Source organism: Lissotriton vulgaris, chromosome 11, assembly GCF_964263255.1.
Source record: "Lissotriton vulgaris chromosome 11, aLisVul1.2, whole genome shotgun sequence".
NCBI lineage: Eukaryota > Metazoa > Chordata > Amphibia > Caudata > Salamandridae > Lissotriton > Lissotriton vulgaris.
In genome coordinates this window covers 160,694,713-160,766,801 of record NC_141699.1, presented here as the reverse complement: position 1 = coordinate 160,766,801, position 72,089 = coordinate 160,694,713, and the positions used below count along the sequence as shown (strand labels likewise).

Genomic DNA, 72,089 nt, shown 5'->3' with positions numbered 1-72,089 from the left:
AAGTTGCTGCAAAGAACTTGTATGCCGTATTTGTTTTTCCTTCCATTGGATAACATTGCAGCCTCTGAAAAATGCACTATGTTCCGACTGTTTAAATGCCAACGCATTTCTCTTCAAAAACATATTTACCTGAACAACTTGATTCTGGTGGCAAAACATACATAAAAATACGTGTTATTTTTCTAAATTGGTGTGGATCTCTTTTTGGGTCGTGTGCATCCTTTATTGACTATTCTGTGTATTTACAGCTGTCTCACACCCCTAAGGCTGCTCAACCACACTACCCCCTCATAGAGCACAATGGGACAACCACAAGCCCTGTCTACTCATAAGGGAAAACCCAGACTCTTTCCACAGTATATTTTGGTTTGATTTACTACATAAAGAGCTAGCTTCCAACAATTCCCCTCCATCTAGAGTTGCAATTCATACAATTGACTAGGGAAACTCAGTCTCTGGTCCAGTTTTTCCACCATGACCTAGTCACTAGTTGCTACTGCTGCCAGACACTCCATAAGATTCCGGTGAAGTATTGTGACTTCTGCTGCGCTATCCAGCATGGTCAGAACCCACTCCCCGCTCAAAAGCCGAGTCTTCAATGTTTGTGTGAAGCATAGGTTTAATCCCAGCCACTTTTTAAATTGAGGCTTTGACTGTGTAGGTTTCTCTTCCTTTTTATTTTTAAAATCGGAAGAGCGTTGTGAGTCCTTCTTTAGTTTCACGTACTCCTCTGATCTGCTCTCCGATCAGCCTCCTCTCTCCGAGCATTTTTTGGAAGAGTCCTGAAAAGAACAAGAATGGCATGGATCAGCACCCTGATATCTATCACACTGTTTCATTGAATCATGGTTAAGCAAATTATAGAGCTTTTTAGTGGAGTCTTTTTGAGGAGATCCACCCTGTGCTTTGGTCTTTTCTTTATTTTTATTATCCCACTTCCTTTTTGAAGACTCTGTTGCCTGCTTCAAGTTATCCTTTTCAGAATTACCCTTAATTTGAGGTTTATTAGGTCTGGCTCCTAAATTATCTGTACCTGTAAATATATAGGTTTCCTCAATAATTGTAGGTAGTTCATGCTCCTGATCCACAGGAGCAACCTGGGTTAGTCGCTGGCGTGTAGCCAACACTGCTGCTTCCCCTTTTATATTACTTAGTATGATTGAGGATATTGCAGCAAAATTGCACATTAGTTTTATCCCCAAATCCAGGGCAGGAGCTACCCAATACTCATTTTGAATCTATTTAAGCACCTCAGGCAAAACAGCTAATAAAGGTGTACCATGTGTTCTGGTATAGATTGCGCAAAGACTGTGCCCCAATAGGTGCAGTTTCCACTAGGGGAGCCATCCCCATTGGCAATGTCAGGATTCCCCCTTCCCCTTTGTTGCCAGCAGGATGATAACGATTAGCGGGAATATTAACCCGGCAGTGGGGTGTACTACAAGGACCAGCAGGCTTAGCGCGGAGCATGCGCAGAACACTACCGCCCATAGAAGACGCCCGCTACGGAGACCGGGTGTCAGATATTGAGACAATCGCCGGTGTGTACCTTGTTCTGGGAGCTGTAGAGACACAAGACCACAGAGGTTTTGCCCGCGTTCTCTGCCAGCGCTCCAACCATCCTCGGACGTCAAGATAGAGCGGCTGCTCTCTTGAAATCATAGTTTGGATTCCAGCGCGGTCGAGTGTCAGGCTTGGCATTCCCGCAAGGAGTCAGAGACGCACACTAAGGAGGTGTTTGCCTGCGTTCTCTGTTACTCCTCCTCTCAGCTTTGTACTCCAAGTTTGAGCGGCGGCTCCCTTGAAGTCGTACTAGCGATACCAGCGCGGTCGAGTGGCAGGCTTGGCATTCCCGCGTAGAAAGCTTGTGGCAGGGCTCTGCACAAGCTTGGCATAGGAAACGCAACGTTGTTTTCCCTTGGCGTACAACTGTATTCTCAGGCGGGATTCGAGCGGCATTTTTGGCCGCTTCTTAGCACTGTGCCCTCCGTTGGGGAGTACCAGGACTGGTACTCATGAGGAGGACGGTTGGTCCTTGGTGTTCGCTCAGCATTGTCGGCTGAGAGGGTTTTGCCTGATGGTTACCTGGCAATTGGTATTGTTATTTCTTCATTATTTCATTATCCCAGGAGGGTGCTATTAACCCTTTCCGCGCATTCCTTAGACTCACTATTTACTAAACTGTGTTATCTTGAAAATCACTTTACGGGACTACCAATCATTTTGTTATTTGCCTTATGGTTTAGTGTACCACACTTCACCAATAAAGATACAAGAACATTGCAAACTGTATTGGTGCACCGCATATAGAAATTGTACAAACTGAGTCACAAGTTTGTCACAAAAGATACTGAGAGTAAAGTCCAAAAATGTTTCAAAAAATAGTGTTTCCTTGACTTAAAATCATATCCAACTAGGCGACCTAGATAAATCTGTTTACCCCTTTGGAAACATAATTCTTCCCTCTATTTGTGTTTTTATTTTCTATTCAGAGTCGGCCACGGACATTGGGTTGTCTTTTGGGTCCTAGTCAGGGGATTGCCGATCGGAGCCATTATAATAGGGTTCAGGTAATGTAGCATATTCGTTCACCATGCCCTTCGATATTGGTCCAACAACAAAGTTAGATGTTAAACTTACAAACTTCAGATGTACACTTTTTTCGATTAATTTATTTTATATTTTATTTTTAGAACCATCAAGAAATATAGGAAGGCTTCTCATTTTCGATCTATTACAAAAATCAATTTCATGCTTGGAACTTTAACGAGGTAACTTAGTACTCGAGTGTTACGGTTACATTTCATTCTTACTGCTATGACCCAGCTTACAGACAAGCTTTTCTATCTATTGTTGCTCTTTAGACCACTAGGGGATACTTGGTAGAGGGTGCTTGTCTCTCGTGAGGATCTGGCTTGCCTAAAATATGAAAGGTTAAGTACTACACAAACAGGAGGGAAAATAATATGGTCAATAATGGGAGCTCCCTTTAGGGGAAACACCTACGACCGTCATGCACACAGTGTTGTAGGTGAAGTGTGACTACACCATGGACCATTTCGGGAGCTCCCCCTAGGGAACAGTCAAGCTAAGACATGGGCACCCTTTTCGAGTCATAGGGATATAAGTAATGATTAGTAGTTATAAGAATAGCATGTAGCAGACAAATTATGTATTTTCTCACATTCTCTCCGTGATTACATATATATTTTTTCAGGTCAGACAGTATTAGACCCACCATTTACATAGATATTTTAACTCAATATATATTACATTTTTTTCTATCACAGTCCAAATTTCAACATCGTCATATCCTAAATAAGAACTGGGTCTCCTTCAAAAACAAAACGATTATTTAAAAGTAAGTGACCATTCCTTGCTTTTGGCTTTTCTATCGTGAATAATAACGTCTTAGACTTATATACGTCCTTTTGCTTCTAGTATCCTTTGGAACAGATATTTCAAGGCTGTATATAATACAGCATTTTCTCATCACATCTGTCCATCTTTAAACGACCTGCGGAATTGCCCAAGGAGTTTTATTAGGTCATCTCGGTAGGTCTTTAGCTAAACACTTTTTTACCATCTATTGTTCTATCCGCAGTATTGCCTTGGCTCAGCATGTATTTCTCGTATTGCATTTTTATCATAACATCTCCATTTTTATATGTCATTGCTTTCTATATGTCATTGCTTTTTCTTATGTAATATTTTTCTCTTATACAACATTGTTTGTTGCATCTAATTGTAAAGAATTAGGACAACTTTGCCACTGGTTCATTACAATTGTCTCTCCTCTATTTGCAAAGGTTTACAACACTATTTTTTGCATTCAATTGTATGATAACAGGACAACCTTGACGCTGGTACATTAGACGTGTCTCTCTCGCATTTGCATATGTCTACCTCTCAGACATCACCAATTGTATGTTGGCATCAGTTAACCATAGGCTTAGATTATACAATTTTGTAAGGGGTTTGTGAAAGCATTGGCCAGCGTCCAGGCCCTATGTCATGTGTTTCTTTATATATGTATCAGAAATGAACTAGACACAATAACACTGGCATCCATGCGTTTTAAACTTGTGATTATTTGTAGCTCGGCTGAGCTTGCAGATAGTTCATGATTTTAATGATATGTTTATATGTTTTGTTTTTTTATAATACAGCCCTGAAGAAGTCCCATTCGGGACGAAACGCGTCGGCTGTTCTTTCTTACAAATGGAACAATAAAGAAAAATCTTTTTTGAAAAAATTTTGGACTTTACTCTCAGTATCTTTTGTGACAAACTTGTGACTCAGTTTGTACAATTTCTATATGTGGTGCACCTGTGCTTATAAATTCAATTGTGTTTAAGTTCTGTACAGAACTATCATTGTGATGGTGGGTGACTATCGCTGTGCACACAGTCCCCTTCTTCAAATATAAAGGGTAAAATAATACTTTGGTTATTTTGGTCAGGTGCATTGGTAAAGAAGGTTCCACCATCTTTCTGGCTTCAACATTGCAAACTGTCTTATTTCTTAAAGGTCAACCTAGTGTCATCAAACCGATCCGGAGGATCATAGGAAGATTACAGACAGGCATATTGTGAGAATTCTATGTTTTTCTTGGGGTCCTGTATAGGGAAACACTGCTTCAAACGTACTCGTTTTTGTGCAATCCAGTACAGAATCGTATCCCAGCTGATGGGAGCCTTACCCATTGTTGCATTGATGGTTACTGAACTAATTCCAGATGTATTCAATTGTGGATGTGCAGCATGAGCAGTCCTTTGTCGGATAGTCGTTATGGTTTGCATAACGAATAGAACTGGATGTCTATATAGTGTAACTAATTCACTGTATAGTTCTTCAAGCTCTACATCTGTAAAGTTTGCTATATCTAGATAGGGTGTGTAACCAGCTAAGACTGGACATGTTGCTTGTTGTGGATTGTTTGGCCATAAGATAAGGCACTCTTGTGGTGGTATACCTCTTCCTCCAAGAGTCTTTGGGCCTCTCTCATAGTTTTGTGTTCTAGCACCTGGTCCTACACAGGGGATTCTTAAGCAGTCTCTGTGGCATTGAATTTGGTGCAGGGGAGTGTAGGACAGTTGGGGAAGAAGCATCTGCAGCTTTAGCGGCAAAGTCAGTGCCAGAGGTGGTGCCGTATATCTCTTAGCTGGTGTAAAGACAGGAGCCTCACTGGTGTTGGCCACCGAAGGTATGGCACCGGAGCAAAAGGCATTCCTTAGGCCCCCATCTGACCGCTGGTACACCAGAGAGGGCCACTGCACTAGCAAATATGCTGAACATGGCACTTTGGAATGCTGCTAGATCTGGCCCTAGGGTAGGAAAGTCAAGATTGGATAGTAATGGCACTGGGAGTAACCCATGTGGATTGAGTTAAAGTGCCAGGTCCGGGGCAGCACGGGGTAGGGTGGGGGATGTTTGCCGGCTTAGCTGGATTTGACATAATGACTAACTCCAGCTTCAAGGCTGAAGATCATGTGGCAGTTAAATGGTGCATAGGCGACTTACCTTTTGATGAGTGCTTATGTTTTCTGCGTATTTTCTTTTGCCCAATGGGTGAGAGGTAGGTGACCAAAGCGAACAAACAGGTACTGAAAGTAAGCGGTGACTAAGGGAAACAGAATGCAACGCAACTCCTATTGGACAGCGCTTCCATCAATTTACAACATATTTTGACATTGGGCTAGCAATTTCATGATTGTTTTCTTCCAAACTGTTTGTGGCTAATTTATGCAATATAGAAGTCAACTTGCAAATGTCATTACATATTGATTAGCCCCCGACCTCATACAAATGATAGTACCAATCTCAGATACAGAGGAGGCCACTTTCTAATGCACCTAATGTGAATTTGCTTTGCAACGCACCCCATTTAGGGACTATATCATTTTCATACCACATCTTACACAATATGAGTACTATATGTCTCCATATATGGTGAGCCTGATTCTTGGTCTAAACATAGAGACGAGACACTCAACCCTAAGATGATAGGTAAGATTGAATGAGTTTACCTATGAAGAGTTTTGTGTGCGTTGCTCAAATAATCACTTTGTGTTCATAGTAGGAGTGTCCTCACCACATGAACAGCATATTTATACTTGTAATTTTAATGAACTGACTGATAGTAACATATCTTACTCTTTTTCATAATACAGGTCATTAATCATATGGATCTACAAACCCTGTCTCTAAGCACCGATTGTAAAATCATTTAATTTATTTTCACTACATTTCCTTGATCGATCTTTTGATGAGCTTTGATAGCACAGAGGGTTATATAGGCTTGGTGAATGCCCACATACCTTGTTTGAGGGTGCCTTCTGGGCATAAGCATGTCAACCACTCTGTGTGGTTCCAATGAATCCCTATTTCCTTTACATCTACCATTGCGGATGTAATAAAACCTTATTTATTTATTCATTATTCATTCCAACAAAAGGTAGTTGTAACCTATACCTTTCAACTCTGCACTAAGACTCCTTCACTTAGTACTCATTACTGATCTCTAGGAAGTACCCACAATGTTACCTCTTTCCATGATAAGACCTCATGTGCTACCCTTTATAAGGGTAGTAGCTCACACCAGGATCCCCCAGACTGGGGCCAGGAGGGATCCAAAGATGGAGTAGCCACCTAATGGTGGGTGAGGGTTTTTCCTTCTGCAAATTGTAGTGCTCATTCTGTGGCACTGCTGTTGGCGTTGTGCTCCCGTCCGCCTTCATCTGCTGTATTCTTGCCCGTAGTGTGGGACACCCTGCTTTCTCTACCTGCTGAGTGAGGAAAAGCCAGCAGTCATGACGGTAGCTCACTCTTCTCCTCCTCAGCACTTAATTATCAGCAGCTGGTCTGCCAACACAATCTTGCATGCCGGTTCCTCGCTCGGTGGGGGGGGTCATATTGTGAGTGATGTCATCTGCAAGGTTATAAGCAAGGCATTTAAAAGTAAAACAGGGCAATTTAGGCTGCAGACGACAAATGCTGACAAATGTTCAGTGATCCTTTAAAGAAGCACACTTGACCTGTATGCCATCATATGTTACCAGTGGCAGGTAAGTCAATTCTGTTTTACACAGAGGTAAGATTCTAAATATTATGCCATCAGATGCTAGTTCATTACTTTGGTGACAATAGAGGGTTGCTTGTCATTTTAATTAAGATTTCCCAGCAGAACTATCATTACAGGTAAATAGGTTTTTATCTCCTTCATTGATTCTTCATTAATACTCATAGACACTGAATTGAAGTGCAAGTCCTTCAGTCATAGAAAGCGGATGAAGGAACCAAATAGAATACTCTCCACCAAAAGAGGTTCATCTTTGAAGTCTGAACCACCTAGTCATCTGCCGTGGAATCTGACTCACCGAAGACAAAAATGTCTTTTGAACATATCAACAGACCTCAAAATGAGGGCTCTATATACTTGAAATTGGAGCCTTTCTTAGTGAAGGTACTACGTTTATACAGTTCCTTTTGCTAGAAGTGTGAGCTTTACGCTTACCATAAATAGGTTTCTTAGCACTCTGATAACAAAGCAAAATACAAGAGACCATCTACCTAAAAAGGAACTGTTTTGTTATGGATAACTTTCTTTGAACTGACCCATAGTTGTAAATAGATGTGCTGATCTTCTAAGGTCATTAGTTTTGTTACGGTGGAACATCAGGGATATGGGGTCTCGCTGGCTTCTAATTTCCCATCTCTAGGATGCACTGGAAAAAACAAGAGCCTCTTACAGATGAAGAGTAGAGTAGAGCATGTGCTAAGGTGAAGATGTCCGGTAACCCCAGGTTGAAATTAGCCCACTTCCTTGTATTACATCATACATATCTCCCTCCAACAAGACTACATTGGATTTCCCTAATGACACCTGATACATGATCCTAGATGTACCAGGATAGGTGCAAATCTCCTTCACATAGTTTACAGTTCTGTCGTTGTGGCACAATACTGGGGAGAGATCCAGTGGCAGCTGGTGACATTTGAAAGTGGTGAGGCATAAAATAATAGTTGTACTGCACTGTGGCGAGCGTAGCTGTGTAGTGTGTGTGTGTACCAGAGCTCCCCTGTGGTGTGTGCACGAGTGCCCCATCGGCTTTGTACTGTGTGTGCGCACAGAAGTCCCTCCCCCATGTATGTATCGATGTACACACACACACACACCTCGCCTCTCTGCCCTGTGCGCATCACGTCCCTCTGGGGCTCTTTATTACAAGCGTGAGCTGAGGTACCTGTTAGTGCACTCAAAGTCTCCCATGGCTTTGCGAGCACCCCAACTTTCCCCTTCCTCCGGTTGTCTACTCTCTGGGCTCCGAGTCTTCCATGTGCAATGTGTGCATGTCAATCAGGGCATCTGATGCCTCTGTGTATATCAACGCTTCCCTGTGAGTGAACTTAGGGTCTCTCTAGACGTGTGTGTATGGAGCCCTCCCCATTTACCGGACACTGTACAGCCGATGCGCCCCTGTGTAGTGTGTTTGTGCGCACCAGAGCTCCCCTGTGTGTCCGCTGTAGGGCTCCCTAAGTATATGTGTGCATCTGCGCTCCCGTGTGCATTGGCCCTCTCCGTTCCTCGACTTCTGCACTGTTTGTGGGCTCCAAGTGTCCTCTCTGGAGTTGGTGCGCGTGCACCTCTGGGCTCCCCAGGGTGTGCTCTGCAGGGCTCCCCAGGTTTCGTGTGCATTGGGCCTCTCGCATCCCCGGACTGACTGTCTGGTGGCTCTGATGCACCCTGTGTAGTGTGTTTGTCAGATCTCGTGTGTGTGCGCTCTACAGGGGTTGACACATGCTTCGAGGTTCCCGGTGTGCACTTCAGAGATTCTCCATGTGTTTGTGCGTCGGAGATCCCCTGTGTGTTTGTGCGTCGGAGATCCCCTGTGTGTTTGTGCGTCGGAGATCCCCTGTGTGTTTGTGCGTCGGAGATCCCCTGTGCGTTTGTGCGTCGGAGATCCCCTGTGTGTTTGTGCATCGGAGATCCCCTGTGTGTTTTTGCATTGGAGATCCCCTGTGTGTTCGCGTGCCACAGATCCCCTGTGCAGTGGTGGCCGGCAAAACGGACGGGGGGAGGGAAGTGGCCATGAATAAAAAAACGTACCTTCATCCAGTTCCACGACTGCATACCTCTCCGCCACCTCAGCTCCTGGCCTCCGGCTGCTGATCCTGGAGCATTTTAGGCAGCCTCCCTCCTCCGGCTCCCCTAAGCCAATCACAACGCTGCAATGGCAGCGTTGTGATTGGTGAAGCGCAGCGGAGAGCGCCCCATCTGGGCCATTTTCTCTATGTAGGCTGCATGAAGCAGCCTACCAAACAGTCAGTACCCACAACAATGGGCAAGCCACTCCCTCCCTGCCCTCGAGCAGGACCGGCCACCCACTGGCTCACAGCCAGGCACACCAGGCACTTCTGTCTTCTAGAAGCGCGAAAAGCAGAAACATAAAATGGTAGTTTTACCATTTTATGTTTCAGCTTTCTCGCACTGCGAGAAAGCATTGAGGTGACGCCCCCACGCCCTAATGAAGGAGCCGCTACTGGAGAGATCACTGTAGCAAAGTTCCCCTTTTTGAAATTGTTACCCTCACATTTTGCCTAGTATTTGATGAAGTTTCCACTAAAAGTGCAAATAACCAGGCCCCCAGTTCCAGATCTCTTTCCCTAAACGGTAAGATTGTTTCCCCATTTACCAATACTTTTAGCAGCCTCTGTAAGTGCCTACTAAATGGTACTCCTAGTATCCTTTCCCCCCTCAATCGCACTATGGCCTCCTCTAACACACAACTTTTAAAATCCCGGATGTACAACTTGGTACTTGCGGATATCTGGCGAGAACGTTACCCACATTCTAGGGTGTACTCCTTTTATTCCCCGGTTCATAATCTACATGTACGTCTCGACCGCATGCTCACATCCATGGTCCTACTCCCCCTGATACAGTCTATCGACTACCTAGGTCAGACCTCTGACCAGAACCCCTGGTAATGCCCCTGGCCAGGGAGGTGCGACCACCTCCGATTCCGGTCTGGCGTTTGCAGACAGCGGCTCTGGAGGATCCTATCTTGCACGGCTCGCTGGAGGCTGTGATAGCACTTACTTTGAACTCAATACTGCTTCAACTGATTCAATTCTAACTGAGTGGGAGGCCTTTAATGTAGTGATTAGGGCTCACTTTCTGGGGCAAGCCTGGAGCATTCGCAGACAACTAGACACTTCACTATCAGTCATTGAGAGACAGCTGCTTCAACTCGAGATGCAGGTCTTCACTTGTCCGGATTAGCAGAGGCGCTTAGATGCTGCCTATCTTGAGCTGCTGAATAAACGGAGGTATCAAAACAAAACAAATGCCAGTGCTGAGAGCCTGAATGAAAGGCGAATCTGCTGTGGAAGAAAAGGTAATGTGAATAAAACATAAAACCTGCTTTATAAATTGCAACCAATGACTTTATACTGTTTCTTTTTAGCGTACAAATAAAGTTGAATTATTTTGGTACATGGGAATACAAACAACGATTTATATACATACTATGTACAACATAAAACTTATGAGGAAGAACCTTTCAAACAATACAAACACTCTTGGCCAATTCAATCATCCATCCAATCATTCATACTACAAAAGAGAACATACAAAAAACATCAATTGGTCTTAGTGTCAATTCCGACTTTGAACAATAAGTTTTGGAGGACAGAATCCTCAGTACGGTCTGCCGCTGTCAAAGTCTTTTCATAAATTCAATTTGAACAAAAATTCACTCTGTTTGTGTTCACAAACATCCGTTTGTGAAGAGGCAAATTATTTGAATGACCCAAGACCAGATAGGTCTACGCGTTTCAAACCCCGTGAATGTCGGGGTTCTCCTCAGGACCAGAAATGCCACTGAAACAATAAAAAACATGGCTTTAGGACTACTTTCCATACTCGAGACTGGCCCCTGTGCTTCGACCAACAACACTCTCATACCTTAACTCTTCAATCGAATTTCCAACTCATATAAGGTGGTATTCCCGAAAGAGGTGGTGAGCGGGGGCTACAAATGACAAAGAAAACCCACAACAGACATTTAGTGTGAATACACATTCACATTCACATTCAAACAGCTCTCACGGCCAAGCGGTGGCTGGGCGGCGGTCTAAACGATATTACTCACCCTAATTGGAGAGGAATCCTCTGGCCTCGTTTCTCAATGCAGCGTCGGGCGGTGTGTCAACTCCATCCGCTATCGAGCGAAGGGGAAACGAAACAAAGCGTTAGGGGGCTGGATCGGGGCAAGATGCAAAATGCATCGGCTGTGCTGATGAGCCGGACAAACCTCGGAAAGCCGGTCTATCGATTCCGGAGGGTTCACTCGTTGTCTTCACCCTTGCTCAATTCACCTTCGGAAGTGCGTGGGCTGGCACTTCCTGTATAGAAAAGAATTGGCCCCAGCGCTCATGGGAAATGTAGTTCTAATGCTGTCAAGGGGCTTAAGCTTTGCTTTGAAGGAAGATCTAATTGCTAGGTTTATAAATTTCAGATATTTCATTCAACCCGCTAAAAGCGGTATTGAATTTCATTATTAACAACGCTTCGCGTTGACTAAGCATGGCCTCCAAATCACCTCCTCTTGGATCTCTTTCGATTTTAGACAAAACTGTCCATTTTAAATCAGTCTGTTCATGCTTTTGACTTAGCCAATGATTGACTAATGGTGCATTCTCGGTACCTCGCCGGATCCTAGATTTATGCTGCGTGATCCGGTGTCTTATTTTTTGCGAAGTCTTGCCTATATACACCTTGGGGCAAGGGCAGATGATTGCATAGACCACATTACGGGTCTTACAATTAGTGAAAACATCATGTTTCCAATGGATGTTGTTGAAAGAGAACACTGATTCTTCTAGTGTTGTTTCACAACATATGCACGTTCCGCACTTATGGTGTCCTTTAGTTGGAGGTAGTCCAAATAGGCTTCTTAATGTGGGGGCTTTTTGAATTGGGAGGGCTGCCCTTACAATGTGATTAGCCACACTCTTGTCTTTTCTATAGGCAAACAGTGGGGGTGATGAAAAGTCCTCATGAAGATCTTTGAGCAGATGCCAGTTGGACATGATCAGCTTTTTATGTTGATTAGCTGCTGGACAAAACGTGGACACACACACTAGTCTTTTTACTTCAGACTTGCCTTTTCTCTCTAGCAGTGCCTCTCGCGGTGTCCACCACGCTCTCTTGAGTGAGTTCTTTAATAATTTCTTCGGGTAACCTCTCTGGATTAGACGATCTTTGAGTTGTATGGCATGTTCAAAGTATTCCTCTTTAGTAGAACAATTTCGTTGAATTCTGAGGAACTGCCCGTAAGGGAGGTTTTGTCTCAGGCTGCGAGGGTGGTTACTTGTGAAGTGTAAGGCTTTATTTCTATCAGTTGTTTTACGAAACAAGGTGGTACTCAAGCCCCCTTCATTTGGTTCTATTTTGACGTCCAAAAATGTGATGGATTTATTTGAGGCCGTACAAGTAAACTTGATGTCATTGGTTCTCGATCCCAGCCAGTCAACAAATCGCATTAGTTCCTCGTGTCCCCCTGTCCACACAAGGAATAAGTTGTCTATATACCTCATGTAACTAGATATACAATTGCTATAAGGGTTGTTGTTGTAAATAAATTTATCTTCAAACAGGCCCATGAACATGACTGCCAGCTCCGGCGCAAATGGACACCCCATCGCCACCCCTTTGGTTTGATAAAAAAATTCAGAATCAAACGAGAAATAATTTTTTTGTAGGGCAAACCTTGCCAGATCTAAAATGAAGTCAGTTGGGACTCTCATTGGTCTCTCCCTATTCTCCAAAAAGACTGTAAGTGTCTCTAGTGCTTGTTCTTGCGGAATTTGGGTGTATAAAGATACAACATCCATGGTAACTAACAGTTGGTTGTTGCTGTCAAATCGAATAGACGCTATTCTATTAAGGAAAGCCGTGGTGTCTTTGAGGTGTGCAGGAATGATTTCAATAAAAGGCTTGACGAAAAAGTCAATATACTTCGCCACGGGTTCGATTAAAGAATCACATCCCAAAACTATTGGGCGGCCTGGTGGATTGACTTCATCCTTGTGCAGTTTGGGCAGCACATAGAACACTGGTGTTCTTGGGTTTTTGTTCTGTAAAAACAACAATTCCTTTTGTCCAACGTAACCTTGATCGAAACCTTTTTGAATCATGTCAAAGAGTTTGTCCTTTAATTCCAAGGTGGAATCTTTTCCAATACGTCTATAACAGTTGTTATCATCTAATTGGCGATGGACTTCAGCTTTGTATTTGTTGACATCCCAGATAACTACTGCTCCTCCCTTATCGGCCTGCTTAATGACTACGGTGTTATCATTCTTAAAAGTCATCAAAGCGTCTTTTTCGGCTTTTGGAAGATTATATTTAGTAAACCGTTTCTTTTTCTCTATTGCAGAGATACCTGAAAGGACTGTACGTTCAAACGTAAGGACTTCTTTCGGGATTTTTGATCCTGTGGGACAGAACGTAGACTTTCTTTTTAGGCCTGTGGTCTTTACAGGTTGTTCATCTAGAGAATCCTTAAAGAAAGTTTTTAGTCGAATTTTTCGGCAAAATTCAAGTGTCTCCAACTTCATCTTGACGAAATCAGTTGGCCTTGTTGGTACAAAATTAAGGCCTTTGCTTAAGATAGATTTCTCTGCTGTTGTAAGTATCCTGTCCGATAAATTGAAAATAGGCAATTCATTTAATTCTTGTAAAACTGACGGCGAGTCCTCATCTCCCATGGCTGGGAAAAGCGGACCCGACCTCTGCCTCTCTGATTGCCTCGCCCTAAAAAAGGCGTTTGGTTCTGCTGCTGCTGTTGTTAAGGTTGATTGCCCTTTCTAGTTTGTGATATCCTAGCAGTACTATCAGAGTCACTGCCCGATGATGATGATGTTTCAGAGAACGTCAAAAATTTGCGGCGTGATCGTCCTTGGTTGTCCTGTAAGAATCTTCGAGAGTCTGAACGTGTGTAAAAATCCTTATTTAAGTAGGGATAGACGGATTCCAGGGAGAAGTTCTTTTTGTCAGTCTCAAATTTGTTATTTTTCTGTATAACTGTGTAATCTTTGAATTCCAAGATTTCCTTTTCTATTTTTTCTAATAGTATTTTAGAATCGGTGATCAATTGGTTATTCTCGATTTCTCTTTGTAGGTTTGCTATCTCCTCCAGTTCTTTGACCGAAATTCTGTGAGCTGTCTCAATTGTAAGGACCATCAAATCCCTGCTACATTTTGTTTCAATTCCGCTAAATCCCTTCTTGTAGTCCGGGTCGTCTGTAAACACCACAGGGACGTTGCGAATTTGAAGTCCTGATGGAATGGTCCCTGCCCGCAAATGTTGTAGTAAAAAATGACCGTGAAGGTCAGTCCTGATTTGTTTTTTACGTAAACGGATTAGCTTGTCTGATTCATTTTGAGTACTAGCTGTAAGGCTGAGAGTTGCCGATGCGAATACAGGAGGGTCTCGCATCAGATTCTGAATATGCTCTTCGCTAAATGCAAGAGTGTCTTTATCAGCCATCAACACGAGTGCCACAACAAATAACTTAACATAAACACCCACAAGACTGGTGAAGAGGAAAAGAAAAGTCACACTTCCTACTCAACCCACATACAAATGTCCTTTAGTGGACCGCACAATTAGACCAAACAATACCCTGTGGCAGCCACTTTTCTGCCCAACAGGACCTCGCGAGTGAACTACCCGCACAATAGTCAAAAAACACCAAAGGGCCTTGACTCAAAACTCAGCAAGGCTGAGCCAAAATATCAATATCAAAACAAAACAAATGCCAGTGCTGAGAGCCTGAATGAAAGGCGAATCTGCTGTGGAAGAAAAGGTTAATATGAATAAAACATAAAACCTGCTTTATAAATTGCAACCAATGACTTTATACTGTTTCTTTTTAGCGTACAAATAAAGTTGAATTATTTTGGTACATGGGAATACAAACAACGATTTATATACATACTATGTACAACATAAAACTTATGATGAAGAATTTTTCAAACAATACAAACACTCTTGGCCAATTCAATCATCCATCCAATCATTCATACTACAAAAGAGAACATACAAAAAACATCAATTGGTCTTGGTGTCAATTCCGACTTTGAACAATAAGTTTTGGAGGACAGAATCCTCAGTACGGTCTGCCGCTGTCAAAGTCTTTTCATAAATTCAATTTGAACAAAAATTCACTCTGTTTGTGTTCACAAACATCCGTTTGTGAAGAGGCAAATTATTTGAATGACCCAAGACCAGATAGGTCTACGCGTTTCAAACCCCGTGAATGTCGGGGTTCTCCTCAGGACCAGAAATGCCACTGAAACAATAAAAAACATGGCTTTAGGACTACTTTCCATACTCGAGACTGGCCCCTGTGCTTCGACCAACAACACTCTCATACCTTAACTCTTCAATCGAATTTCCAACTCATATAAGGTAGTATTCCCGAAAGAGGTGGTGAGCGGGGGCTACAAATGACAAAGAAAACCCACAACAGACATTTAGTGTGAATACACATTCACATTTACATTCAAACAGCTCTCACGGCCAAGCGGTGGCTGGGCGGCGGTCTAAACGATATTACTCACCCTAATTGGAGAGGAATCCTCTGGCCCCGTTTCTCAATGCAGCGTCGGGCGGTGTGTCAACTAAATATAATCTTCCAAAAGCCGAAAAAGACGCTTTGATGACTTTTAAGAATGATAACACCGTAGTCATTAAGCAAGCCGATAAGGGAGGAGCAGTAGTTATCTGGGATGTCAACAAATACAAAGCTGAAGTCCATCGCCAATTAGATGATAACAACTGTTATAGACGTATTGGAAAAGATCCCACCTTGGAATTAAAGGACAAACTCTTTGACATGATTCAAAAAGGTTTCGATCAAGGTTACGTTGGACAAAAGGAATTGTTGTTTTTACAGAACAAAAACCCAAGAACACCAGTGTTCTATGTGCTGCCCAAACTGCACAAGGATGAAGTCAATCCACCAGGCCGCCCAATAGTTTTGGGATGTGATTCTTTAATCGAACCCGTGGCGAAGTATATTGACTTTTTCCTCAAGCCTTTTATTGAAATCATTCCTGCACACCTCAAAGACACCACGGCTTTCCTTAATAGAATAGCGTCTATTCGATTTGACAGCAACAACCAACTGTTAGTTACCATGGATGTTGTATCTTTATACACCCAAATTCCGCAAGAACAAGCACTAGAGACACTTACAGTCTTTTTGGAGAATAGGGAGAGACCAATGAGAGTCCCAACTGACTTCATTTTAGATCTGGCAAGGTTTGCCCTACAAAAAAATTATTTCTCGTTTGATTCTGAATTTTTTTATCAAACCAAAGGGGTGGCGATGGGGTGTCCATTTGCGCCGGAGCTGGCAGTCATGTTCATGGGCCTGTTTGAAGATAAATTTATTTACAACAACAACCCTTATAGCAATTGTATATCTAGTTACATGAGGTATATAGACGACTTATTCCTTGTGTGGACAGGGGGACACGAGGAACTAATGCGATTTGTTGACTGGCTGGGATCGAGAACCAATGACATCAAGTTTACTTGTACGGCCTCAAATAAATCCATCACATTTTTGGACGTCAAAATAGAACCAAATGAAGGGGGCTTGAGTACCACCTTGTTTCGTAAAGCAACTGATAGAAATAAAGCCTTACACTTCACAAGTAACCACCCTCGCAGCCTGAGACAAAACCTCCCTTACGGGCAGTTCCTCAGAATTCGACGAAATTGTTCTACTGAAGAGGAATACTTTGAACATGCCATACAACTCAAAGATCGTCTAATCCAGAGAGGTTACCCGAAGAAATTATTAAAGAACTCACTCAAGAGAGCGTGGTGGACACCGCGAGAGGCACTGCTAGAGAGAAAAGGCAAGTCTGAAGTAAAAAGACTAGTGTGTGTGTCCACGTTTTGTCCAGCAGCTAATCAACATAAAAAGCTGATCATGTCCAACTGGCATCTGCTCAAAGATCTTCATGAGGACTTTTCATCACCCCCACTGTTTGCCTATAGAAAAGACAAGAATGTGGCTAATCACATTGTAAGGGCAGCCCTCCCAATTCAAAAAGCCCCCACATTAAGAAGCCTATTTGGACTACCTCCAACTAAAGGACACCATAAGTGCGGAACGTGCATATGTTGTGAAACAACACTAGAAGAATCAGTGTTCTCTTTCAACAACATCCATTGGAAACATGATGTTTTCACTAATTGTAAGACCCGTAATGTGGTCTATGCAATCATCTGCCCTTGCCCCAAGGTGTATATAGGCAAGACTTCGCAAGAAATAAGACACCGGATCACGCAGCATAAATCTAGGATCCGGCGAGGTACCGAGAATGCACCATTAGTCAATCATTGGCTAAGTCAAAAGCATGAACAGACTGATTTAAAATGGACAGTTTTGTCTAAAATCGAAAGAGATCCAAGAGGAGGTGATTTGGAGGCCATGCTTAGTCAACGCGAAGCGTTGTTAATAATGAAATTCAATACCGCTTTTAGCGGGTTGAATGAAATATCTGAAATTTATAAACCTAGCAATTAGATCTTCCTTCAAAGCAAAGCTTAAGCCCCTTGACAGCATTAGAACTACATTTCCCATGAGCGCTGGGGCCAATTCTTTTCTATACAGGAAGTGCCAGCCCATGCACTTCCGAAGGTGAATTGAGCAAGGGTGAAGACAACGAGTGAACCCTCCGGAATCGATAGACCGGCTTTCCGAGGTTTGTCCGGCTCATCAGCACAGCCGATGCATTTTGCATCTTGCCCCGATCCAGCCCCCTAACGCTTTGTTTCGTTTCCCCTTCGCTCGATAGCGGATGGAGTTGACACACCGCCCGACGCTGCATTGAGAAACGGGGCCAGAGGATTCCTCTCCAATTAGGGTGAGTAATATCGTTTAGACCGCCGCCCAGCCACCGCTTGGCCGTGAGAGCTGTTTGAATGTGAATGTGAATGTGTATTCACACTAAATGTCTGTTGTGGGTTTTCTTTGTCATTTGTAGCCCCCGCTCACCACCTCTTTCGGGAATACCACCTTATATGAGTTGGAAATTCGATTGAAGAGTTAAGGTATGAGAGTGTTGTTGGTCGAAGCACAGGGGCCAGTTTCGAGTATGGAAAGTAGTCCTAAAGCCATGTTTTTTATTGTTTCAGTGGCATTTCTGGTCCTGAGGAGAACCCCGACATTCACTGGGTTTGAAACGCGTAGACCTATCTGGTCTTGGGTCATTCAAATAATTTGCCTCTTCACAAACGGATGTTTGTGAACACAAACAGAGTGAATTTTTGTTCAAATTGAATTTATGAAAAGACTTTGACAGCGGCAGACCGTACTGAGGATTCTGTCCTCCAAAACTTATTGTTCAAAGTCGGAATTGACACCAAGACCAATTGATGTTTTTTGTATGTTCTCTTTTGTAGTATGAATGATTGGATGGATGATTGAATTGGCCAAGAGTGTTTGTATTGTTTGAAAAATTCTTCATCATAAGTTTTATGTTGTACATAGTATGTATATAAATCGTTGTTTGTATTCCCATGTACCAAAATAATTCAACTTTATTTGTACGCTAAAAAGAAACAGTATAAAGTCATTGGTTGCAATTTATAAAGCAGGTTTTATGTTTTATTCATATTAACCTTTTCTTCCACAGCAGATTCGCCTTTCATTCAGGCTCTCAGCACTGGCATTTGTTTTGTTTTGATATTGATATTTTGGCTCAGCCTTGCTGAGTTTTGAGTCAAGGCCCTTTGGTGTTTTTTGAATAAACTGAGGTGCCATAATTATTTGGCGCACTCCACCCGCTCCCACTCTACTGCGGACAAGGCCAGGAGACTGCTGGCTTACTTGATCCAATTGTCCCTAGAGGAAACTTTTCAAATGATTTACACTTTATACCAATTTCACATTCATGATTATGAATCCAATAGTACAGGGAAAAATATATACGTGTATACCAGAGTCTATCAAAAGAGGTACCATTTATTCAACTGGAATAATTTCTTCATATCACTTAATTCCTGGCAACTGACAAACTACTGATGTTCTTCAGTTAGTTAACAGTAGTATAAAACACCTTTTGTTTAAAGTTATGGACAATCCAAATACCATATTCATGGAAATTAAACACACTATTTCATCAAATTTTGCACTTAGTGAAATCAACATGTAAGCAAAACGATGTTGGGCGTCGACGTTTCGGTCCCCTGTTGAGTCTACAAGATCCTCGGGACCATCTTCAGGACGGAAAAGTTGCACATTTACATCTATTGCAATGAAAATTAAAACAATATATCATCCCTACATCTATAAGAGGTATTGTCTGCATCACAAATAAAGACAACAACACTGGTGATGTACACCCTAAGTGACATCCCAACTACCATGTATTAAAAACAGATGCATCATCCTACTATGCCGGGTTGTTCCCGATGTTTGCGGAGCACACAGGCTCTTGTTCTTCTTGTGAAAACTAATAAAGATATCTTAAACAAAAAAAATCGTAGGGAATAACTGGGTTAGTTGTTATTCTCCTTATCAAAGTTTATATGATTCAGCCACTATTTAAAGCTCCATTATCAGGACAGCAGTCCCACAGATCCCAGAGTTTAACCCATTGGAAACTATACTAGATATGGGGTTGTAGTGTGGTAGGAAGCAACAATGTAAAATGAAAGGTAAAGAAAAAAGGCTGTACTAAAGCAGCATTGTTGCCAGTGATCTGGGTAAACATCTAAATAAGAACAGAAATTATTGGTTACACAATAGTCTGGAAGTTTTTTTTTAACGTACATGCTGCATTAACAATAGACCAACTCTGTGAATAGTCTGAAAACGTTGTGGGAAACAGAGGCCTTTGAATGACAACAATAATACAAGCAGCAGCTCCCACAAACTCTGAATATAAGATCATGTGGGTGCTCTATCTTTGCCACCCATAACCACCTGTCTTTCCTCCCTACTTTCTTTGCTTCCTTTCATCCTCATTGTTCCGGTTCCTTTTTTCTTTCCTTCTTCTATCAAGTCTTCCTTTTCTTTCTTGCCATTCTTTCTTTTTTGCCTTTTTCTTTCTTTCTTGCCTTACTTTTTTATTAATTTTCTCATCCTTTCTTTCTTTCAGTCCTTCTGTCTCAAAGGCAAGAGGCTGGCAGCCAATGCCCGACCCATTGGCTTTTTTAAGGTCTTTTAATTTTACTAAAACTATGTGTGTAACAAAGTTGCATATATGGGTTTTCAGGCAGACTTCATGCGTTAAACACACAAAAGGTGATGGGAGGTGCAAGCATTAAACCTGACCACTGGCAATGGCTCTGGGTAGCACTCCAACCCCATCGTTCATTTGCTCACCATGACATCTCAATTTAACCCAGGCATATGCAATCAGTCTTGACCCTGCTCCTTTTGGGAATAGTCCAGCACAAACTGCCAAGCCAGGTCCACCCTGAACCAGAACATAAGCAACGCAGGACCAGTTTTACCTTAGTTATAGGCTCATCAGCCGGGTACAGCTTGGGACCAGTGACACAGTGAGCAGTGCGTGTGTGCCGGTTTAGGGAGGGCCTGGCTTGGCAGTTCGCACTGGACTGTTCTCATGAGTAGCAGGGTCGAGGCTGATTTGCATTTGGCTGGGTCCAAACTGATGTGGCAAGGTGAACAAAAAAGCAATGGCTTGGAGTGCTTCTCTGAGCTATTGGCAGTGGTTAGACGTATTGAAAACAGCCTCCCATTACCTTTTGTGTGCTTCACATACTTCATCCATTAGTCTGTGGTTGTGTCATTTATTTTTTATTCCACCTACTCCTGCACAAATCAAGGGGCAATGTGTAAGCCCATTACAGCCACTCGCTGAATTCACTGAGTCACAGCATGTTGTCCTTTCAAAAGGAGCACACCCACACACAAAGAAGACCCTTCAGTGCTAGGGAGTACCATGGCCATGTGCGCTTTTTTAGACCAAAACTAATTTTTTAGCTTTAGCCAATTTTTTTTAGATTGATAAGGGCCCGCCAGCTTCCCAGGCAAAAGCATTTTGCAAAAACCATGACAAAACAAGAATTGCTTGGATTTGCCAATGCTTGTTCACTCTAGATGTTTCATATCTTAAGACTATTTAATTATTTTTCGATGACACTTATTCATTTTGTTAACATCTCTCATCAAAGGTGTCAATCGTGTGCAGTCAAGGCTTATTCCAGGAGGTGATAAAGGGGTTGGAACTCAAATATACAAGGACACAGTAATCAGTCTTGATGAGCTCAATATCCAGCTGAGTTATATATTTTAAAAGGGCTTGGTTTACAGTTGTAGAATATAGAAACAAAAACATTCTAGCCAATGCCTCTACAATTTTGAATTCTATTAAGGACTTGCTTGATTCCCGGATCTTCTTCTGGATCCACCAGAACTACTGCATCCCTTACCGATGCAAGGCCATCTGCATCTTATGGCGTGGCGTATAGCAGGGACCGTTGGCTCTTGCCTGGCCTTTCGAAACAGTCAGAAGGTTTCCTTCTCCAATCTTTGACTGACACCACATATAAACATTACACTTCAGCTTGGCGACATTGGCTGGGTTGGTGCAACGAACGGAGTTTTGATCACCTGGCTGCCCCCATTGTCTTTGTCATCAATTTCCTGTGGGTTTGGCGTCTTCAGGACTAGCTTATTCTTCTTTTAACAACTACTGTTCCGCCATCTTGGCTGGGCATGCTTTAGTGAATGGGAAACCTGTGGCCGATCACCCCTTGGTGAGCCAGGTCATGCGTGGGATTCATTTAAGCAACCCTGCGTTAGCCAAACATGCATAACTGTGGGATGTGAATATGGTCCTTTCATTCCTACAGCGGTGACCAGCTAATTCTAACCTTTCAAGGAAACAACTGAAGGTGAAGAGAACTAAGCTGCTTTGTTGAGTGTTCATCCAGTTAAATCAGTGCTAAGCATAACCAAGTTCATAAGACTAAAGAAAGAGGAATTGATATGCCGTTCAGCCATATCGATTCAGAAAAGGGGGTGGTGATGGACAGAGTATCTGAATTAAGCAGAACACTCCTACCCAGTCCAAAGATCAGGGCTTGATCCATCACCGTTTTTTAGCTCACTGCACCATCCCAGCCCAGAACCTGGCTACATGCAAATTAGTCTGTCCCTGGCCCAGTGCATCATGGGAACAGGGCAGACCAAACTACCAAGCCAATTCTTATACTGGGAAAGAAACAAGCTTCCGGGGACCGGTTTCTGGCATTTCAGCCGTCTTCGGCCCGGCTTGCTTGAATCCTGATGGTGCATTGAGCAAGGGACTCACATCTGAGTATACCCTTCCACGCTTATGGTGGACAAAACGATTCAGAAAAGGGGGTGGTGATGGACAGAGTATCTGAATTAAGCAGAACACTCCTACCCAGTCCAAAGATCAGGGCTTGATCCATCACCGTTTTTTAGCTCACTGCACCATCCCAGCCCAGAACCTGGCTACATGCAAATTAGTCTGTCCCTGGCCCAGTGCACCATGGGAACAGGGCAGACCAAACTACCAAGCCAATTCTTATACTGGGAAGGAAACAAGCTTCCGGGGACCGGTTTCTGGCATTTCGGCCGTCTTCGGCCCGGCTTGCTTGAATCCTGATGGTGCAGTGAGCAAGGGACTCACATCTGAGTATACCCTTCCACGCTTATGGTGGACAAAAACGATTCAGAAAAGGGGGTGGTGATGGACAGAGTATCTGAATTAAGCAGAACACTCCTACCCAGTCCAAAGATCAGGGCTTGATCCACCCCTTTTCTGAATCGTTCCGCCATATCAGCAGAGGCAGGACCTGACTGGTGTGTTGCGGATGACATCACGTGTAGATTACTGGGAAATGTAGTTTGAATTTTAATTAACTGCTGTTAAAAGATGTTAATAAACAGTGAAGAAAGAGAAAGCATAATCTGAAGCCTCCGGTCCTAGCACAGAATTAAACCCTAAAGTTGAACCCTGTCACTCATAAGCTTCCCTACACCTACCCCCCTTCCGCCCCCCCAAACATCTGCTGATGCATCAGTATGAGTAAAAGAGCCACGCCCATGCAAAGCGCTCCCTCATCCACATCCAAGTGTCCTGGAAAACCATAATGGAAAGATGGGCTCTCTACCAGATGCGGAGAATAGGCCTGCCCAGTATTTTAAGTCAAGAGTGGGAAAACAAATTGGAAGAGCAGTGAAAGCTGGTATTTTTTCCTTTCTGAAACATAAACATAAAAGAACAAACATATAAAGGTATCAGTTAAAAGATGATTGGGAGTTGTCTTAATAGTTTTATAATGATTGTTTGAGCAAACAAAGGTAAAATTGCAAATAATTTTGACAGTTTTAAACAAATTCTAACCCAATGTATTTCTGTAAAAAAAAACGGAACGAGCACTGAAAGAACCCCAGCAACAGTGAAAAGCTCATGCTCTGTAAATATGTAATATATATTTGTCCAACCATAATCACATCAACTTTTCTTAAAATGTAATCTTGAGTGAATGTGCAACTTGTATATATGTAACTCTAACCACTAGTATCTGTAGTAGACATATGTACTTACTTATCATTCTGTGTGAGTTTATCTGTTTCATATCTTTTATATGTAATTCATGTACTCTGAAGTCCTTATGTAATGTAACTGGTTCTATTGCAAAGCGCTCTAACTAGGGTAAAGTTTGACTATAGAAAAACGCATAAATAAAGAAAACTGAAATACATTTCAAATACATATACCTTTTAGGTGGCTGCCTGTGATAACACATTTCATTTTTAAACCACTTGGTAGGACCAATGGTAATGTGCCTTTGAGATTTTTCGTAGAATTGTGCCGCCGTCGTCCTCAACGAGGAGTAGAAGCACACTCAAGAAATGACCTCTGTAGACTCAAGCTGACGGAATCGTGAATGGAAAGGGCGGGAAAAAAAGCACCAGAAAACGCGAGATTTCAACTGTGCCGATCACGAGGATAGTGAGGTGACAGACTCGTGACGGTGTGTCAGCTTCTGAATATCCTGATAGCCGTACGGATTAGCTGTACCTCTAACCACACTCCTCCAGTGAAAATAGAAGGATATGGAAACTTTTGCCAAAACCTGTTGCCTGTACGATTGTGCGTGTAACGTGAAGACGCAAATGTTCATGGAAAATATATATATTTTTTACTCTTAACTTTATAGTATATCTGAAAGTAACCCTTTGGGGTTCATTTACTACTGTAGCTATATTTCTTCAAAACGAGCTCGCAGTAGTTCGTGACTCTCAGTCACACGTATTCGACCCTCACCTTCATAATGGATAGAAACTAGCGACTGATTCATGGTGAGAAAGCACACGGTTTTGTGCAAAAGTTAAAATTATCTGTTAAGAGCCTGAATTTCAAAGAAAGTAGTACGTTCCAACATGGCTGACGTGTTTGTCGTCTTTCTACTTCGGTTTGTATCGTCGTCTGTCTTTTAGTTTTATCCACGCTGTTGGTATTGGCATTTTGTCCTTCTCGGGAGCCGTATGCGTCGTTCAGGTGACACTTGTTTCTGATTGGTGCTGCAGGACTCCAGGCTGTGCTGTTCTTCCTGAGGGCGCTGCTGCTTCCTGTGTGAGCCCAGCAGAGCCAGATCAGCTGAGCAGCAGCGGCGGCAGAATGGTAGGCGCCGTTCCGTGCACAAGGGAGGAGATATATTTATGGAGTATTTCTTCCCTACATCTTGTGGACTTTCCGGGGGTCTTGGGAGAGTGAAAGATGCATCGGAGATTTACTGGTCAGGTCTTGGCCTGCAAGGCTAGCATGGGCGCGGGGTTGCAGCGCCTGTCACATGATCTGAGCATGCATGTTATTCCATAACAGTTTCATAAACTCCACTTGTGCAAGGGCTCGGTCTGCTGAGAAGCATAGGATAAGTATGTGTTCAAATTGGCACTGCCTGTCCGGTATGTTGTCTGACTTTGCCCCTATAATCGCACAGTATGTGCGATGCAAGTGTACCATATTGCAGTCATACAGGAAAGAAAGATGTAGATAGAGAAAGACACTAGCTATCGCATGTGATGACCCTACTCTGCATACACGAAACAATTCGATCAGTATCCAATGTGCAAGATTTGATTGATTGCTTGCGGGAGAGCATGTGGTGAATATAAAGAAGCACTGTCTATTAAACCATCCTACCAGGGCTTTAAGTGGGCCGGGTCTCAAGGGGTCTGAGCACCGGCAGTTTTTTTTCAGGGGACCTCGAAACGGGTCTCTATCGGGCTCTGTTTTGAGCCCTGGCACAGGCAGCCCGTTTTTTTCCCAGACTGCAGTGACAGCTGTTTGCTGTCACTGCAGTCTCGAAAAAAGTGCCAGGGCGCAAACAGCCTGATAGAGACCCGTTTCGAGACAGCACCAGGCACATGGATGTGCTCTGCTCACACTGCTCACTTCTCAGTAGTAGAGAAGTTACAGCATGACGTCATGCCAGGGGAGCGTTGTGGGGGAAGGGAAATCCTTTAAGAGTCATTTTCTTTCTGGATTTCCCTTCTCTTTATGAAAGTCAGGAGCAGCAACATTGTGGTAGGGTCACCAGGGATTTATTTGGAAGCGTTGTCAATATTATATACAAGTCATAGTTGCAGCTTATTTATCTTCTGCAAGTAATAACCAAATATCCCTTATTAATTTAGGTATGATGTTACTTGTATCAAATATCTGGATGCAATGACAGAAACAGCAAAATACAAGTCGGGCGGCACACTATGCTAAGCACAGATTTTTTGCGTAAGTGATTCAAAGCCACGCCCCTAATTACACTGACCACGCCCCTTTGAGAGACCCCCCCAGTTTTTTCACTACACTTAAAGCACTGCATCCTACACTGACTGTATTGCGATCGCAAGCAATGCTTATCCGCTCCAACAGGGCAGGGACCAGGTTTCGCCTGCAGGATAGCGTTCAACAGGAGACGAGAGACCCTGCATGTCACGGAATGACAGGGCATGTTAATTAGTAGCATCTACAGACATGCAGGGAGCCGTAAGAAGAATAGTACCCCTGTTGTCAGCTGGGATCATTTTGATCGTTCTGCCCCGGAATGTTCCTACCATTTAACGTGCTTGAACAAAATCCATTTTAGGATGTTAGCCATAGGATGGATTCAATTCCTGAGTTAACCTTAACCACTAGTGATTACTCTATGCCGCGTTCCAGTCCATGGTATTTTTGCTACCTGTTCCACTACAGACCATATGCTAATCAGTCTTGGCCCTACACTTAGCCCTCCTTAAGGTTTTTCATTTTGCTGTGATAGCACAAACTGCCAGGTCATGTCCCTTCTGGACAGGAACACAAACAAAAGCCCGACTAAGAGATGTTTACACTTGATTACTCCCGGTCTGAAGTAATACAGTGGACACACTTGATTACTCCCGGTCTGAAGTAATACAGTGGACACACAATGATTTCCACTGTTTGAGAATTTATCTAAAATAATGTTTGTTATAACTGTACAGAGAGTACACGGCTTCAGAAGGACTAAAATAGATACAAATCTACCACTACCCACAATGTTTTGATATGTTTAAGTGGCATCCTAAGTCGTAGCTACTATGCTTGCGTCCCATATCCTCCAAGCTGCATCGCACTGCTTTAAATATGCAGGTACTACCAATTAATTTCACAAATTCAATTTGTAATGGAGAGTACAGTTGCGTCTCCGCAGTGGTACAGGACAGATTACTGGCACTTCTCGGCAGTAAACAGTTACTCTGTGATCGTGAGGACCTGCACATTTATATTTCCATTTCAGGTAGTGACTTATGAGGACCAACAAGGCTGTATCTGGCATTGATTGCTTGTGTTCCAATTCAAAGGGGATATGACCTCGCAATTTGGAATGGCTATTCCTGTTGAACAAGGCCAGGGTTGAGTTTAGCATGGTTGCTCTATGGCTGGAGTGGCACAGTGGGCAAAAAGAAAATGCACTGTGATTGCTGAAATTTATACAGTATGAGCCTTTGCCGTTTTCTGATTTATCTATAAAATCAACTCTGATGAAACCATTCACTTTTATAACTCACCAAGCCATTTTATTTGATAAAACAGATAATGTAGCTCCTATGTGTGACTTTTTATCAATGTAAAATTAAATTGTTCAATGTTAATTGATATAGGATTTGCCATGTCATTCGTGCCAAAGTTCAAACCTTTTCACTTGGTTTTGATGAGTGATACTTCATGCATTCTCACCACAGAGAACAAGACGTATCTTTCATAGAGACCAAGCTATTTGAAGAAATGGTATCTAACTCTAAAATAGTTATGTTATCTTTAAAGGAATGCTTCTAATATGTTTTTCTTTCAAATGTGACATTCATGTATGTTAAAATGCATTGAAACTGATAATTCAGTCGAAAGCAATAACACGTTAAAACCACAAACTTATTTTGCAGAATAACACAAACGGTAGACTTCGTGTTGATTTGTATTTCAAATATATGTTATCCTATTGTCTTCTTAAAACTTTGAAAATGACTTCCTAACATTCCCTTCTGTAACATTAGGATTCATTAACTAATTTTATTCAGAATCATTTGGTCAAGTCTAATTTTTTTCTGTTGCTTTCTTTTATTTAATCTTTGCCATTTTCACGCTGTTTTCAACCCCCTTCCTTCCTTGTCTTCAATCAACACCTTCATTCCACTAAGGCTGGGCACAGAGTAAGTCGCTTCTCTTGGCTTCTGTTAGCACGGGTGATGGAAAGCTAATTTTCGGCATTATTTGTCGAGTCTTGTCCAAGTTCTGTGTCACTTCTCAAAATGCAACAATGACGTACTCTACATTGATATTACCAATCTAAAGAACTTTTATGTTTAATAGTGTCCTTATATATTTTCAATCTGATACAGTTACTTAAAGCAAAGAGAAGCTTTGAAACATAGGACCCAGAATACATTGTAAATGATCCACATTTGTGATGCAACAAAACTTTATTCTAAATTAGTGTTGAAAGAAAATAAACTACTTGGGCACATTTTTCTTTCATCGCCAATAGTGGAATTACATTTAAAAAACACAAGAATGAAGGCTATGAGGTATTAGCTGTATAATCTTTAACTATTTTTGTTTGAATTCTTTGTTCCACCAAAAGTTTAAGTCTTATGAATTATGGCACACAATGCACTCCTATGATGCCGCCCTCCTGGCTTATGGGTGTGAAGATTTCCTGTCTGCACAGCCAAACATAAGATGTGTGTCTATTTTCGTCCTTCTGAGGCTATGTACTCTCTGCCCAGTTGGACCAAACATTATTTTGGTTGCAAGGGGAGAGAAGAGGTATGACCAGATCGGTTTATGAGGGGTTTTAGTTACATACTGTCCAAAACATATATCAAACAACAAAAGAGTGAGGCCAAAAGAGAGAAGAGCCAGCAAGAGGAGTCCCTCTTGTTTTTGAAAAGAACCCTCACTCACCAACATAGTTGGTAACATGCTTCATCGTCGGGCTCCCACCAGAGAGACCGAGTACCTCCCTGGTGTGCTACGGCGTCTGACTACAGCTGAGCGGGTATTTTTGTGTTCAGTCAGTGTGAGATAAGTGAAGGTGAAAAGTTAAAAATGCCTTGATTTTATCCAACGAAAAGTTTTTTTAGTGGAAAATCAGGGACAGTTAATATAAGTGTGATGGATGTTTTAGGCTAGGTAAATTAACCAGCTACATCCTTTGTGGAAAAAGTGAATGTGGTCAACATGTTTCTGCCTCCAATCGCCCTTAGCAAGGCATTCGTCAGGACCATCAACCACGGCAGTGAGCGCACGCTAAGGCGCACCCTGACCAGTGATTATAAAAATGTGTAGATGATGCAACTTACTGTTTTGTATGTAGCCCACAGAATTTCTGAAAGCCAAGGTGTTAATCAGGTATGGGATAGCCTTACACCATGGGTCACCGGGGGGGGGGGGGGGGGGGGGGGGGCGGGCAGTGGCTTGTAGTCACACGTACTCCAAAGTCAGGCACCCGTTTTGTACCTGAATACTCCCATCTGCTGGACCCCAGAAATTCTGAAGGCTACATACAAAAAACTGTAAGTTGCATCATCTACACCAGCGTGCGCATACCGCCATGGTGGATGGTCCTGACAAATGCCTCGCTAAGGGCGATTGGAGGCAGACACATGTTGACCACATTCACTTTTTTACACAGGATGTAGCTGGCCAATTTACCCAGCCAAAAACATCAATCACACTGATTTTAACTGTGCCTGATTTTACACTAATAAAACTTTTTGGGGGATAAAATCAAGCCATTTTTTAACTTTTCCACCTTCCCTTTTCTCACACTGACTGAACACAAAAATACTCGCTCCGCAGTAGTCGGGCATCGTAGCACACCAGGGAAGCACTCTGCCTCTCTGGTGGGAACCTGATGATGAAGTATGTCACCAACTAGGTTGGTGAATGCCTTGCTGGCTCTTCTCTCTTTTGGCCTCACTCTTTTGTTGTTTGATAGATATTGTCATTTGGGGGATTGGGAGTGGTTCCAATCCTTCCCTCTCTCTCTTGTTGATTTATTGTGTCCAAAATATATAATAATTGGTTTGGAACCATTATTAAAGACTTGTAATTGTTGCATTTAAAAAAAGTGTGTGTCACATGTTTGGCTACTCATTGCTACATCAGTGTTCATCTTAGCCCTTAAACACAACTGGATGCTAAGACCAATTTCATATGAAACTTAGGGAAGCGTGTTGCGAGCAAACACATACATGTGACCAGCATATAATATATGAAAGTCCCTCATTTTCCTTCGTTGCTCAGCCTCTTTCTTTGTGAATTCAACCATCATAGCTTCTTTATTGCCAAGTTATTTTTTATGTGGGAGTCGGATAATGCCCGTCTGTGTGTCCTTAAAAGTACACAGACTTTACGCCATACTAGGAACACCTTCCTTCTATGTCCAGGATAGAGGTAAGCCTTTTGTTCTTTAACCCTTACTCATCAGTAAGGAATCCATCTAAATAATGTCAAAAATTATTTTTACATCTTGCTTTTCTCATAAGTTTGCATTATTTAAAAATAATACATTTCAACCCTGAACTCACCAGAAAAGCTCTCGAAGCCATTGGTTCCTGAGTTTAATAGGCTCAGAATGTAAATATTTCATCCCCATCATCCTGCTTGGTCTGTTGTTTGACTAATCAGACTAGAAACTAAGAGAAACATCTTTTTAACGGAAAACTAAATTTGGCTCCTGAGTATTGTATAAGCGCTCTTGTGGCTACCTCATACGCTTTAAGACTGCAGACACCTTGCATCTTAGAGGAGGTGAAAAACTAAAATTGAATATTTTTCTGGATTTGAAATTAATCGGCTTTGAACTATTGATTGTAATCTCACTGAAGTGAAGACTGTATTTTCCAGATACAAAGCTTTCATGTTGGAGACACTTGTACACAAAATTAAGCAGACCAACATAGAACATTTGCCCAAGCATGCCTTCTTAGATAATTTGACAAAGCAAGTACAACCCATGCTTGTTAATATTTAGGCAAGTACTTGTCTAATTCATATTAAGAGCCCAGAAATAAAAAAGATACTCACTCGCTAGGACTCCTCTGAGCCTTGCCCAGTGTGGTAAACCCTTGTATGTCCTTCAATTTTCCTTAATCTAAGGATCTCTTGCGAGTCACTGGAGACACCAGGGATAAGGTCAGTTCCATCAAATCTGGCCAACCTTAATAACCCACTCACCTCTCCTTCCCTGTAGATGGGCATTTGACACAGAACACTAAATAGATTGTGCCCAACTCCCCAGAATGTTGTGGTTGATTGTGTCTGGTAAGGTCTTTGAATCTCAAACATTTTTGTAAGCAGTCCTGTGAAATTCGGGTGTTTCCTCTGGCATGCTTTACAGGCACGATCTGGCCTGTTCTTGGGGTCGTTTCCTTTCTGGCAGTAAATGGGGTGATCGCTCTGCCTATCGGATTGTGTGCGTGCGGAAACGCTGCTGTTACCTGCTCTGTCAGCCCTCTGTGGATACTCGGCTGTCTCGACACCCACGCCTCGCGGCACCCGCTCCGCGGGCGCCGCTCGTGGACTTCTGACTGTAACCCACGCCGGATTTCCTTCAGCAGGGGGTCTTGCCACTGTCCAGCTCCTGTCGGGACTGCGAGGACCAGCAGGCGCAGCGCGGATCAACTCGCCGCAGCTGGTCCTCTTCCCGCCCCTCCCGCTGGAATCTGTTAATTGCGGGCTGGGTTCCTCAACGTGCTGTGATCGCTCTGCCTATCGGATTGTGTGCGTGCGGAAACGCTGCTGTTACCTGCTCTGTCAGCCCTCTGTGGATACTCGGCTGTCTCGACACCCACGCCTCGCGGCACCCGCTCCGCGGGCGCCGCTCGTGGACTTCTGACTGTAACCCACGCCGGATTTCCTTCAGCAGGGGGTCTTGCCACTGTCCAGCTCCTGTCGGGACTGCGAGGACCAGCAGGCGCAGCGCGGATCAACTCGCCGCAGCTGGTCCTCTTCCCGCCCCTCCCGCTGGAATCTGTTAATTGCGGGCTGGGTTCCTCAACGTGCTGTGATCGCTCTGCCTATCGGATTGTGTGCGTGCGGAAACGCTGCTGTTACCTGCTCTGTCAGCCCTCTGTGGATACTCGGCTGTCTCGACACCCACGCCTCGCGGCACCCGCTCCGCGGGCGCCGCTCGTGGACTTCTGACTGTAACCCACGCCGGATTTCCTTCAGCAGGGGGTCTTGCCACTGTCCAGCTCCTGTCGGGACTGCGAGGACCAGCAGGCGCAGCGCGGATCAACTCGCCGCAGCTGGTCCTCTTCCCGCCCCTCCCGGTATTTAATACCCACGACTGACGCGCTAGCGGGACGCGCGCGGAGCAAAGCGCGGAGCGAAGCCCGGGCAAAGGGCGGGCCCTCTGTGGCCCTCAGTGACCGAGGTAGGCCGGGCTGGGCCTGGACCCTTGCATTTCTTCTTATGCACAGCTATTATTTATTTGCATCTGTGCCAATTTGAGCAGAAGGATATTTCGCTGTAAACATTGTGATAGATATACTGCACCCTGGTCCTACTCGTCCTCCCAGGGACCAACTTCATTCCAGACTCATATCCTTTTTATAGTGTTTCTGTTTTTTCTTCTTTTGTGAAAAATGTCTAAGACTTTACGTTCTGGAAGGGTAGTGGGAGAAAAATCCACCCGGAAATTACCTTCCATCCGCACAAGAAATAAATCAATAAACAATCCTCCTCTGAAAGGTCAATGTCAGTTATCCGAACTGTGGGATCTTACCGCTAGCAACAAACCTAAATGTGCTACCCTACTAAATTCTGATTCCAAAGTTCTTGAGCTACCGGAAGTACACTTACCAACCACCGTTGAGCCTCGTCCTCCCCAGGCCCAGCAGGGGGCCTCCCAACTCATGATAGGAGGGTCTCCCCCGCGGGACCCTTCAGTCGGGAAGCCGACGATAGTAAGTGAGCCGGGACATATAACATCGATCCCCCAGGCTTCTACGAATGACAGGCCGGGAGATGATCTGACCGCTTTATCTATTGACTTGGAACTATGGGGTCGCTACATAAGCCCTGCCAAAGTGGAATCCCTGGAGCAATTTAAAGTTCAGGGGGGAGCCACCCCATCAGGACTAATGTTGTATAGTAGCACTCCGTCACTAAACAGACATGAAATCTCTGACCTGTTAAATTCATCAAAGAGTCCCGATCTCAACCTTCTGGATAACATTTCCATGGTGGAAGCACGAGAAAAGCCGATCTCCGAATCTATGATCGCGCTAGAACAACTTCTTGCTTCAATATTGATGCTTCTAGGAAAATTTGTAGGTAGCTCGGACTGTATTCTTGAATCAGTCACCCAAATCTTAAAGTTAATGCTGCAGAAAGTGCCGGATTTGGGTAAGGCCTCCTCCCCTCAACATCCTGAACAACCTGTATCGGAGGGGGAAATTAAAGCCGCTAGAAGCGAACTAGTTAAGGACAATGAACCGCCCTCCCTGGTCCCCGATAAGGAGTTGCCCCATACTGCAGCCTCAAACTGCATCAAGAACATAGTCCTTGAGATAGAGGAGGTGGATAAAGTCTTGCCGGACCCCAAAACGGCTCAGGAGTTATTTCCTATCTTTGTCCCGGATGCTGGGAAAGAACTCTTGGCCGACAAACCCCAACTTAACAAAGAAAAGGAAAAACATGGAAAACAAAAAAGTACTAAAGCAAGCAAGAGGAAACCAATTCGAAAATATAGAAAGAAGAAGCAACGGAGGATCATCTTCCAAAAATACACAGAGATAAGGGAGAATGAAATAAGGAATGGGGAGCCTTTATCTACTTCCTTAAAAGCGGATTTGGATGAGAACTTAATCACTTCTACCTCAGTGGAGGAGGAAAATGATCAAGGCAGCTTGTCCTCTCTGGAAGTCTTTCCACAAACCGGAAGCCCCCTCCCATGCTCTCCGGTTCGGAATGCAGTAGGAGGGCCACTTTCTCTTCCATCTGAGACTTTAAATCCGTTGGCTGCTCCCTTTGTGGTAACAATTGACTCCGAAAATGCTTGTCCTCTTGCTCGGCCTGTAAATGTACCTAAGGCTACTGCGGATGTACGTGTGCTAGAATTTGTTCCACTATTTGATACTGACCTCCTATTGAATAGAGCTTGGCTTCTTAAGCGCTTTAGTGAGGTAGAATGTCTCTATCATATTCAGTCTAGAGACATAGAATTGGTATCTCTGTTGGGGGGTAGCCGGGCACTGAGTATTCAGGTGAAATTTTATTCCCCGATTATAACCAATCTGATCCTTGAACAGGCTGAAAATTTCCAACGTTTAGGAATTGATATCCTCCCTATCTCTACCCTTGGCAAGCCAAACTCTTTCGGTAAGCAGGGGTTGAGAGGCGGAGATCAAAATTGGATAACCTCTCCTCTGAGGGACCTGAAAATTTGGGTTTCCAGGGGAAAACGTTCTGTTTCACACGTGAAGCCACTTCCACTAGTTGAGAATTCCACACTCAACGATGACAATAACCGGTGGAATTGGCTCCATAGTGCGTTATCAACAAAAAATAAGGATAACCCCAAATTGTTTCCCCGCCTTTAACCCAAGCTTAAATATAATTTCCTGGAACGCGGCCGGATTTCATAGTAGCCCGGAGAAACCGGCCTTCTTATCTACCCTGGAGGCCGATATATGGTGTATCCAGGAAACATGGTGCATAGATAGGTTAATGCCTTTAAAAGATTTCTATGTATTGGAAGTACCGGCTGCACCCTCTAAAAAAGGGCATGCCAGGGGGGGGCTTGCCTGTTTACTGTCTACTAAGTTCCAATGGGGATTCTCCCATTATATTGATCCAACCGGACTCTTTCACACAATCACTTTGGAAAATATGTACCATGACAATACAAAATTTTCCATAGTCATTTTTAATGTGTATATTCCGCCTGAGGAGGGTTTTAATGATAAATTGAAGCGGGTCCTCCAATATATGGAAAACACAAAAAATTCTCCTCCTTTCCCTGTAATTTTGTTAATTGGTGATTTGAACTGTAAAGTATCAAATGCTAGTCTAAGACTCTTCAGGGATAAAGCTAAGGAGGAAACATATTGCATCCCCCAGACGCTTTTCCCGGAAAACTTAAGAACAAATAAAAGGGGGAAGATTTTGTTAAAAGAACTTGCAATCGGGGATGGTATTATATTAAATGGAAGATTTCCATCTGACGTCCCCGCAAATTATACCCACTATTCCCCCTTTGGATCATCTATTTTGGACTATGCCATCGCCAGTTATAGCCTGTTCCCCTTGATTCGTGACTTAAGGATTATACCCACGACTCTGAGTGACCATAGTATTTTAGCACTATCAATTTTATTAAATTCTCCGAATACAGCATCCTGGGCTCTAAATGGTAAAGAGGCTACCTTCAACCCAAAGGCTGGAAGATGCTTCTGGAATAATGCTGCCATTAATGGGGTCCAGGAGCTATTGTTTGATACACTCAGGGAAATAGAACTGTGGCACGGAAGTGAAATAGCTTGTTTTGAGGCATTCATGTCAAAAATTCTGTTGAATGCAAAAAAATCCGCCCGGTTAAGGAAAAAAGGAGAGGTAGTGCCTCTCCCCCTCCGTAATCTGAACAGGGAGTTAAACAAACTAACCCGTGCACAGTATGTGGATAGGGTACCGGAGCGTGGGAAAGTCATCTCTAGGCTAAGAAGAAAGAGAAGCAGACTTAAGAAAAAAATTAATAGGGATAGGGAGGATGAGATATGGATTAAATTAAGGGAATCCGCTGTACATGGCAACATTAAAGATTTCTGGGCAATTATCGGGAAGGGATGTGGTACACGTCACGCCCCTCTCCCGATAGCTATAGCAGAAGATCTATGGTTTTCCCATATTAGTGAACTATATGCTGGAAATGGGACCTTAGTTGCTGATAACTTTTCGTATTCTGCCCCTGACGACTCGGTTTTCTCTCCTTCTGAGAAGGAAATCGAGTTGGCTATAAAAAATATGCGACCCTCTGGGGCCATGGGACCGGACGAGCTTCCGATGACGGTCCTAAAACAAGATCCATTGACCTGGAGTAAAATTCTGTATCCCCTGTTTAAGGCGTGCCATTCTTCTAAATGTGTCCCTGCATCATGGAGAGGAAGCATTCTGGTTCCAATTTTCAAAAAGGGGGCAAGGGATAGTCCCAATAATTATCGCATGATTGCGCTCCTCGACTCCATCGGAAAGGTCTTTGCGAAATGCCTCCTGAGTTCTCTTTCCGATTGGGTCGAGGAGCGCAATATCCTGCCCTTGGAACAGACCGGTTTCCGAAGGGAACATGGTACACTGGACAACCTGACCGCCTTGCAGGTTATTACAGATAAATATGTCCAGGTGAGAGGAGGAGTGGTATACGCCGCATTCATTGATTTCTCCACAGCGTTCGACAAAGTAGATCGGGGAACGCTGTGGAGAAAATTGGCGACACTGGGCCTCCCTTCACATCTGTTGGAATTGGTGCGGGCTCTGCACACTGAGACCTGGTGCAGGGTCTTAATGGGGGGTGAAAGGGGACTTTCGGCCAAAATTCCAGCGCAGAATGGCCTTAAACAGGGTTGTTTGTTGGCGCCCCTGTTATTCTCCTTATATACAACTGACCTCCCCGCTGCTGTGTCCCTCAGCGAGGGGATCGCTCCATCGATAGGAGGGGTGCCAATGGCCTGCCTGATGTATGCCGATGATGTGTTATTGCTCGATTTAACACCTGTGGGACTGGCAAATCGGCTTCAGGCTTTGCAGGGTTTCGCCAGGGAGCATTATATGAAGATCAATACCAATAAAAGTAAAGTAATGTGTATTGCTGGTCGAAAGAAATGTCGTTCCACAGACTTTCGTTGGGCCATCGGAGGGCACAGATTGGAGGTTGTTAATTGTTATACCTTTTTAGGGAAAATATTCTCGGCCAATATGAGCGAGAGTCTTCATATAGAGCATTGCTCTCGCAAAGCTCTCGCCCATGGCAACGGGTTAAAGTCCCTTTACTTGGCAACGGGGAGAAGACATTTTTCTAGTCTCTTGGAAGTATTTAGAGCTAAAATCCCCGCAACCATTTTGTATGGCATAGAAATAATTGAGTTAAAATATTGGGACTTTTGCAACAAGACTGAGGGAAAACTCCTTAGATCCCTCTCGACTCTCAATAATGCCTGTTCGCTGGCCGCCTGTAGGCTGGACTTTGGACTCAGGAGTGCCTGGGTGCAGGGTCTATGTGCCTTAATAAGGTGGGTAGCCAGTCTGGCTAGAGCGAGAGAGGGAACCTTGCGAGCTTTGCTCAAAAAAGAACTTTTGGGCAATTTTAAGGAGTTCTCCAAACTAGTCGCTAATTTCAGAAGGGCGGTGAAAATTTTGGGGCTGGAGGAAAGTGCACTGTTCTCCTACACTCCCACGCAGTTAAAACAGGTCCTTAAGGAGGCTTCATGGGAGTACTGTTTCTTAACAGATAAAAAAACTGTTGGTGACAAAAGGAACGTGGAGTCGTTAATCTCCTCCTATAGGTTGAAACAGCCCCAACCATACGCCCTGTGGAATTTACCACATGGAATACGCAGGTTCTGGTTTTTATTACGGTATGACTTAATCCCTCTTAATGTGCTGCTGTCCAAATGGTATGGCACCTCGCCGTTGTGCAATTTATGTAAATTGAATAACCAGGACTGTATGCATGTACTTTTGATCTGTCCTATGTTACGTAGCTTGCGCAACCGATGGCTTAAAGTAATCTGTCTACGTCTCAGCATTGTCACTTTTCAAGACTTTCTTCACGCACTTTATTGCCCACCTAATGAAATGTTTTGTGCCTATGTTTTTAACTTTTTTAAAGGATTTTTAGCTATTTATTAATCTTCTGGAATGTGGTCCTGGCCTGGGCTTGTGGGTCTGATGGTTTGCAGTGCACCTATCTCGATTTGTATAGTATGGTTTTACAATTCTTGTATTCTACTGTGTTGTGTTTTATGTACATGTTTATGTGGCCCTCTTTCGAGAGCCAAAACATAATAAATAAATTTGAATTTGAATTTGAATTTGGCAGTAAATGGGCTATAATCTTTTCTCAAAATTATTTAAATCCATAAGTGCTCAGATCTCTTGCATTTCGTCTATTAGGTGGAGGGTGGGGGTGGAGGTTAATCCCAAGTGTGATCTCTGTTTTATGGCGGAGGTAGGCAGTGAATGACGCGGTGGAATTTGGAGAGTGAGAAGTTTTTTTGTTTTTTTTTGTGGGTTTTTTTTTGTGAAGGTGCTACTATTTAGTAGCTGAAGATGGAACTGAATGGAAGACAGTACTTAGTGTAGTCGAAGTTTTGCCGAATCCTTTATCAGCAACCTACAACCAAGAGCAGCATGCCATCTTTACTTCATCAATCTTAGATCTTTTTTATTAGAGTAGCAACAAGGTGTTCCATGTGTGATTCCTCCCTCATATTTCCATGGCTGATTTATATTTGGTAGAGAACTGAAGGTGCCAAAAGAGTGACAAAGAAAGCCAGTCTCATAAAGTTTCGATTAGCTACCAGAAAGTGTGAGGTTTCTGGTTTACTCTGGAGACCGTTTTCCTGCTTGTTACAAACATATCCAACTACACCAAAATTTGGCCTCATTGTAGAATTGATGCACTACCAAATTAATAAATCAACTTTGCAAAAGGATTGTCAAGCTACCATAGAGCAAATTGTGGACCTTCACCTAAAGAGTCCTTTTCTGCCATCCAAGAAAGTTTGTGACTCACGCATTTTGCGTCGTCTGCCATTGGTAATTTACCAAGCAGTCTTCAGTATAGGAAATCAAGTCAGTGCCTTTCCACTTGGTGTTCATCTTTCCTAATATGTTTAATGCAGTCTTGTGCGGAAAGTGTGTGCTGTATCGGTGCTCATAAAGAAACCTATATGAGCCCTAAGTGACCTTTCTCCAAAAACGTGAGACCTATTTAGGACGAGAGTGTATCCGGTGCTTGTGCATATCCTGCTGAACTTGCTTGTTGTTTTAATACAAACCGGCCTAACTTCAGCCTGAATTGGTGCCGCACTGACATGTTCAGTGCATGAGATGATACCCTGCTGAATTGGTTAAGGGATAGGGCAATACCCAGCTCTTTATAGGATCTTTTAAAAGAAGTTTGTTTATTCTGTTATGTATCGTGCATCCAGTGTGCCTGCTTTTTCTAATGGAAGGGAGTAGCATCGTAGCGTGTGTTTCACAGTTACACCGAGTGAAAGAGAGTGCTGTTTCGGTTGTGTTTGATGTGCACTGGTTGAGTGTGACCATCTGGTGCTGTTACTGGATGTCTAAATCTAGCTTTGGAAGCCAGCACCTAGTGGGACGTATGTATGTGTCAAACTGTCTCTAGATATAATCTGCCATCTTTTCTACATCGACCTGAGAGCTTTATCACTACAGATCTCCATTGGTTTACGCTGGTCACATGTTTTGTAGTTTGTCGCTGACTCCTTTCCTTGGTTTCATAAGAATTTTGTTTAGCAGCTGTTCTTGTGTCACTGGTGGGTGGCTCGAAAGTAGAGAGCGAGATGAAGCACTGTAGTCTACTACAACCCAGGCCGAATCTCTATTTTCACTCAATTTAAGCATTATTTCACCATAGTATTCTGCTGTCGAAATTAACTGGAACATGTGGGTTCTATGACAGTTTCTATAGTAACTCAGTTTAAATCTGTTTAAAGGGGTTTAAGATTTGCAGTCCAACTCTGCAGACAGAGTTAAACTTTACCTGTACCTGTCTACTGAAGGCTCGTTATTGCTACTGCTGGGCACGAAAAATGTAACTGGTTCCTTACCATCACTTTATGCACATTATCTGTATTGTGTTCAGATTCGTGCTATAATAATTTGGTAGCCTTTTCAGTTTAGGATTTTTAAAAGTATAATTAATTTTTAAAAGAGTAACTTCCATCTCATTTTTATTTAAAATATAAAGGGGCAGATTTAGAGTTTGGCGGACGAGTTGCTCTGTCAAAAACGTGACCGATATTCTGTCCACCTTATTTATGAGCGCATTACATCCTATGGCACTCTAATAAGGCAGACTAAATATCCGTTACTTTGTGACGGAGTAACCCATCTGGGAAACTCTAAATTCGGTCCAAAATCTCTAAATTAGTAATCTCAAAAGGGTAGGAGATTTAAATACTCCTTGCAAATAATGGTTAATCTGAGAAAAAACTATCCTATGTGTAACCACTTGATATTTTTTGTAGATTTGCTGGATATCTTTAAGATTATTACTTGCCCATTGATCCAGTTTCTCTAAGCCCAAGAGAAAATGGCAACCAAAGAAGGCAAACTCCGCTTCTCATGCCCCTATATATCTTTCCCAATATTTTCCGATAATGCATGTGTTGCTTTACGTTTCATGAATGAAAAATTATTTTCTGTATTAACATTTTTACAGTTAATATTGCATGGTTTTATTTGCATCCTTCACCGTTCTATTTGTGTTTTACAATCAAATCTCTTCATTACTTTGGCATTTTATCCATTACTGCTGCTGTGACGGATTTCTATGTAGACGGCTTTGTTGCTTACTAACTTTTGGGTGCTTTCTATGGCTCAAATCAACTTTACTATCATTATTGTTAATTTACTATTATTAACCCCATTAGGACGATTCTCAGCTGTTGCTTGTGTCTTTCAGAGGTGCTTTTTACAGTCAGAAAGGGGCTTAAACAGGGGTACTGTTTCACTCGAGCTAAGCTATAATTTAGTCTTTTCTTTGCAGGAATACTCTCTACAAATTCCAAATCTGAAAGTAGCTATTGTCTGGGAAGTTTAATATGTCATGGGCCTGGGTATAGTCCTCCATTCCGGGCAACGCCTGAACATGCAGTCCTTACCATACAGCTATGCAAATCCAAGTATTTCTTTCTCCTGAGCTTTCCAAGGCACATAGTGAGAGACCTACAGCCTGCAGAAGCTTGTGTCTGGCACAGGCCCACAGCAGGCCCATACCCTCAGGACACACAGCAGCTAAAATTATCTGTGAGAAAGGAGTGCATAGAGTGGAAACGTCTTCCTTGCATTGGATTGCATAAATCAGCACATAATTTGAAGTGCTGCTCAGGAGCCCTTGTTATCTCAATCACAAAATAGTAACCTGATTATAATCTGATCAGGGTGTACTAGAAGCACTAGGCCAAAGCGATAAGACAATTCAGCGAAGTCCCAGTTGTTATACTGGCTACGTTTGTAAAGGTAGTGGATGTAAGGGAGGTGAGCCCTGGGAGTGTATTTTAGTCCACATGTAGACCAATGTCAGCAGGGTAAGCATTGCGTTTATTAATATCTCTGCAGGAAGACGAGAAACTGAAGTTGCTTCTTTCAAAAGCACTGAGGTGGAAGAAGTCAAGAAAATTAAAACCCATTTTCTCCTCACAATTGTGATACTTAAAGTGTGGGTAGCAACGATGCACAAGTCTGCTTCCTGAGCCTCAATATCATTGAAGATCCCTCCATTGATATTAAAGCCTGGGAAGCAGCCCTTCTATTCCAGGTTTATGTCCAATAGACAAGACCCTCAGTTATGGCCATTGGTTTAATTACAAAAGGTACATCTGCTTGATCTGAAATGGACCCAGCAAAGAAACCAGGAAAATCCTACTTCTTTGTTAGTGGTTCTTGTTCTGACTCTATTGAATATTATGTTGGAATACATCCCGGTACTTTCTCTCATACTACATGCCCATCCTTTTTAAATATTTGTAACAGTGGAACCTCCCAAGATTACTAATAGGTTCAATGGAATATCTGCTTTCCTGAGCAGTATCATAAAGCAGTATCATACCCTGAACCTTTGTTGTAATCAACCTCCCAAAACCCTATTGAGGTTGGTACAAGATGGTAGTCCTGGAATTACAGAGAGTCTACAATAGTTTTAAGTATTTACTTTTTAGGTTTCGCTGGGGGGCGGAGCCGTTAGGCTCCTCCTCCAGAGAAATCTGTAGTTTCTAGTATGGGTGACTTGAACACGCCTCTCTGCTTCATTGGCTAGCTCCATAAATGGAGGCTAGCCATTGGAACAGAGAGGCGTCCGTCAATGCCGGACCAGACACGGGGGCGTTCCCGAGATTCTTTGGCTTTTGCCGACGTCACGCGACGCCGGGAACGCCCCCGAGTCTGGTCCGGCCGGGCCGTGCTTGCTGCTGTCCTGCCTTGTGTCCCTCCTCCCGCCGTCCCCACGTTTCCCGCCTCCCTCCCGCCGTCAGTTCCTCTCGTGTCCTTTCCCGCCCCCCTCCCGCCCCCTGTGTCCTCTCCCGCCCCCTCCCGCCGTCCGTTCCTCTCGTGTCCTTTCCCGCCCCCCTCCCGCCCCCTGTGTCCTCTCCCGCCCCCTCCCGCCGTCCGTTCCTCTCCCGCCCCCCACTGTCCTCGTAGGTGCTTGTTCTGTCTTCTGTCACTGTCTCTCTCAGTTCGTCTCACTGAGGCCCTGATACGCACCTTTCGCAGGGGAGGGGGGGGGGCGTGCGCTCAGTAGGAGAGAGCATGTAGAGCACTGCTGAGACCGCCCTGTTTTTCAGCTCCTCGCGGGGGATGCTTTCAACGCAAACCACCCCTCCCCAATCCTTCCCGGAAAGCAGTCTGCTGTGATAGGGAGACCTTGTAATCCACGCCTTAGGCCAGGCAAAGCACAGAGGCGTGGCCCCGCTCTCTTCGCTGATGATTGGTTAAGGTTGCCTGGCCTCGACAGGACCGCCTCAGGGTGTCAGGTCACGTGCCCCGACCGGCATCTGGAGTCAGCGTGGAGACAGTGTGCAGTGCGAGGCGTCGCTCTGAGGCGCTGCACCTGCCGCTTCAAGGCGCTGCTCCTCGGCGCACCATTCTCCCTGCAGCCTACCTCCTCCTGCTCTCAGCCCGGCTCCTCGCCTGTCCTGCAGCCGCCAGCGGTGAGTCTGCAGCGGACTGTTGCCGGGGCGATGCTCCGCTCTGTGCATGAGACTGACTTTATTATTATTTGTTGAAGCTTTATACAGCGCCCACTCGTCCCGCAGGCATCGTAGCGCTGCAAATGAGCAGCAGCGACGTCACACAGAGTATCAGTCAGTTTTTATTGGGGGGGGGGGGGGGAGGTTGGGATGCCGAGCCCACACCGGGACTAGAACCTGGCTTCGAAGGGGCAGCGCTGGCTGTCCGGTCTCAGCCTCCCCTTAACAGGGATCACAGGGAGGGTTGGAGTCGCTCACCTCACCCGCAGGAGGGGATGCTTCAGCCTCGGGGCCAGACTCCCTCCGGCTATGCATGGCAGACACGTGTATACTACTGCACCGCAGGCAGAAGCGCGTCAAATAAATGAAGGCATCCTCCTAGTGCAAGCACGGAAAATGTTTAATGGAGGGAATGGAATCAGCACTTTATTCATGTCATTTCGTTTCAAAAGCTTTATTCGGTTTGTCAATAACAACCGTATAAGCAATCATTAAAGTACAAAACTATGGTTAACAGCCCTCAATACATTCATCATGGGTAACTTTATGTACAACCTAAACAAAATGTATTCGTGCAAAATCGCATAAAAGTGCCAAGTGCTAGCTATATAAATTGCATGATGTGCACATGTCGCAATAAGGTACCATATGTAAATGATTTACATGTCGTGCAGATTTTATAAGGTACCATATGTAAATGATTTACATGTCGTGCAGATTTTTACCAAAGTGGCATGAGGAGGGCGATCACATAGAGCCTAAATTATAAAGCCCTGGTGGAGGCTAGTCATCCTTGGACTTGACTATCCAAACATCATATTGTTGTTAGCATCTCTTCTTAACGATACACACGAGGTAGACGTCATGTAAAGGGTGAGCTCCGGGTTCTTTTTAAGAAAGCATTTGATTCCTCTTTGTATTGCATTGGTCGTGGATAATACCTGCTGCATGTGCTTTCCTGTGGTTTCTCTTATTGCTGCTCTCCTGTTCAATATGTTCCAGCCTAACATCAAGTACCAAAGCCACTTTTTCCCAGGACAGTGGCACTCCCTGCAGCTTAAAAGTCCCAAATTCAACAGGCCAGATCAATGAAGAGGGAGCTTGGATGATTTATTAGGGCTGATGCTAATATATGCGAGATTAAGATATTTCTTTCTTATTTTCTACACAGTTTCTTCTTTCTTCTTTATTTCTATATCGCTTTAACTGCTGCTCTTCGCTTTGTCGTTATTCCAAAATACTTGACTGTGCCTCTTAAAAGTGTTCAAATCTTATGGATGCATCTCGTTACATATGGTACCCACAATCACTTCAAGTACGTATGTTGTGATCGGTAGTCTCTGTCACCTGCTATACATTCCACCATACAGTTTATGATTCTTTTTTGTATTTGTATTCATCCATTTACACCCTTTTACGTTAAAATAGCTATAGCTTTACTGTATAGTTGCTATAAAAGCTTATAATATGGTATAGTGTGCACTTTAAAAAAAAATCACTCCACTGCAAACAAAAAAGCATGAATAAAAAACATTGCCATTTACAATGCCAGTAGCTCCAACTCCAACAAATGTGAGACCTATTGCAATGTAAATAACAATGCCATTTATTTATAAGTAAAAAAAAAAAAAAAGAAATGTCATGAGCAATGCTAATAGCTCTAACTTTTCCAAAGGCGAAACCATTGCATTGTAAATGCTTGTTTGGTTTATGGAACCAAATCTTTTTTGTATCTCCAGCTTTGCAGTATTCATGAACGTCACTATTGATCATGGTTTCAAAACATAAGGCTATTGCATTTTTTCCAGTTTTTCACTGGTGTTCGTTATCTATAGTAAGCTAGTGGATCATTTGTAAAAGCTACAGCTGTCACACAAACACTTTTGCATGCCTTCCAAGAAAGCAAGATCACTTTCTTTTCTGATCAGTGAAGTGATCAGTTATCTTTCTTTCATGGCACTTAACCAGTAACAGTGATTCAGAACAGAGTTTGTTAGGTTCTAAAGGAATTTCCAAAGCAGGCCTTTTGTTGCTGTAGTTGTTTGAAGCGATAAGACCAGCTTTGAAGTTTAACGGCTTGATGGGAGTTACAAGAGGGAAGGGGTTATAGAGGAACATATTAGGGAAGAAAACCAGACTGCTCACAAGGACAGTAGATGGGAAAGATTTTCATCTGCCTTCACCCCTTGCCACACAGCACGAGTGCCTCATATTCCTGCTTCCATGGAGAGTAGTCATTTTCCCAATGATTTGCTGATCGATTAAGGAAGGCTTTTGTTAGGCTGTACTTGTGACTCTGGAGATGCCCAGGTGCTGAGAGAAAGTAAGTTTAGAATGTCGGCCACTGGAGCCACAAGGCCCCTTAAAGTTGGTTTTGGAGATGTTTAGGGCTTCACTATTGAGCCAGTGTATTTGAACTCACAAAGATAGAACCATATTTTTCAAAACTTGCTATCGACCTCATATTTTCGGTAAGCTCTCATATTGTTTCTGAAACACTTGGACATCGCCTTTCTATAAGGCTCCTGAATCTTCTGAGCTTTGGCCAATTGTTCTTCTATCCATTTTGCTGTGCACCCTAAAGTGAAGAGCGTTGGTTCACCTGACCTATAGTCAAGAGAGCTACACCAGTAAATGTTACTGAAATTCCTGTGATATTCCCTATCTGTTTGAAGAAGCATGTACCATCTCCCCACCACGCTAGACGACCACTGCTACCCCTGGAGGGGAAGCTCAATTTGATTCTGGAGAACATTGACTCTGTCATGGAGCATGATCCGTTTTATTGAACATGGTTGTGCTCCGACCTTTGCTGCCCTAGTGCTGTCCTTGGTGAAGTCCTTTGTTGGGTGCTCTTGAGTTATTGACTAATAAACAGCTGCAGACCAGGAATTATTCTTCCCCCTCTTTTTCCAGTCTTTGTGCATGGGGCACCAACTGCTTGAGTAAACCATCTAACACTGTTGGACCTGTGATGGTCGTTGTGTGGTATTTGTTTCAACTATTTCACAAATGTCAGATTCGTTTTTCCATCATAGGACTACAAAGCCATTTGATAAATGTCTGAGTCTAATCATGTGGGTGGGGCAATATATTTTATAATGAGGGGCTTCTCATTCATTATTACAGCAGGGCACAGAGTAGGGCTTTCTTTTTAGTAAGTAAGGTTTTGTCTCCCTTGGTAGAAGAGGAATTTTCTTTTAGTAGTAATGGAGCTAAAGGAATGAAGGGACTGGATTTGTGTGATTAATCTAATAATATATTGTGGGAGCATAATTGGTTACCTATGGTTCATTTTATCTATTGCTTTTGTTATAATTAGCATTATGAAAACATGCAGTTACTTTCTTTAATATGATTATTAAATGGTAGAAGAAAAATTGGTTGATACAAGCTAAGAGTTTACTTATATACATTTCATTATACTGAATGTGAACTTGTACCTTTTCAACAGTGTTAAAACTCATCTAGTAACATTTGTGTTTCTTAACAGCACAGCTGAGAGGATCCTGTTGTGCAGTATGTGTGTCTGTTTTTGGGATACTATATGTTTTCTTTTGTTGGCCTATGATTATTTTGTCTAACATGCTTTTTCTGTGTCTAAGTTGGTGCTAGTACTAGGAGACCTTCACATCCCACATCGCTGTAACAGCCTGCCAGCAAAGTTCAAGAAACTGCTGGTACCTGGCAAGATTCAGCACATCCTGTGCACTGGCAATCTCTGCACCAAGGAGAGCTATGACTACCTCAAGACACTGGCTGGCGACGTTCATATTGTTCGAGGGGACTTCGATGAGGTGGTTATCTTCACTGTAAATTAATTGTTTTTGTTTAAATATTAAACCTTATTCGTGAATTTTATTTATCAACTTCTGACTAATTTCAGTCTGTGAGATATATTGCATACCACCAATGAATAGGTCTTGGGAAAAGATTCTAAGATTGTAAATTACATATTTACCTGTGTATAGGCAACTATTGAACATACCCCATTGGGCATCTTTTCCTCTACTTAGTTGACTTGTTGCAGTTGGAGAATATCAATTTTCACACTACTTTCTTCTTTCTCATCCGTCATCATATTCCCTCTCTTTGCCCCAGATGTATTTTGTTTTTCCGACCTTTATCATCAATTCATCAGCCACACTGCTTTTGGTTATCACTAACTTTGTATGGACATTTTAATTCAATATTTCAGCTTGTATACAAATCATGTTAACTAATATAAATTACCTTAAACATTTTTTTGCATTGGTTATTCAAAATTGTATATTGAAAAAAATGACTAAGGAGGTAAGTGGTCCCTGGAATATATAAAACGTGTAATCATAGTAATCTTGTTGAATTTAACAAAATAGTTCCAACAGTTACTGTTATTGAAGATTATGAAATCTCTGACTGTGAAACATGATTTGCCTAACAGTCTTTGTATTTACCCCAAAGAAGCTTCATGTATGTTTGTCTTCAGTAATGTCAAACCAACATCCGACAGTAGGGTTGTGATGCAATTTTGTTCTTCTAAACAGCCTTCTTATACAGCCATGCCTTAAAGGAAAGGTTAACCTAAATATGTAAACAATAGTTGTAGTATGTGCGCTTGGTCTTTAACCACATGGCTGCTGCGGGGATTTTTGCCCTGTGCTGGAAAATCATTGATGCCATTATTCATGACAAGCTCAGCTCGTCATCAGCACACGACACCCGTGGGTGATGACGAGCTGAGCTCGTCATCAGCAGCGAAAGGGTTAAAGACACTAGCTAAAACAGCTCCTTATGAAAACAATTTATGCTATCTCCTTTCATTGTACTTCAATATGGTTTAAGTAGTTACCCTTGCATATTTTAATTATTCACCATCAAGTAGTTTACACTAGGTACGGCACAATTAGGCACAAACTGCAAATGGAACTAGTACGGCTTTTCAATTTCAATAAAAACCCAGCTAGATATTGTATTGGGCATGTCCCAATATCTTAAAAGTAACTGTGCATCAAACATATGCAGGTCAAGTTTAATCCTATCTAATTATCTCTGATATGGGACACTGCCTGTTCTAGAAAAATGTTAAACAATGCCTTATATACAATCAATAAGGAACCAGATCAGAAAATGTAAATTGTGAAAAAAAACAGTTGGGATGCAATGTTGTGGATGCAGTGTTTTTTTTCTTCTTTCTTTTAAAATATATTCACCCGTAATCTGTGCCACAACTGTACTGCATGTTTCAAATGGAAAGTGAACGAGAATTATATATGAACATATAAAGGTGATAATAATGAACCACTTGTAAAGCACACTGCTCCCAAGGTGGGCTTCCTGATGCTAATTGCAGAATGCCCAAAAGCTAACAGAACATCCAATGAACCCTAACTCCAAAAAGAAAGGATTCAGAAATCCTGCAAAACTGCACAGTAAGACTAAAGGGCTACCGAGGACCTCCCACCTAGTGTGTCTTAAACATGGAAAAACTTAGTATGTGAGCAGTTTGGTTGTTTACCAAACCTTGAGTGCATCACTGCTTGTTGAAATGTTCTCTCATCAAAATTATTCAGACCAACTTAATAGGTCTTTCGTATCTGGTTTAATTTTTAGAACATATAATTGTAAAATGAGATCAACATGGAATTGATATATATAGTAAGAGGAAAACTCGTTTGGCATTTCTTTCAAGGTCTCCCTCTTGAGCAAGACCACAGAATATTCAGGGTGTATATATATATATATATATATATATATCATTGCTTTTTCATTGTACCGATGTGATTAATTATTATTGATTTCTATTGGATGCCATGGGCAAAGCTTTTCTATTGTGGGAATCGAGGTCCCTGCAAAGTTATATAGATGTGGGGCGTATCCCACGAGGATTGCAAATTTTAACTGCGCCTACGTACGAAGAGCCACATCCAGAACTCATGAGAGAGTGGGCTGATTGCAACTTGGATTCATCCAAAAGATTAACTATGCTGTTGATCAAATATGCAGATATAGATAGAGCACGCCTACTCAGTGAAATAGACACCATTAATGCAGAGCTGGAAGCAATGGGACAGGAGGAGGAAATTACAAAATGGCGCAAGGACATGATGGCAAGACTAAAAAAAGAAGAGGAAAAAATAAAAGAACGCAAAACTATAAAATTTCAGCGCGATAAAGAGGACTACGAGGTGGGACAAATTTTTACTTTTGTGAGAAAGTTCGACGCTGTTCGGAAGTCGCAAAACAAGGGGCCTAGAGTAAATCAAAAAACAACAAAGCACCAAAAGCAAGTTGAATCGGATGCAGCCACAACATCCAGTGACCAACTAACCTCAAACAGCGAGGATGAATCGGCTGTGCAATACCCCCAAGGAGCAAGTGGAACAAAACTGTCTCCGGGGGAAGAAATGAATATTTTAGCGGCCCAGAGATTGGCAACTTTGCGACCAAGGAACAAAAGACAAACGCAAGCGGGCAAACTTCAGGCGCAAACAAAGGCGCAGAGCAAACAGGAACAAACCAAAATGCTCAAAAACCGAAGAGAAACTACTGGCGGAGGAAACAGTCATTCAAACTGTGATCAATCTCTCAAAAGTGGAATTATCAAATGAAGAGACCACAACTCTGAGCCTAGGATTATTTTATTGCCCACCCTCAAACTTTGATTACCCTAATGCCATGATGGACGTCTACAAGGGAATTCGAAAATTGAAATTGAAAAAACTTTATGCAATGAAAAAAACACAAACTAGTGCCATTGATCTACACATTGACGCCACACCTCCAGGCTCCAAAACGGTGGCAGAGTTAGAAGACATGTGGAATGATGAAACAATTCCTGATACTAGTCCAATCTCCATAACCTTGGGGGTGGAATCGAAAGGAGCGGGACTAACCAAATTTAAGCGAAAATCAAAATTTCGCCCCATCACTGTCCATGATTCCATAGACACTTTCCACGAAATGATCATCAATAAATTGAAAAAACTTAACAAAAAAGTCGCCTTCAGCCATTCAAGACATCGTAACCAGGATTACAAATATTTCCAACTCATGAAAAAGTTGAAGAACAATAAAGATGTCATCATTCGCAATAGCGACAAAGGCGGAAACATTGTTCTATGGGTATACGATGATTACATGAAGGAGGCAATGAGCCAATTGAATGACAGACAATGCTACAAAAGAACTGATATCAAAACTGTGAAAGCCATGTATACCACATATTATAAGAAATTATCAAATTGGTACCACAAAAATTTAATCAAGAGGATGAACAAAAATTCATCCGGAATGATAATCCTATAATTCCAACTATTTACTTCATCCCGAAGGTACATAAGAACAAAAATAGTGCACCTGGCAGACAATCCTCAGCTCCAGAAACAGTATTCTTGAAAAAACTTCTATCTATATGGACTATTTCTTACAAGAGTATGTGAAATCCCTTCCATCATACGTAAGAGACACGAGTGACTTTATCAATAAAGTCAGGGATTTCGAATGGCAAACAGACTATCTATTGATAGCTTTGTACGTATCATCTTTGTACACGAGTGTACTACATGCTGACGGATTGGAGGCCATTGAGTACTATTTAAAGAATAGAGATCCAATTTATAACGAACATAGTACTATGCTTATACAAATGATCAAATTTTGCCTGCACAACAACATTTTTATGTTCAATCACTTGTTATATTGTCAAATTCAGGGAGTAGCCATGGGGGCAAGCTTCTCCCCAAGTTATGCTTGTCTTCATATGGGCAAATGGAAGAGGGAGGTCCTCACGACACAATTTGCTGAGATAATGTCAAGGAACGTAAAACTCTGGCTCAGGTTTATTGACGACTTGTTTGTGGTTTGGCATGGCACCAAAGAGCAGGCGGAGGAATTTGTGGGCCAAATTAATGTTAACAACTTAAATCTGAGATTCACAGCCGAAATAAATGACAAGGAGGTCAATTTTTTGGACACCCAAATCTTTATAACTAATAACAAACTTGAAACTAGGTTATATAGGAAAGAAAACGGCAGGAAACTCAGTATTGCATGCCTCAAGTGCTCATCCCCGCCATCTTATCAACAGTATACCATTCGGCGAAATGTTAAGAATCAAAAGAGTGTGCAGCATACCATTAGAGCTCCAAACGGCGCAGAGACAGAGCAAGGCAAGATTTTTAGAAAGAGGTTACAAACAATCCGTTATAGATCAGGCCATTTCCAAAACAGAAAAATTGGATAGGATTGACTTACTAACTAAAAGTACACTTGAGGCAGGAACAGTTGAGACCAACGAGTTCCGCCTTATCATGGTCTATAGTAATCAACATAAGGCAATCCAAAATATTATCCAAACAAGCTGGCCAATTCTATTAAATGATCCAGTGTTAGGACCCCTGCTACCGCAGAGGGCGTCCATCACCTACAGCAAGGCACCGTCCATGAGGGACTGCCTAGTAACCTCAGACCCTGAAATTTTTAAAAACCCGGCCTGGTACAAAGCCCTGGCTGGTTTTAAAAGATGTATAAGTTGTAAGGCATGCACCCATGGTGTCAACACAAGTATTCTCTATCCCATTCAGCAAAGAATAACGAAAATCTTAACATGTAAGACAGAGTATGTAGTGTACATCTTAAGCTGCCCATGCAATTTAGTTTATGTGGGAAGCACAAAACTGCAAGCCCATGTACGAATCCTCCAACATATGAGGGCCATCACGAATATGGATAGTACGTATCCGGTGGCCCGACACTTCAAAGACAACCACAGTGCAAACAATAAAGGGCTGAAATACTATTTAGTTGATGCAATCTTGCCCAGTAGACGTGGAGGAGGTGATAGAGAGAACAAACTTCGGAAATTGGAAACAATATATTTTATTGTTTGATTCCAAACATCCACATGGGCTTAACACCACAGAAGATTTACACACATGCCTTGATTAACAACATAATAATCCAATTAGGTCCCTACAGTCAAATATATTAAATATAGAATCCCTTATGTGACATATAAATTTAGAGGAGAAGAAGTTGTCACAATACATTATACACCCTGGTTCTAAATGAGAAATTTTAAACATAACTTTGGTTTTTATGTATTTATTAACTGTTTAGGAAATATGTGAATGAATATTTATATATGTGTTTATATTTATATTGATATTCTTTGATAGGATGTTATTTTGGTGTAAATATATGAATTGAGCAATTTTATGAATGCTTGCAAGGGTGGGTTTTCTATATAGATCAACAAAATGATATCAGAACATATGGGACTATGGATAATAGATTTAGATGAGATATTTAATAAATTGTGCGATCCATTGAGTGACTATGAACCAGGAAAGTCAAATATAACTGTAATGGCTACATAGATTGGTGAACATGCCATAATCTAAGGAAACTGATGATATATTATGTGCAAGTAAACAAAAACTATCAAGACAAGTACATATTATTTACCAACAAGTTGGAAACGCGCGCTAAGAAAAGTTGAAAAATGACCAAAAATATTTTAAGCACTTTATTCACATTAAGCACTTTAAATATGATTTGGCAAGAATGGGAACTGTTTTCCACATACATGATATTTTGGTATTTTACCGATATTAACCCCTTCCGTGCTTCGAACGTCCAACGGTCGTCGCGTGCACTACCTCGCTGGTGCTGCGCACGACCGTTGGACGTCCGAATCACGTTAGCGCGATCGAACGTCCGCACTGGGGCGGAATGTTCGACGCGCTTAACGGGTTAAGAAAGTTTAGAAATGCCATGAATTTATGGTATTCTATATGTATCCAAACAAACACTGATTTTATTTAAAAGTCTAGTTGATGCATGCATTGGCAATTTGTATTTTACATGTATAGATAATATAGCATGATGCCAATATGAGTTTTGTATTTAACAGTGATAAGGAAAACGGCAGTATTTTCTCTATGTCCACTGCTGTATCACGTAGTATTTCACAAATGAGCACTGTCACTTTAAATTGCCTCTCACGAGAACAATTCTTGTCGAGTGAACAAGCCACGCGAGTGGTGAAACGCGTCTGACGGTTTTTGGGACGATAAATTAAATCTGCACTAAATCTGGGTCCGTGTCTTGTCTACGGCGGGCGGTGGCGAAAGGAGAAACGCTCGCCTCCGCAGCCTTGAAGCGTGATAGATAGATAGATATATATATATATATATATATATATATATATATATATATCTATATCATTGCTTTTTCATTGTACCGATGTGATTAATTATTATTGATTTCTTTTGGATGCCATGGGCAAAGCTTTTCTACTGCCTCCTCACCCATTCTCTGAGAACATGTATGTTTCCTCTGTGAAGGAGAAGAGTAATGCACAAGGAATGCTGAACCTTTGTAGGGTGCATAGGCTTCCTTATGATAACAGAAAACGATTAGTCAATCTTTATAGCTGTTCCTTCTGTAGAAAATGTAGAAAAAACAATGTTGGCAAGCATTTTGCACATACTAGGTGTAGGTGTATCGTGGCTTCTTTTGCCAAAGTAAACCTAATCTATATCTCTGCTCTTAAGGTGTAAACTAGCAAGCACACACAATGTTTTAAAAACTTGTAGCAGCATTATATTGGCTAGCTCAAACATTTACTGCTTCCAGCTATACAGCCTGTTCAGTAGAATGTATCCAAATAGTACAGACAGTGGAACAGCCTTAAATATTTTACAAAATATAATTTAGAACATTAAATTATTTTGATGCAGTGCTTATATAGTTAAAAGGGACGGAGTCCTCCATATGCAACTTTAGTCCATTTGTCAGTATCTTGGCTAGTATCTATCGATAAACCATGCTGTTTAAATCATAAATATTTGTATTAATTATATGATTTGCTCAGTGATCATTTTGTGTGATTCTGATAATTTCAAATTCAGATTTATGTAGAAGCAACTCCACATACATAAACGTATTACCCTTCAGTTGAAGTTCTGGATTCTGGTCATAAGAAAATAACACATTTTAAATGTGGGATTTTTGTTGAGCACCTGTTTGATATTTTAAAAATGGTTTATTTCTCCCCCCATACTTCTCTTCATTTCTTTCAAAGGCATTTTAAAAATTATTTTTGTTTAACTGTCTAATAACCAACTTTGCATTTCTTTTTATTTTAGAATCTCAATTACCCAGAGCAGAAAGTTGTAACTGTTGGGCAGTTTAAAATTGGTTTGATTCATGGGCATCAAGTTATTCCTTGGGGCGATATGGCCAGCCTGGCATTATTACAAAGACAGCTGGACGTGGACATTCTTATTTCAGGGCATACGCAGAAATTTGAAGCATTTGAGCATGAAAATAAGTTCTACATCAACCCAGGATCAGCGACAGGTGCCTATAATGCTTTGGAGAGGTGAGTTGCTAATGTGTTGTTTGTATTAAAATGTTGTGGAAATGCTCAACATGTCCTTTTACATCACCAACATGCAGTGCTTGAAATGGAAAAATAGAAGTGCAGGTACTCTGTAGCAGAGTACCTGTTTGTTTCTGAGAAGTGGCAGTACTCCGTACCGGCCAATTTAAAGCACTGCCAACATGACCAAACCTGGCTTTAGACTAAACTTTAACTGTCTGTTGATGAAGTTATGTCATAAAAAAAATCAACAAAGTATCCCCATTACATACAGCTCTTTAGAACGAGGCTCAAATGTGATTGCAAGTGCCTCTCCAATGTTTGTACTAAGTGTGTGTAGAAGATCTTTTATAGCCATGGTGAGTATTTGGCACAGGAGTGCTCTGACACCTTGGCTGTCCAAAGCGTGTAGAAACTTGCTTTTCCTTCCTTTAGTAGCAATCCCGAGACCGAACTCATACAGAAAATGTCACGATAAATATTAGGAGAATCCAGGTGTATTTTTATTGTTTTTACCCTACCTACATCAATTTGTCTCCAAGTGAATATGAATCCCTAGAAATTTTGATGTTTCAGAAACTGAGAAAATATGCCCAGTTTTGAGCTTGTCCAAGAAGAGAAAGTTATGCATCTTAGGGTAAATTGGGTCTGATGGATTATTCCACTTTAAAATATCCCTGCCTCAAAGCAGAAGGCCCTGAACCGTTCACAGCACTGGGAAGGGGTACTGCCTGACTATGCCTCGTGACCAGTAACTGCTAAGTACGACCAGGCAGTGCAGGAACGATGAGTATAAGCTCTGGACCTTGCCTTGAGCCTTTTGTGTGGGGTCTTGAGGAAGGGGTATTGGACAAGACTGATGGGCATCCACTGCAAACATAACCTGAAAAAGTCTGTGATTTCAGGTCTTGAACACAGCCACCAATGACTCATTTTTAAGTCTTTAGTCACACTCCCTGATCCACAAGCATTATAACTTAATCAAACTTTGTATACCACTGTTCGTTGCACCCTTTCCTTTTTTAGGTCTCGCTGGTGTTAGCAGCGCGAAGCGCTGCATCCAGCGAAAGACCTTATGTTGTGCACTTGCCAAATACTCATCATTCTTTAGCTCACTTTGCCACCTCAGTTCAGATATAAAGCCCGCCTATCTTTGAAAAGCGCGTAAAACAGTCTTGCCCTCACAATATTTATGTGGGGCAGTACAACATTACTCCCGACCTAAACAGTTTTCATAAATTAAGTGATGCAGTGTCCAGATGCAGGCCACATCACTAAAGTGGAAAGTCAGAATCCACGTTCACTGGCCTTAGGAGAAATGTAAAGATACTTTTACAATAATTTTATGTTATTAGTTAAGTTTGTTTGCCTTCATCATTATTCATGTGTTCCTTGCTGGCTTCTTGCGTATTGATTTGCAGCGTAGAGGCTCGATCAAACTTGGCTTAGTGCAAAATTTAAAGTTGCAGCAAGAAGAAATTGAAAGCAATATCTGCAAGGCTTTGAAAGTTATATTTCTTACTATAGTGAAAACGTTGTGTCCCTGTGTCTGCTGCTCATCTACTTAGAAGGTGATTTTTTTTCTTGACTGAATTATTATCCAAGAAATAAACCTGCTTTTCATTGCCATTTTCAACAGCCTCAGGAAAAATATAGACCTTAATTCCTTTCCGAAATTTTAGCAGATTGTACTTCCCAAGCACAGTGGTAGACACGTTCTGATGTTAAGCAGCATGAAAGAAGAAACATCCTGCACATTTCGCTACAGGACTCCCATGAAACAAATGAGCAACCAGCTGGTTGTTTTATCTCCGCGCAGTTTTTGCTTGGTATATTTGGTGTAAGTGAATACATTTGAATAGCTCACTGAACTAACTCGACTGTCTCGAGTTGTTTATGGAGAGGTTACTTGGACTGTCATTGCTGAGGCCCAATAAGGGGGAACCCGAACAGAGAAGAGCCTTTGGCTCTTGAACATTGAGGCTGTAGGATGTATAGGATATAGGATTGAGGATGCAAAGACCAGAACAGTGTGTTGCATGGTGTTGTAACATGTACATCTTGTCACAATTCCTGATTGGCTACAGGCAACCAGTGAAGGTCTGTGTGGGCAGCTGTAACATGGCCATGTTTCTTTTGCCCTCAAGTTCTGTGCTATCTGGAGACAGTGCATTGGCATTACTGGAATCCCAGCATATATTATGCAGAAATGTTTAAAGTATGACTGTACTTCTCTTTTCTTTAGAAAGACAAGGGAGCATATATTTTCCAAGTTAGATCCCAAAAAATGCAATCGTCTGTACTGACAATTTATTTATTTGGTCACAGTAGTTTATTAGTTTTTCAGCATGGTAACACAGATACATCAGCATCATTTGGTTTGATCTTGCACCCAGACCTGTAGGTCTGTCAAGTCTGTACTTACCATTGATGACCTGAGAATCGTGTCTGTGGTTCTTAACACTGAAATGAGTAGTGGTGTGGTTTTCAAAAGACAGGGTTAATCTCGTATGTTAACATTAAGGACCCTATTGCTCTTCAGCTCCGACAGAATGATTTAAGTAGGAGCAGCTACTTTCCATCCTAGACAGGGTGCTATCAAGTCTGTAAGTCAACCTGGATAATCTTTTTAGTAGAAGACATCTCGCTACATATATATAGATGTCTTGACTAGTCTGAGACGGCTTGGTGTTTGAAAAGAGGCATCATGTACTTTGAACATATAGGCTATATAAGAAGTGCAGCACACAAGTCAGTAGAATATATATATATATATATATATATATATATATATATATATATATATATATATATATATATATATATATATATGTGTGTTTTTCTCCCATAGAACAAAGAGGCAGCCAACTTTGCCTTGAAACAATTAAGTAATTGTGATACCAGATATTTACATTGTGCACAAGTCCCAGCTCTTGTCTGCCTCTTGTCCTTTCTCATTTTCTTTTCCTTTGTATAGGCATCATTATGTTAAAGTGTGCGCAAGTCCATGTCAAATGAACAGGTTTCTCTTCAACAGGATTTGAGCTAAATTCCTTGTGCCGGGTGCACCCCCTCCACATCCTTCTATGAGAGGAACCCAGAGTCATGAATATGTGTCGCTCCAGATGTAGGCAATAGGCCCATCCTCTCTTCCATCCCTGTAATGTACATGCCTTTGTATCTTTATAAGCTTTAGCAATATTTAGCAATCACCAATCCAAGACACGTGTTCTTTATCTTTAAAAAAAAAAATGTTTATACCTATTGCCATCTGTATCTGCTAATGTGTAGCTACCCTGGGATTTCTAGGGAGATTACTGTGTAGGACCTCCGCCCAGGCATGCAAGCACCCCCACCTAGAAGGCCCCAAGTACAGCGTAGCTCCAGAGCGTATGTAAAAAAGTCTCCCTCATTGGCGGTGTACCACAGGAATAGCTGTGACAGGATTGCCCCATTTTCTGCAGGTTTAACCTAGTTAGATGTACACGATGAAGATATTTTAGTTGAATAGCACAATATTGACAGCCTGTGGCAGCCACCTTTGGATATGCCAGAGCCTCACGCCAATCTTCTTCAGTGAGTGCACATAGATCCCCGACCCATGTCTCCTGTAAGTGGTCAAATGACACCTCAGGGTACACCTCTAAAACACCACCTGGTAAGCGTGCTCTTTTAGAAATAAATTTAACATAACCTAACAAATGTATCCAGTGACTTGAGAGAGATTTTATGCTTTGTGTGATTAATCAGTAACACCTTGGCCTCTAGTGGGCTTTTGGGCTTAGGGCATGTCTAATCCGCAAATATCGATACAACTGAATGCGGTTGAGGTCAAACTCTCTCTGTAATTCCAAGAAGGATTTCATAGCAGCCGTAAGAGTGATATCACATAGTTTAGCAATTCCAATAAGGTCACTTCATCTAAAACCCGGCAGGTTGATCATCTGCTCAAGCCAGATGCCTGCCCACTGGAGGGTTCTACCTTGTCAAGCTTCTGGACCAACCAAGGCCCCAAGTGTGTTGCCTCAAATCTTAAGCACCACTTGCATGGCCGGAGGAGCTCCAGCAGAATCGTACACCCATACAGAAAATGGGAGAGATGAGAACTGCAACACCCACCCCTCAGATGTGTAGTACTGGTCTCCAAACCGTCGTTCAAGACCACAAGGTGTGAAGTCCTGTAATAAGGTCTCATATCCGTTGTTGCCAAACCCCCATCAAACAAAGATTTTTTTAAAAAAGTTATTGTTTTTTTTTCTTTACGCGGTTTACCAAACAGTAAAACAGATATACCGCGCATGTCTTCGTATACATCACATGTGTTCTGTGCAATATTATATCTGCACGCAGTATGTTACTCAACCATCATCATTATCATTCCAAGAGAGGTCAGCCAACATTAGTTCTGTGCATTAAATTCTCCTTCCAGGATGTACAGCATATTCATCAGAATAGTCCTAATAAATCAGTACCCAAATACCCAGACCTACTCCCTACTAACACATCCACCCCCCCCCCCCCCCCCCCCACATGCCACCCTCGGCTCCAGCTCTAACTATGGAATGTGCATATCTATTAAGCGTCTCCAGGTAATTTGAGTTTCTATGTCCAATGTCTGATTCCACTACTTCAACTATTACCCATGGGGGTCAATCCGCACATTATTGTGTGATCCCAGTTACTATGAAGTGTTTGGAACATCTGTAGCAGCATCCAGGGTTATGTTTCTAAATGCTTCCACCATGGCATCCCAATCTATGGAGATTGGATTTTTTCTTAGGCCACGGGCCTCCTCCCTACGCAGCGCTGCGCTTTCAGCTCCCGCCCATCGAAGCATTTCAGTATGCCACCCACCTAGGGTGGGGGCTCTGGCTGACTTCCAGCGCATGGTGGTGGATCTTTTTGCCACTGTAAGCGCTAGGTCCAATAAACGAAGTTGAACCTTTAGTGTCTTCGTCCGTTTGCGAACCCCTAATATGCATTCTACAGCCGTGTTTCCCATGGGCAGCCATGTGTAACCTCCCTTCAAAACTCACCTAGGCAAGTGCAGGACCACACCATATGGAGGAGGTCCCTTTTTGGTATTTTGCAAAGGGGGCAGCAGTGTGCAGTCTGCGGGTACATCCTATGCAGCCTTTGCGGCGTCAAGTAAGCTCTATGTATAAGCATGCATTGAATAAACTTGAATTTAGCATTGTGTGGTATTTTCCAGGGGTATTCCAATATGTCTTCCCATTCCCTGTCCTTGAGGTCCCGTACCACTTCCACCTCCTATTGTGCCCGCGTGACATCCAGCGGAATTTGGGCATGTGTCCGGATACTGAAATATAACCATTTAATAAGATGGCTACCACGCCCCATGTAATACAGGAATTTAACAAATTAATTTGTCTGGGGTTCCTCCCACTTTGGGGCCCATTGTCTTTTAATATATTGCAGTAGGGCGGCGTGTGTCATGTAGAGTATGGGAGGAGCTCCCGTGGCTTGTATGAAAGTGTTGTGGTCCACAAGTGTCCCATTCCCAAAAAAAACCACCAATGATTTCCACCCCCACATCCGTCTAGGGTTTAAGTATTCTCTGCGTTAGCGTGCCAGCTGCCAACGGTATTCCTACCAATGGGATGTTGACTTCAAATCTGCTGCCTTCGGAGGTATACCATAGCCCCTTTCCCTAACATTGCAGTGCTGTCCTGAGAAGTCCCGGTAGTACCTGGCGCGGTCTACCGTGGGGCAATAGTAAAGCATGGAGCATTCCCTGCTCGACATGCCTAAGATTGTAATCCATTTCCTGTAAGTTCTGTCCGCTGTCCAATAGGACAGCCACTGTACTTGACAGGCATAATAATAAGCTCTGATCTGAAGACTGGCGCCCCCAGCCCGCCTTCTTGTGTATTGCGTTGCAGTTTCTTAAGACTTATTCGGCTTCGACCAGTTCCCTATATTAAGTCTCCCAGAATGGTGTCCAAGGTATTAAAAATAGCTGCGGGTATTAACAATGGCAGGCTTGTGAAATAGTACAAAAGACGGGGACGGACCACCATCTTGGATAAAGCCACACGTCCCATAGCCGATATTGGCAGCATAGTCCAGAAAGTCACCTGCGAGCGAATGCCCCGAATAGCCTTACCCAGGTTGCCCTCCAACATGTCTGTCTGCGATCGATACACATTGATGCCCAGGTATTTGAAGGTCTGTGGGGCCACTGGCAGCTGGAGTGCTCCGAACGTAATATAATCGGGTTGTGGTTGATCATGAAAGAAAAAGGCATTAGATTTCGATTCATTGATGGATAAGCCTGAGATCAGTTCGAACTCCGCAAAAATACGGGGAAGCGAGCCCAGTCCTTCCAACAGGTCCGTCACATATAAGATAAGATCATCGGCATATGCTGATACCAGATGCAATAGGGTGCCGGTAGGGATACCACACCCTGCGGCCTCTCGCCGTATACGAAGTGCCAATGGCTCCAGGGCTAAAACAAATAATATCGGGGACAGGGGGCAACCTTGTTGTGTACCCCTGTGGATACCACATTCCCTGGAGATAACTTCCCCGTTCGGATTCGTGCAGTGGGTGCCGCATACAATAGCTTTACCCATTTTACGTATTCGGGGGGAAGAGCAAAGCGGGCAATGTCCCTAAACATTTATTCCCATGACAACGTATCAAATGCTTGTCTCCTATCCAGGGATATGCAGCCAACGTTTGGATACTGTGCAAGATCAGTCGACATGATCTGGTGTAGTTTACGTAGAATTAATGAAGTGCTCCTAGCTGGTATAAACCCACATTGATCCATATGGATCAACTTGTGAAGGTATGGCTGAATTCTGTTGGCCAATACTTTGCTTATTATTTTGTATTCCGTACATAGCAAGAACAAGGGGCGATAGCCGGACATGTCTTCCGGATCCTTACCTGGCTTAGGCAATGACACCACCAGCGCCTGTGCGGTGGTGCAATGGAGGCGCACCATCTTGAGCGATTTCTTATATAACTCCTCCAAACGCGGTATTAATATCTCAGAGTATGTTGCAAAGAATTCCACCAGCAGCCCATCCGGGCCAGCGGTTTAGTTGCGTGCGAGTCAACCTATGGCTACTTTTATCTCTGCCCCAGTAATAGGTCCCTCCAAATCCTTCTGCATGCCTGTCGGGGGTTGTGGGTACAGTAGGTCTGCGAGAAAGTAGTCAATGGAAGACTCCCCCAGAAAGTGTGGTGCCCTGTACAGTTCTTCATAGTAGTCACTGAAGGCATCACTAATTTCACACAGTGTGGTTGCAGTAGCTCCCCCAGGTAGCGTAATGCGGCTAATAACAGTAGTGGCAGGGTCATTTCTAATCAGTTTGGCTAAGAGGGTATCTGACTTATCGGCCTCCGAATGATGTCTTTGCGTGTAGGACCTATAATCTTTCAGCCTCAGCGTCAGGAGCTGTTGTGCATGTTAGATGCGTGTCTCTTGTAGGGATGCATATTTTGTAGGGTCTCGTGTTGCCTCCTGCTCTAGTCGGGACATATCTGTCTCAGTGTCTTGCAGTTTTCTATGTACCTCCTGTCTAGCTCCCACCGTAGCGCTAATGCTGTGGCCCTAATGACTGCCTTCATAGTATCACACTCAACCAGTATTGAGGAGAGCCACCATTTTAAAAAAGCCTATCTGCCCCAAAAAACATAAAGGAAGAGAAGCTGAGAACTTGAATTCTTTCATTAATTTATCGAGTTGTGGCTGCTGGTTCACGTCCAGTGCCCTTTGCCAGTCTGCACTCACATATATACCCAGTTATCAAAACCCGTTCGGCGACAATGCGCCTGGTTTTACCTAGGGCGCTTTGGGGGTGTGGGAGGGGAGGCAGCTACCACTGGTATATTGACTATTTAATTTGTTTTTTAAGTATTTTTATAGTTGTATTTTTTATTTTAATAACCTAGTCCTGCATCAACAGTGCACGGTCACAGATTCTCAATTGGCGGAAACTATTATTGTTAGATCATTGAACATATCCCATCTTACCCAAACAGACAATGAACGGCATCTCAATGTTCACAGTTGAGTAATGTCACATAAGTGAATCATATACTGGGTTACTGAGACCAGGCAGTCACATAAGTGAATCATATACTGGGTTACTGAGACCAGGCACCCCAGATTGTTGAGTATTTTTGGCACAGCCTCTCCATTTGTATATCTCCTTTGCAGCATTGCAAAAACTTCATACCTCTACCATCTTCATTCCCCGAGGAGTTGGCATACCGGTCCCACTCAGGCTGACAAATGCGAAAAGAACAATTGAAGGACAGAACAGTGGATTTAGGCTCAGATCTCTGTACTGGGGTGAATGTTTGACATTGTTCAACACTCTATCCATCTATTGTTCTTTTTGCATTTGTCACCTCAAGTGGGACGGGTATGCCCAGACATGGGTCCCATGCTCTCCATGCCACTGGATCCAAGCTAGCCTGGCTGATGAGGGGTGAACCCCCCTGAAACTGCTTGTTTTCCAGTCCAGGGAGAATTTGGCCTAGCAGTTCAGGTTGAACTGTTCTCATGGGTAACAGGGTCAAGCCTGATTTGCATATGGCTGGGTTTAAACTGGAATGGGTTCGGGAGCAAAAAAGATGGATTTAGGCCCAGATCTCGGTACTGGGGGGAATGTTTGACATTGTTCAACATTCTTTCCATCAGTTGTTCTTTTTGCATGGTGGCTAACTGGAGCATAAAGCCTGACTGATCAGTGTGAACCAAAGAGCCTACCACTTCCAACAGCTATTTCGTCAGGACCTTGGCCCAGAGCTTCACTTATACATTGAGAAGAGATACAGGTTGGTCGGAATCGCATCAAGATGAGTGCTGATCTGGCTGTAGGATAACATCTGCCAGCCACAGGTTTAGCGGTAGTAGTCCAGCTTCCAAGGCTTCTTGGTCACATTTATGTTCCGTTTTCCATGAGGCCGTATAAAAATTCCACTAGAAACCCATTTGGTTTTACCGAGCCAGACCGAACCAGAAATTGAGCCAGACCCTCTCCCAGTTCCTCTACCAATACTTCAACCTCAAACAAAGGTGTCTATTCAGCATTCACACTGCAGGAAGGGAGGTTGTCTGTGAATAAGATCAAATCATCATGTTCAGGAATATTGGAATTGGAGTACAGGTTTGCGTAATATAACGCTAATCTATGAGCAATGCGGAGATCCCCACAGACTTTTTACATCCTGCATGAGTTCAGCTAAGGCAGTTCAGTGTTTTGCTAGCCTTTTCCCCTCGATGATAAACGCAGCTCTGTGTAGCGAGCCACATAGTTTGTGCCTCATGCAGCAGAACCTGTTGAAAAACTGATTATGCGTGTATTGAGTCACAGAGGAGAGATGGGTTGTGACGTGAGGTACCACCACTCTAGTTTCAGAATACGCGTTTCTAATTCTCTGACCGCCTGTTGCGATCCTCACTGTTGGCCAGTACGATAAATGATGTCTCCAACCACTACCGCTGACACCCATACTAGTCATAAACTGCATTTTCATTTGGTGAGTGATCTGAAAGACCCTGAAACAGGAAGCGAACACCCCACCCCACCCCCAACACACCCTTGAGTGCTCCTCTTCTATTAAGAGGAAGTAATCCAGCCGTTAGAACGCTTTATGGCCTCTGACAAAAAAAATTAAGGTGCTCTCAGTGGGGTGACTGAATCGCCAAGCATTAAGCAGGCCTATAGCCTCTAAAAATTTGGCTAGATGCGTCGGACTATTGCTCCGCACAGCTGCTATTGTAGACCGATGCAGTACCTCCTCTTCTATTCTATTAAGATCTCCCCTCCAGTACCCGGGGCCCTATGTGGAGTTACAGCAACATGTCCATGAGAAGCTGGGGGGGTAGTGGGAGGGGTGGAATGAGTGCATACACACAGAGACCGCAGCTGTCCTTGAAAGATTCCGGTCTCTGCCACATAAAGACACTATCGTACCATGTTTATGAAGGAGGCCTGCTCCATTAGAAGAATGGCTACCCCCTTCACAGTACCTTGTGAACCAGAGTCGTAAAATTTGTGTGATCCCCATTTGTGCCATGAAGGAACATCTGTTGCTGACTAAGTGGGTTTGTTGAAGAAAATGGATGTCTGGTCTCAGGGGGCAAGCAGCCTTTAGTACCACCCATCTTTTGAGCCATTGGCATTCCAGGTGATATACCTAAAATGACTTTTGCACCATGAGTTATAATGTGCCTCCATTCAAAGAGAGATGTATGTCTCTACTTGGATCCTCTGGATTATAACGACATGGACACTGCTACACATGTGGGTGCTTTCTTCTGTGTACTGCTGGCCTGACTATAAATGCTGATTTTAACCTACCTACCGTTTCCCCTCCCAGTCCAAAAACTAGAAAGACATGTTGTGGTGTAAACTGAGGACTAGGCCTGGGCGGTAAATTCCGTTCCGCTCAGGGAATTTGGGTAATTTTGCGTGTTTGCGGAACTCTGCGTGCTCGCGGAGATTTTTTACCGTTTCGTGGAGTACGCAAATTCCGCCCACTCCTACTGAGGATCATTGCAAATAGGGAAAATGCATAGAACTAGCCTTCTTGTGTAGCACAACACCTCAAAACCCATTCCTACCTCAACCCACAAAATGAAAAAACTGGACCTAAGAAAGGTCCACTAGACAGAACCCCTCCACCCGAAAAGGAATGAGTGGCATATTTATCATAAAGTGAACACCCTTGCATCTCCTAAGTCTGTGAATCAGCAAGTTTAGTGTTTGCTAGATTTCCCCCCTGAGATTTTGGCGATAGTCTCTCAAGACCGTCTTAGCAGGCCATATCCTTCACAGGATCTTCACAGTTGTACCTCTAGCGTGTATTCAGGGAACACCATGATTTAGGAAGAACTGTACATCAAGTTATCCAGTTAGTGATATTCTCTGAGGAGTGCGTCTGTCAACAAAATTGAATATGCAAGCAATGAATAGTGTGGGTGGAGACCTGAGAACTAAGGATGCATGGGCTGTTTTCCTCCAGGAAGAATGCAGAGATGTTGCTTGCTGGAACCAAGGTTTTCCGCCAGTTTGTGATGAAGGGGTGGAACCCTCTGGAATCCCAACAATATGGAGACTTTTTTTGGCCTGCTCGCCCCTCCCCATCCTCTTCATGAGCCACTAGTTGAAGGACGGTCCTCTGCAGAGCCCTGGTTTTGGTTTGGCAATAGTGCTTCGAGTCCTCCACGTCGGAGTTCATGCGCTCTGCCTCGCCTTTTTTTTTTTTTTATTACTTTTTTTCCCCATTTTTGCGAAAGAACAAAAAAGAGTGGCCATAATGGCGCAGTCCGCAACGATATGAACTAATAATCATGTACAATAGGTTGGTCACGGAACAGAGTTATGTGCAATATTACAAAGAAAGAGGCATGGTATGGCATTGTCAAGGTTACAACATCATGCAGAAATGTCTAAGAGCATGAGAATGCGCAATACAGTGGGGATAATGAGAGACGCCAATCAACAGAAATAACAGGCCGTCATGATGGAAACACATTCGCTCCGGCAGAATATACAAAAACAATACAAAACTCCAGCTCCACCAACACACAAAGATTTAACCAACACCTGTGGGCACAAGTCTGCTAGATAGTGGAGATTCCTGCCCCACTCGTCGTCCCGCTATACATGTACGATATGGCCCCCAAATATCTGTGGGACGGGAAGTGCTGGGGACCAGGGTGGAATAATCCTCACTGTTTACATAGCAAGAAGCGAGACTTTGGAGCCATGCCTGTGAGGTGGGAACCCTCCTACTGCCCCATAACAATGCTATTTCAGCTAAATATTCCCCCTGTTCCTGCAGGCTGCCATCCAGTCTGGAGGTGTGCAGTGTTTTATAGTAGCTTAGGAATTGATCACGGATGTCAGTGGAGGTGAATAGCAAGGTATCCTGCGGTCCAGCAATTGTGGTGATATATGCATAGTCGCGTGGGGGGCGTAAGGTATGTGCCAAAAACCTCCCAGGCCGTTCACCCTCGCCAGAGTATTGTTTAGTAAGGAAAAGCATTTCACGTTCTGCCGCTTCTCTAAAGTCAAGCAGTAGCGATAGGCGTTTTGCCTCCCACCCAGCAGAGGACGATGCAATCAAATCACGATCCAATGCGGCAATCTCACCCTCCACCCGATCTAAAGTCGAGCGAAGGTACCCCAGCACCCCGGCGTGCTTGGAGATACACACCCCTCTGATGTAAGCTTTAAACCCCTCCCAAAGGACGGACCAGGAATCCACCGACCCAGTATTGAGCTCAAAATAATCCTCGATTGCATTTCTCAACTCCTCGTGAAACTTGGTCCAACAACGCGCTCCCGGGGAAACGCCATTTCTGCTCATAGCTGCCGGGTCTAGGAATGTACAGCCGGAGAACGACAGGAGAGTGATCGGACAGGGTACGGGGAAGGGTAAGAACATTGTTCAGCCATCCGGCCACACCTAGAGAAACCAACCAATAGTCCATTCTGGTCCATGTACCATGATACCCCGAATAATGTGTGAAGTCTGGGAGGGGGAGTGGAAACGTCTTTCGACATCAATTAAGGAAAAATGCGTGCATATGTCTCCAAGGGATTGCCGGGTACGGGGTTTGGTATCTGGCGAAAAAGAGGTGCTATCCTTGGTCGGATCCAAAAGCAAATTAAAATCCCCATCCAAAAATTTAAAGCCCAGGGTCAAACGACAAAAGTTTGATCTGGAGGTCATCAAAAAAAGGATGGGGAGTCAGTATTAGGGTTGTAAACTCCTACAAGCGAAACCTTGTGTCCTATCAGTGACCCTGAAATTATTAATATGCATCCCTCAGGATCCTCAATGGTTTTATGTAACGCAAATGGGATACGTTTATGTATTAAAATTGCCACACCTCTAACGTAGCGACTACAGTTAGAGAAGTAGCTATGAGATCCCCAATTCAACGCCAGAGGGGTGTGATCCTTTCCAGCAAGGTGTGTTTCCTGAAGAAATGATAGGTCTATGTGATGTCTGGAAATATAATTTCAAGCCGGTCTGCGTTTTCTGGTGTTATTCAAACCCCTGACATTCCATGACATTAAAGAAAGCCCGGAAGGTCCGGACTGCTGTCCTAGGTTACCCATAAAAAGTATATGTTCATATTAGCTGTAGGAGATGTAAACGTGTTTCGTTGCCCACTTGTGCCATAATGCATACCTACGCAAAAAGCATAAGAACTGAACATAAGAACCAACCTCCACCCAGCCTCTAAGAACCCCACGAGAGGCAATCCCAATCCAGCAATACAAAACAGTCTTATAGCAAATCAAGGATACCAATTGAAAATCCAACAGCAGCAATAAGCTGCAAGAACAAAGCAACAAAAAACATAGTGGTATGCACCTTAGGGCGTGGCAATGCCAGGCCGACCGGGCAATCAAAGGATACATAGGTAAGTTGTTAGGAGCCAATCATACAAAACAGATGAAATGTGACAAATGCAGCATCAATAATCAAAACGAATAGCAAACCCGTCAGCCAGTCCCAGGTTGGGAAAAGAGTTCAATACTGTTCTGCGAGTCATCCCGCGGAGGAGGGGACCGGGCAGGTGATGCCGGGAATCCGGAAGAGTTCTTCTTGTAGTTGTGACAGAATTCCTGAGCCTCCGTAGGAGTGTCAAAAATGTGTGATTTCCCATCAATGTCAACTCTCAGCCTTACCGGATACAACATTCCATATCTTAGCCCTAAATTCCTCAGGGCCGCCTTGACCCCCTGAAACTTCCGCCTTGCCTCTTGAACCACAATGGTAAAGTCAGGAAAGAAGGACAATTTGTTGCCCTGCCATTGGACATCTCCCATGTCGCGGTGCTGATTTCAAAGCAGTGTCTCTGTCCCTGAAGTTAAGGAGCCTTGCAATGATGGGTCTGGGAGGGAGGCCCGGGCGAGGAATGGGGCCCAAGGATCTATGAGCACGTTCAACAAGAAAGCTCTGTGTAAAGGTTTCCCTGCCAAATAAGTCCGCCAGTAGTTGCTCCACAAAGGTGTCCATCCGTCCGGTAGCTGTCGTCTCTTGAACGCCCAGTATGCGAATGTTGTTACGCCCGCTACGCGATTCCAAGTCCTCATTTTTGATAGCCACTGCCTTAAGAATCTTCTCCACTCGCTCTAATCTTTTCAGCGATGTTGAGGCACCATCTTCAATGTCCGAAACCCTCGCCTCCATGACATCCAAACGACAGTTGTGCGCTTGAATTTTGGAGCCCATGTCTGCCAGCTTCTTATGTAGGTCATCAAATCGGCTATCTAGCGCCTTGAAGCCGGCCCTTATCTCAGCCAGCATGGAGGATACAAGGGAGGCAGGATCTCCAGGGGCCACATGGCCCGAAGCCGCACCAGACATGACCGGAGGGGCGTCTGAAGCCGGAGCGGTAGATTTCTCAAATGGCAATTTGCTTTGTTTGGGGTCTTTCTTTCCCATCGCATACGGTACCGCAGAAAATGCGGAATTGGGTTGCACCGACAGCATCGCCACCACAGAGGGCCAGCGGATGGAAGAGGACTGCTAACTGTACACCTAGAGGACGCCCTTCGTCCCATTCAGGGGGTAGCAGCAGCCACAGAGCAGTGTCCAGGATAGTAACAGGGCAGAACCAGAACCTGCGGCAGGAACAAGCGCCACCGCAACACCCACGAGAGTAGGACCGGGGCCCACCCACTAGCCTGCCCCCCACCGCTAATCGAGGCCCAGGTCCGACACGCCCCCAAGGCCTTACGAGGCCAGAGGGCACCATGCCGAAGATGAGGCCCGGAGCAGGACATGGCAGAGGGGACGGCGGGGTAAGGCCTGCATTGCAAGGTGTAACAGGTGTGCAGGTGACACCAGCCGCCCACCGGGGCCCGCACTCACCGCATCTGACCCCAATCGGCTCTCGTCCAGAGACGGCCCGAGCCGCAGTGCGGTTATGCGCAGATCCGAGGACTCCTGCTGCGGGGGATTCCGGGTCCTTCAAATTAAACGCTCATGGGTGGCCCCAGACTCCCGAAGTAGACGGTGCATATTGGCAGTCCTTTTAAGGGCTCCTACATGGGCAAAAGTGGAATTTATTGTGCCTGGCCAGCAGAGCTTCAGTCAGACGCGGCCATCTTGGTCACGTCTGGGGCTACGCCCCTCATGCGCTCTGCCTCCTTGACCCGATATGTAGTTTTCCACCGATCTTGGCAAAGCAGGAAACACGAAGTTTGGCTAATTTCTCCGATTAGAAAGATCTTGAGTCTTGGATGGCTTGAAAATCGATGTATTAACTGTAGCAGGGTCTGCTGGCTTCAACCGCGGCCCTGGGCGGATACTCATCCAGGGTCTGGGTTAGCTTAGCGAATTTGTCAATCTTCGCTTTTGAGGACGAAGGCAGATGTTTTTACTTTCCCCTGGTTAGCACCAGCGGGGGGTGGGTGCAGGAGGTCGACATTCATCGCTATGGTGGTGTAGACCAGGGAGGGGACACCAAAGGCATCCAGACACCAGTCACCAAATTGTAGCCTGCTCATATGGGTACTCAGGAAGACCGTGGCTTCTATCACCAAACAGGGTCTTGGGCGCCACAAGTGGACCAATCACATAACTGTAATGAGGACTGTAACTAAAGCACACATTACTCTCACCTAGTTATAGAAGACAGACGAGATAGGACATCTGTTAGTTGACACAACTTGAAAAATATGTCCTTCTCCAAACTCCCCACTTGGATTTCTAAGGAAAGCCCAGAGTCCATCAGGGTTTCTCAGGTGCCAGCTTCCTGAGATTGCAAAAGTGTTGAGGTAATGAGAATCTGTATTTCTTTAAGCTGGGTTCAGAAAGTTGCATCCCACTAATACTGAAGGTGGGGCACCTTTTGCGTGACCTGCTGAACTTACTCTATCACCTATTAATGTCCCCAAAAGCTGCATGTCTTAGTGTTGGTAGCATGAAAATACAGAAGTGGCTCCGTGCTGCCAGTAGTAGGTGAAGTAGTATAGGTGTCAAATCTAACTCATGAATGAGGCCATGGCTATCTAACTTTGAAGTGGACGTTTTATGTTAATGGTGCATTCCTACCTAGGACGAAGGAACGTCCAAGCCAAGAGAGGACCTGGGGAATTATATGGGTTATTGTATTTTTAATCATCCTTGACAGTAGCTGCCACCTAACCAGATTTAACTGTGGTGGCCGGGAATTCAGGCAGTATCTGCCTCCATTCTACCTACTTTGCCTGGGTCGGTCTTGTTCACTAACAGCAGCTGTATTTCATGCTCCGTATCTGAAATTGTCTGCAACAGTACACTGCTGCCCACGCATAAATAGCAGACACTTGTTTGGTTTTCTTTTCTGTAAGTCTTTGTACAAATGTGGCAGTTCTCCCATAGCTTATTTTCCTTTAATTCACACAAAAATGCACATTCACTGACCCATTGCCATTGAGAGGCATTACTGTAAAAAGCATGTTTGCTGACCATAGAATGTGGAAATCTGGTTCTAATCCTAGCTTTAATATTTAACAGATGGTGTGCATATCACTTAATTGCCATGTGTCTCAAATTGTAAACCTGTGTGATATAAATATACTGTATGCCATCAAACACCATCTCATTTACATGTTGTTATTATCTCCATCTGCTAAGATAGTTACATCCCGGTACCACCACCTTATTGTACTATGTGGACAATGTCATGTTTAGGATGTTTTTGCAGCAATTAATCTTCTCTTAAGTGCTCTGAATTCCTTAAGCTTGTTTGTTGTGTCCATCTCAAATATAACTTAAATTGAGGAAAATAATATTCAGTAAAATATTTAATGGGCCATAAAGATTAACATGATCTATTTTTTTTCAGTATATTTTAGTGATCATGCTTTATTTTTTTTCTAGCAACATTATACCTTCCTTTGTTTTGATGGACATCCAAGCGTCCACAGTTGTCACCTACGTGTACCAACTTATTGGAGATGACGTGAAAGTAGAAAGAATCGAATATAAGAAGTCCTAAAGCAAACCTGTTGGTGTTCTGATGATTTGTTTTTATTTCTCATTTCATTTGCCACTGAAATCAAGAAATCTCACCTTTTTATTGTTTGTGAACAATTGTAACATTTCTGGTAGCATATTGCATTGTAAACTAACTCACTTGCTTCATTTGCAAACATAATTATATATGTTTCTGTAAACTACATAGCAGTGTTTTTATTAGTTTATGATAACTTTCCAAAAGAAGGTGTGCCACAGAGAAAAGGGCCCTATGTATAAAATATTTGTCTTGTAAATATCTTAAATATTACCTCTGTCGTTTGTAACTAACAAAATGAAATAAGTGTGCATGAACAGATGACTCTTATCTTGTTTCTGCATAAACCATTATACACTCATGCCATAATAAAATGCGTAATTTCTCACATATCGTTTTTATTTGCTTTCAAGCTACTATTCATGAATGTATGACAGAATTTAGAATGCGTTTTTCACGCATGTCTTCAGAGCTCCGTCATTTGACTGAATGCGTCTCTAGCACACATTTGTTCTGCACGCAAGTCGTTTTAACAACCTGCCTTCGGAGGGCGCTCGATATTGGAATAGTTTAATTTACTATTCTAACTCCATAACTACATCTCCCAGGGAGCTGCATGAGGCGCGAAGCTGCATCATCATCAGGAGGGCGCCAGAGGCCTTTAAATCCCGCCCGGCCCTCCTGCAGCGCGGGACGCACTCCAGAACAAGCCCTTGTCCCTACCTGCTGCCATTCATTACCGCCTTGAGGGGAACAGCTTTAAGAGGACCCCCAGCATTGCCCTGTTTTTTGCTCCGGCTCCCGTGTTTCTGCGGCTGCAGCCCCCGTGACTACATCTCCCAGGGGGCTGCGTGAGGCGTGGAGCTGCATTGTCATCAGGAGGGCGCCAGAGGCCTTTAAATCCCGGCCGGCCCTCCCGCAGCGTGGGACCCGCCCGGGCACTGCCCGGGCCAAGGGCGGGCCCGTCTCTAACATTTTGATTGCAAGAGCCCTCTCATAAGGACGAAAGGACTAAAAGGTACTGTGTGGATCTTGAAGGGGTCTGCTGTCCCTTTGTGTTATATTGGTTTTATTATAAGGTGTATCTAACAGCACCCTATGTTACGCAGGAGGGTCTGATTTATAACTTTGCAGATAATAATGGGT

General features: G+C 43.2%; 1 protein-coding gene across 1 annotated transcript; it reads left to right on the top strand.

The window, feature by feature from the left end:
• Nucleotides 1-24,596: 24,596 nt before the first annotated feature.
• VPS29 (VPS29 retromer complex component) lies at nucleotides 24,597-71,331 on the top strand. Its single transcript, XM_086943018.1, has 4 exons — nucleotides 24,597-24,724; nucleotides 46,167-46,358; nucleotides 53,694-53,929; nucleotides 70,811-71,331. Exons 1-4 carry the CDS (start codon nucleotides 24,722-24,724, stop codon nucleotides 70,926-70,928), a joined length of 549 nt encoding a protein of 182 aa, XP_086799144.1. The 5' UTR covers nucleotides 24,597-24,721; the 3' UTR covers nucleotides 70,929-71,331.
• The last annotated feature ends 758 nt before the right edge of the window (nucleotides 71,332-72,089 follow it).

Bases quoted from the DNA above. Each gene is read 5' to 3' on its own strand.
- VPS29 (XM_086943018.1), top strand. The intron at 46,359-53,693 runs GTGGTTATCTTC...TTTTTATTTTAG, and splicing joins TTCGAGGGGACTTCGATGAG to AATCTCAATTACCCAGAGCA. The intron at 53,930-70,810 runs GTGAGTTGCTAA...TTTTTTTTCTAG, and splicing joins GCCTATAATGCTTTGGAGAG to CAACATTATACCTTCCTTTG.